Raw genomic sequence first — 71335 nt, 5'->3', positions numbered from 1 at the left:
GCTTGGCAGTTCGGGCTGGACTGCTCCCATGAGGCACAGGGTCAGACTGATTTGCATATGGCCATGTCTGAACTGGGGTGGCAGAGTGGGCTAAAGAACGGTGATGGATCAAACTCGGATCTGTTGACTGGGTGTGAGTGTTTGATTGTTTCTGATGCTCCGTCCATCACCACCCCCTTTTGTACTGCTTTGTTCGCCATAAGTTGGCAGGGTATGCTCAGACGTGAGTCCCTTGCTCACTTTGCCACTGGATTCAAGCAAGCCTGGCTGAAGACGGCTGAAATGCCAGAAACCCGTCCTAGGAAACGTGTTTCCTGTCCAGGGAAGGCATTGCTTGGCAATTCGGGCTGGACTGTTCCCATGAGGAACAGGGTCAGACTGATTTTCATATGGCCATGTCTGAACTGGGGTGGCAGAGTGGGCTAAAGAACGGTGATGGATCAAAGTCGGATCTGTTGACTGGGTGTGAGTGTTTGATTGGTTCTGATGCTCCGTCCATCACCACCCCCTTTTGTACCGCTTTGTTCGCCATACGTTGGTCTGGTATGCTCAGACGTGAGTTCCTTGCTCACTTTGCCACTGGATTCAAGCAAGCCTGGCTGAAGACGGCTGAAGTGCCAGAAACCCGTCCTAGGAGACTTGTTGTCTGTCCAGGGAAGGCATGGCTTTGCAATTCGGTCTGGACTGTTCCCATGAGGCACAGGGTCAGACTGATTTTCATATGGCCATGTCTGAACTGGGGTGGCAGAGTGGGCTAAAGAATGGTGATGGATCAAAATCGGATCTGTTGACTGGGTGTGAGTGTTTGATTGGTTCTGATGCTCCGTCCATCACCACCCCCTTTTGTACCGCTTTGTTCGCCATAAGTTGGCAGGGTATGGTCAGACGTGAGTCCCTTGCTCACTTTGCCACTGGATTCAAGCAAGCCTGGCTGAATACGGCTGAAATGCCAAAACCGGCCCTAGAAAGCTTGATTCCGGTCCAGGGAAGGCATGGCTTGGCAGTTCGGGTTGGACTGTTCCCATGAGGCACAGGGTCAGACTGATTTGCATATGGCCATGTATGAACAAGGGTGGCAGAGTGGGCTAAAGCACGGTGATGGATCAAACTCGGATCTGTTGACTGGGTGTGAGTGTTTGATTGGTTCTGATGCTCCGTCCATCACCACCCCCTTTTGTACCGCTTTGTTCGCCATAAGTTGGCAGGGTATGCTCAGACGTGAGTCCCTTGCTCACTTTGCCACTGGATTCAAGCAAGCCTGGCTGAAGACGGCTGAAATGCCAGAAACCGGTCCTAGGAAGCTTGTTTCCGGTCCAGGGAAGGCATGGCTTGGCAGTTCGGGCTGGACTGTTCCCATGAGGCCCAGGGTCAGACTGATTTGCATATGGCCATGTCTGAACTGGGGTGGCAGAGTGGGCTAAAGAACGGTGATGATTCAAACTCGGATCTGTTGACTGGGTGTGAGTGTTTGATTGGTTCTGATGCTCCGTCCATCACCACACCCTTTTGTACCGCTTTGTTCGGCATAAGTTGGCAGGGTATGCTCAGACGTGAGTCCATTGCTCACTTTGCCACTGGATTCAAGCAAGCCTGGCTGAAGACGGCTGAAATACCAGAAACCAGTCCTAGGAAGCTTGTTTCTGGTCCAGGGAAGGCATGGCTTGGCAATTCGGGCTGGTCTGTTCCCATGAGGCACAGGGTCAGACTGATTTGCATATGGCCATGTCTGAACTATGGTGGCAGAGTGGGCTAAAGAACGGTGATGGATCAAAGTCGGATCTGTTGACTGGTTGTGAGTGTTTGATGGGTTCTGATGCTCAGTCCATCACCACCCCCTTTTGTACTGCTTTGTTCGCCATAAGTTGGCAGGGTATGCTCAGACGTGAGTCCCTTGCTCACTTTGCCACTGGATTCAAGCAAGCCTGGCTGAAGATGGCTGAAATGCCAGAAACCCGTCCTAGGAAGCTTGTTTCCGGTCCAGGGAAGGCATGGCTTGGCAGTTCGGGCTGGACTGTTCCCATGAGGCACAGGGTCAGACTGATTTGCATATGGCCATGTCTGAACTGGGGTGGCAGAGTGGGCTAAAGAACGATGATGGATAAACTCGGATCTGTTGACTGGGTGTGAGTGTTTGATTGTTTCTGATGCTCCGTCCATCACCACCTCCTTTTGTACTGCTTTGTTCACCATAAGTTGGCAGGGTATGCTCAGACGTGAGTCCCTTGCTCACTTTGCCACTGGATTCAAGCAAGCCTGGCTGAAGACGGCTGAAATGCCAGAAACCGGTCCTAGGAAGCTTGTTTCCGGTCCAGGGAAGGCATGGCTTGGCAGTTTGGGCTGGACTGTTCCCATGAGGCACAGGGTCAGACTGATTTGCATATGGCCATGTCTGAACTGGGGTGGCAGAGTGGGCTAAAGAACGGTGATGGATCAAAGTCGGATTTGTTGACTGGGTGTGAGTGTTTGATGGGTTCTGATGCTCCGTCCATCACCACCCCCTTTTGTACCGCTTTGTTCGCCATAAGTTGGCAGGGTATGCTCAGACGTGAGTCCCTTGCTCACTTTGCCACTGGATTCAAGCAAGCCTGGCTGAAGACGGCTGAAATGCCAGAAACCCGTCCTAGGAAACGTGTTTCCTGTCCAGGGAAGGCATTCCTTGGCAATTCGGGCTGGACTGTTCCCATGAGGCACAGGGTCAGACTGATTTTCATATGACCATGTCTGAACTGGGGTGACAGAGTGGGCTAAAGAACGGTGATGGATCAAAGTCGGATCTGTTGACTGGGTGTGAGTGTTTGATTGGTTCTGATGCTCTGTCCATCACCACCCCCTTTTGTACCGCTCTGTTCGCCATAAGTTGGCAGGGTATGCTCAGACGTGAGTCCCTTGCTCACTTTGCCACTGGATTCAAGCAAGCCTGGCTGAAGATGGCTGAAATGCCAGAAACCCGTCCTAGGAAGCTTGTTTCCGGTCCAGGGAAGGCATGGCTTGGCAGTTCGGGCTGGACTGCTCCCATGAGGCACAGGGTCAGACTGATTTGCATATGGCCATGTCTGAACTGGGGTGGCAGAGTGGGCTAAAGAACGGTGATGGATCAAACTCGGATCTGTTGACTGGGTGTGAGTGTTTGATTGTTTCTGATGCTCCGTCCATCACCACCCCCTTTTGTACTGCTTTGTTCGCCATAAGTTGGCAGGGTATGCTCAGACGTGAGTCCCTTGCTCACTTTGCCACTGGATTCAAGCAAGCCTGGCTGAAGACGGCTGAAATGCCAAAACAGGTCCTAGGAAGCTTGTTTCCGGTCCAGGGAAGGCATGGCTTGGCAGTTTGGGCTGGACTGTTCCCATGAGGCACAGGGTCAGACTGATTTGCATATGGCCATGTCTGAACTGGGGTGGCAGAGTGGGCTAAAGAACGGTGATGGATCAAACTCGGATCTGTTGACTGGGTGTGAGTGTTTGATTGTTTCTGATGCTCTGTCCATCACCACCCCCTTTTGTACTGCTTTGTTCGCCATAAGTTGGCAGGGTATGCTCAGACATGAGTCCCTTGCTCACTTTGCCACTGGATTCAAGCAAGCCTGGCTGAAGACGGCTGAAATGCCAGAAACCCGTCCTAGGAAACGTGTTTCCTGTCCAGGGAAGGCATTGCTTGTCAATTCGGGCTGGACTGTTCCCATGAGGCACGGGGTCAGACTGATTTTCATATGGCCATGTCTGAACTGGGGTGGCAGAGTGGGCTAAAGAACGGTGATGGATCAAAGTCGGATCTGTTGACTGGGTGTGAGTGTTTGATTGGTTCTGATGCTCCGTCCATCACCACCCCCTTTTGTACCGCTTTGTTCGCCATAAGTTGGCAGGGTATGCTCAGACGTGAGTCCCTTGCTCACTTTGCCACTGGATTCAAGCAAGCCTGGCTGAAGACAGCTGAAATGCCAGAAACCCGTCCTAGGACACTTGTTTCCGGTCCAGGGAAGGCATGGCTTGGCAGTTCGGGCTGGACTGTTCCCATGAGGCACAGGGTCAGACTGATTTGCATATGGCCATGTCTGAACTGGGGTGGCAGAGTGGGCTAAAGCACGGTGATGGATCAAACTCGGATCTGTTGACTGGGTGTGAGTGTTTGATTGGTTCTGATGCTCCGTCCATCACCACCCCCTTTTGTACCTCCTTGTTCGCCATAAGTTGGCAGGGTATGCTCAGACGTGAGTCCCTTGCTCACTTTGCCACTGGATTCAAGCAAGCCTGGCTGAAGACGGCTTAAATGCCAGAAACCCGTCCTAGGACACTTGTTTCCGGTCCAGGGAAGGCATGGCTTGGCAGTTCGGGCTGGACTGTTCCCATGAGGCACAGGGTCAGACTGATTTGCATATGGCCATGTCTGAACTGGGGTGGCAGAGTGGGCTAAAGCACGGTGATGGATCAAACTCGGATCTGTTGACTGGGTGTGAGTGTTTGATTGGTTCTGATGCTCCGTCCATCACCACCCCCTTTTGTACCGCCTTGTTCGCCATAAGTTGGCAGGGTATGCTCAGACGTGAGTCCCTTGCTCACTTTGCCACTGGATTCAAGCAAGCCTGGCTGAAGACGTCTGAAATGCCAGAAACCGGTCCTAGGACACTTGTTTCCGGTCCAGGGAAGGCATGGCTTGGCAGTTCGGGCTGGACTGTTCCCATGAGGCACAGGGTCAGACTGATTTTCATATGGCCATGTCTGAACTGGGGTGGCAGAGTGGGCTAAAGAACGGTGATGGATCAAAGTCGGATCTGTTGACTGGGTGTGAGTGTTTGATTGGTTCTGATGCTCCGTCCATCACCACCCCCTTTTGTACCGCTTTGTTCGCCATAAGTTGGCAGGGTATGCTCAGACGTGAGTCCCTTGCTCACTTTGCCACTGGATTCAAGCAAGCCTGGCTGAAGACGGCTGAAGTGCCAGAAACCGGTCCTAGGAAGCTTGTTTCCGGTCCAGGGAAGGAATGGCTTGGCAGTTCGGTCTGGACTGCTCCAATGAGGCACAGGGTCAGACTGATTTGCATATGGCCATGTCTGAACTGGGGTGGCAGAGTGGGTTAAAGAACGGTGATGGATCAAACTCGGATCTCTTGACTGGCTATGAGTGTTTGATTGGTTCATATGCTCCGTCCATCACCACCCCCTTTTGTACCGCTTTGTTCGCCATAAGTTGGCAGGGTATGCTCAGACGTGAGTCCCTTGCTCACTTTGCCACTGGATTCAAGCAAGCCTGGCTGAAGACGTCTGAAATGCCAGAAACCGGTCCTAGGACACTTGTTTCCGTTCCAGGGAAGGCATGGCTTGGCAGTTCGGGCTGGACTGTTCCCATGAGGCACAGGGTCAGACTGATTTGCATATGGCCATGTCTGAACTGGGGTGGCAGAGTGGGCTAAAGCACGGTGATGGATCAAACTCGGATCTGTTGACTGGGTGTGAGTGTTTGATTGGTTCTGATGCTCCGTCCATCACCACCCCCTTTTGTACCGCTTTGTTCGCCATAAGTTGGCAGGGTATGCTCAGATGTGAGTCCCTTGCTCACTTTGCCACTGGATTCAAGCAAGCCTGGCTGAAGACGGCTGAAATGCCAAAACAGGTCCTAGGAAGCTTGTTTCCGGTCCAGGGAAGGCATGGCTTGGCAGTTTGGGCTGGACTGTTCCCATGAGGCACAGGGTCAGACTGATTTGCATATGGCCATGTCTGAACTGGAGTGGCAGAGTGGGCTAAAGAACAGTGATGGATCAAAGTCGGATTTGTTGACTGGGTGTGAGTGTTTGATTGGTTCTGATGCTCCGTCCATCACCACCCCCTTTTGTACCGCTTTGTTCGCCATAAGTTGGCAGGGTATGCTCAGACGTGAGTCCCTTGCTCACTTTGCCACTGGATTCAAGCAAGCCTGGCTGAAGACGGCTGAAATGCCAGAAACCCGTCCTAGGAAACGTGTTTCCTGTCCAGGGAAGGCATTGCTTGGCAGTTCGGGCTGGGCTGTTCCCATGAGGCACAGGGTCAGACTGATTTGCATATGGCCATGTCTGAACTGGGGTGGCAGAGTGGGCTAAAGAACAGTGATGGATCAAAGTCGGATCTGTTGACTGGGTGTGAGTGTTTGATTGGTTCTGATGCTCCGTCCATCACCACCCCCTTTTGTACCGCTTTGTTCGCCATAAGTTGGCAGGGTATGCTCAGACGTGAGTCCCTTGCTCACTTTGCCACTGGATTCAAGCAAGCCTGGCTGAAGACGTCTGAAATGCCAGAAACCGGTCCTAGGACACTTGTTTCCGGTCCATGGAAGGCATGGCTTGGCAGTTCGGGCTGGACTGTTCCCATGAGGCACAGGGTCAGACTGATTTGCACATGGCCATGTCTGAACTGGGGTGGCAGAGTGGGCTAAAGCACGGTGATGGATCAAACTCGGATCTGTTGACTGGGTGTGAGTGTTTGATTGGTTCTGATGTTCCGTCCATCACCACCCCCTTTTGTACCGCCTTGTTCACCATAAGTTGGCAGGGTATGCTCAGACGTGAGTCCCTTGCTCACTTTGCCACTGGATTCAAGCAAGCCTGGCTGAAGACGGCTGAAATACCAGAAACCGGTCCTAGGAAGCTTGTTTCCGGTCCAGGGAAGGGATGGCTTGGCAGTTCAGGCTGGACTGTACTCATGAGGCACAGGGTCAAACTGATTTGCATATGGCCATGTCTGAACTGGGGTGGCAGAGTGGGCTAAATAACGGTGATGGATCAAAGTCGGATCTGTTGACTGGGTGTGAGTGTTTGATTGGTTCTGATGCTCCGTCCATCACCACCCCCTTTTGTACCGCTTTTTCGCCATAAGTTGGCAGGTTATGCTCAGACGTGAGTCCCTTGCTCACTTTGCCACTGGATTCAAGCAAGCCTGGCTAAAGATGGCTGAAATGCCAGAAACCCGTCCTAGGAAGCTTGTTTCCGGCCCAGGGAAGGCATGGCTTGGCAGTTCGGGCTGGACTGCTCCCATGAGGCACAGGGTCAGACTGATTTGCATATGGCCATGTCTGAACTGGGGTGGCAGAGAAGGCTAAAGAACGGTGATGGATCAAACTCGGATCTGTTGACTGGGTGTGAGTGTTTGATTGTTTCTGATGCTCCGTCCATTACCACCCCCTTTTGTACTGCTTTGTTCGCCATAAGTTGGCAGGGTATGCTCAGACGTGAGTCCCTTGCTCACTTTGCCACAGGATTCAAGCAAGCCTGGCTGAAGACGGCTGAAATGCCAGAAACCCGTCCTAGGAAACGTGTTTCCTGTCCAGGGAAGGCATTGCTTGGCAATTCGGGCTGGACTGTTCCCATGAGGCACAGGGTCAGACTGATTTTCATATGGCCATGTCTGAACTGGGGTGGCAGAGTGGGCTAAAGAACGGTGATGGATCAAAGTCGGATCTGTTGACTGGGTGTGAGTGTTTGATTGGTTCTGATGCTCCGTCCATCACCACCCCCTTTTGTACCGCTTTGTTCGCCATAAGTTGGCAGGGTATGCTCAGACGTGAGTCCCTTGCTCACTTTGCCACTGGATTCAAGCAAGCCTGGCTGAAGACGGCTGAAGTGCCAGAAACCGGTCCTAGGAAGCTTGTTTCCGGTCCAGGGAAGGAATGGCTTGGCAGTTCGGTCTGGACTGCTCCAATGAGGCACAGGGTCAGACTGATTTGCATATGGCCATGTCTGAACTGGGGTGGCAGAATGGGTTAAAGAACGGTGATGGATCAAACTCGGATCTCTTGACTGGCTATGAGTGTTTGATTGGTTCATATGCTCCGTCCATCACCACCCCCTTTTGTACCGCTTTGTTCGCCATAAGTTGGCAGGGTATGCTCAGACGTGAGTCCCTTGCTCACTTTGCCACTGGATTCAAGCAAGCCTGGCTGAAGACGTCTGAAATGCCAGAAACCGGTCCTAGGACACTTGTTTCCGTTCCAGGGAAGGCATGGCTTGGCAGTTCGGGCTGGACTGTTCCCATGAGGCACAGGGTCAGACTGATTTGCATATGGCCATGTCTGAACTGGGGTGGCAGAGTGGGCTAAAGCACGGTGATGGATCAAACTCGAATCTGTTGACTGGGTGTGAGTGTTTGATTGGTTCTGATGCTCCGTCCATCACCACCCCCTTTTGTACCGCTTTGTTCGCCATAAGTTTGCAGGGTATGCTCAGACATGAGTCCCTTGCTCACTTTGCCACTGGATTCAAGCAAGCCTGGATGAAGATGGCTGAAATGCCAGAAACCGGTCCTAGGAAGCTTGTTTCCGGTCCAGGGAAGGCATGGCTTGGCAGTTCGGGCTGGACTGTACTCATGAGGCACAGGGTCAAACTGATTTGCATATGGCCATGTCTGAACTGGGGTGGCAGAGTGGGCTAAAGAACGGTGATGGATCAAAGTCGGATCTGTTGACTGGGTGTGAGTGTTTGATTGGTTCAGATGCTCCGTCCATCACCACCCCCTTTTGTACTGCTTTGTTCGCCATAAGTTGGCAGGGTATGCTCAGACGTGAGTCCCTTGCTCACTTTGCCACTGGATTCAAGCAAGCCTGGCTGAAGACGGCTGAAATGCCAGAAACAGGTCCTAGGAAGCTTGTTTCCGGTCCAGGGAAGGCATGGCTTGGCAGTTTGGGCTGGACTGTTCCCATGAGGCACAGGGTCAGACTGATTTGCATATGGCCATGTCTGAACTGGGGTGGCAGAGTGGGCTAAAGAACGGTGATGGATCAAACTCGGATCTGTTGACTGGGTGTGAGTGTTTGATTGTTTCTGATGCTCCGTCCATCACCACCCCCTTTTGTACTGCTTTGTTCGCCATAAGTTGGCAGGGTATGCTCAGACGTGAGTCCCTTGCTCACTTTGCCACTGGATTCAAGCAAGCCTGGCTGAAGACGGCTGAAATGCCAGAAACCCGTCCTAGGAAACGTGTTTCCTGTCCAGGGAAGGCATTGCTTGGCAATTCGGGCTGGACTGTTCCCATGAGGAACAGGGTCAGACTGATTTTCATATGGCCATGTCTGAACTGGGGTGGCAGAGTGGGCTAAAGAACGGTGATGGATCAAAGTCGGATCTGTTGACTGGGTGTGAGTGTTTGATTGGTTCTGATGCTCCGTCCATCACCACCCCCTTTTGTACCGCTTTGTTCGCCATACGTTGGTCTGGTATGCTCAGACGTGAGTTCCTTGCTCACTTTGCCACTGGATTCAAGCAAGCCTGGCTGAAGACGGCTGAAGTGCCAGAAACCCGTCCTAGGAGACTTGTTGTCTGTCCAGGGAAGGCATGGCTTTGCAATTCGGTCTGGACTGTTCCCATGAGGCACAGGGTCAGACTGATTTTCATATGGCCATGTCTGAACTGGGGTGGCAGAGTGGGCTAAAAAATGGTGATGGATCAAAATCGGATCTGTTGACTGGGTGTGAGTGTTTGATTGGTTCTGATGCTCCGTCCATCACCACCCCCTTTTGTACCGCTTTGTTCGCCATAAGTTGGCAGGGTATGGTCAGACGTGAGTCCCTTGCTCACTTTGCCACTGGATTCAAGCAAGCCTGGCTGAATACGGCTGAAATGCCAAAACCGGCCCTAGAAAGCTTGATTCCGGTCCAGGGAAGGCATGGCTTGGCAGTTCGGGTTGGACTGTTCCCATGAGGCACAGGGTCAGACTGATTTGCATATGGCCATGTATGAACAAGGGTGGCAGAGTGGGCTAAAGCACGGTGATGGATCAAACTCGGATCTATTGACTGGGTGTGAGTGTTTGATTGGTTCTGATGCTCCGTCCATCACCACCCCCTTTTGTACCGCTTTGTTCGCCATAAGTTGGCAGGGTATGCTCAGACGTGAGTCCCTTGCTCACTTTGCCACTGGATTCAAGCAAGCCTGGCTAAAGACGGCTGAAATGCCAGAAACCGGTCCTAGGAAGCTTGTTTCCGGTCCAGGGAAGGCATGGCTTGGCAGTTCGGGCTGGACTGTTCCCATGAGGCCCAGGGTCAGACTGATTTGCATATGGCCATGTCTGAACTGGGGTGGCAGAGTGGGCTAAAGAACGGTGATGATTCAAACTCGGATCTGTTGACTGGGTGTGAGTGTTTGATTGGTTCTGATGCTCCGTCCATCACCACACCCTTTTGTACCGCTTTGTTCGGCATAAGTTGGCAGGGTATGCTCAGACGTGAGTCCATTGCTCACTTTGCCACTGGATTCAAGCAAGCCTGGCTGAAGACGGCTGAAATACCAGAAAACAGTCCTAGGAAGCTTGTTTCTGGTCCAGGGAAGGCATGGCTTGGCAATTCGGGCTGGTCTGTTCCCATGAGGCACAGGGTCAGACTGATTTGCATATGGCCATGTCTGAACTATGGTGGCAGAGTGGGCTAAAGAACGGTGATGGATCAAAGTCGGATCTGTTGACTGGTTGTGAGTGTTTGATGGGTTCTGATGCTCAGTCCATCACCACCCCCTTTTGTACTGCTTTGTTCGCCATAAGTTGGCAGGGTATGCTCAGACGTGAGTCCCTTGCTCACTTTGCCACTGGATTCAAGCAAGCCTGGCTGAAGATGGCTGAAATGCCAGAAACCCGTCCTAGGAAGCTTGTTTCCGGTCCAGGGAAGGCATGGCTTGGCAGTTCGGGCTGGACTGTTCCCATGAGGCACAGGGTCAGACGGATTTGCATATGGCCATGTCTGAACTGGGGTGGCAGAGTGGGCTAAAGAACGATGATGGATAAACTCGGATCTGTTGACTGGGTGTGAGTGTTTGATTGTTTCTGATGCTCCGTCCATCACCACCTCCTTTTGTACTGCTTTGTTCACCATAAGTTGGCAGGGTATGCTCAGACGTGAGTCCCTTGCTCACTTTGCCACTGGATTCAAGCAAGCCTGGCTGAAGACGGCTGAAATGCCAGAAACCGGTCCTAGGAAGCTTGTTTCCGGTCCAGGGAAGGCATGGCTTGGCAGTTTGGGCTGGACTGTTCCCATGAGGCACAGGGTCAGACTGATTTGCATATGGCCATGTCTGAACTGGGGTGGCAGAGTGGGCTAAAGAACGGTGATGGATCAAAGTCGGATTTGTTGACTGGGTGTGAGTGTTTGATGGGTTCTGATGCTCCGTCCATCACCACCCCCTTTTGTACCGCTTTGTTCGCCATAAGTTGGCAGGGTATGCTCAGACGTGAGTCCCTTGCTCACTTTGCCACTGGATTCAAGCAAGCCTGGCTGAAGACGGCTGAAATGCCAGAAACCCGTCCTAGGAAACGTGTTTCCTGTCCAGGGAAGGCATTCCTTGGCAATTCGGGCTGGACTGTTCCCATGAGGCACAGGGTCAGACTGATTTTCATATGACCATGTCTGAACTGGGGTGACAGAGTGGGCTAAAGAACGGTGATGGATCAAAGTCGGATCTGTTGACTGGGTGTGAGTGTTTGATTGGTTCTGATGCTCTGTCCATCACCACCCCCTTTTGTACCGCTCTGTTCGCCATAAGTTGGCAGGGTATGCTCAGACGTGAGTCCCTTGCTCACTTTGCCACTGGATTCAAGCAAGCCTGGCTGAAGATGGCTGAAATGCCAGAAACCCGTCCTAGGAAGCTTGTTTCCGGTCCAGGGAAGGCATGGCTTGGCAGTTCGGGCTGGACTGCTCCCATGAGGCACAGGGTCAGACTGATTTGCATATGGCCATGTCTGAACTGGGGTGGCAGAGTGGGCTAAAGAACGGTGATGGATCAAACTCGGATCTGTTGACTGGGTGTGAGTGTTTGATTGGTTCTGATGCTCCGTCCATCACCACCCCCTTTTGTACCGCTTTGTTCTCCATAAGTTGGCAGGGTATGCTCAGACGTGAGTCCCTTGCTCACTTTGCCACTGGATTCAAGCAAGCCTGGCTGAAGACGGCTGAAATGCCAGAAACCGGTCCTAGGAAGCTTGTTTCCGGTCCAGGGAAGGCATGGCTTGGCAGGTTGGGCTGGACTGTTCCTATGAAGCACAGGGTCAGACTGATTTGCATATGGCCATGTCTGAACTGGGTTGGCAGAGTGGGCTAAAGAACGGTGATGGATCAAACTCGGATCTGTTGACTGGGTGTGAGTGTTTGATTGTTTCTGATGCTCCGTCCATCACCACCCCCTTTTGTACTGCTTTGTTCGCCATAAGTTGGCAGGGTATGCTCAGACGTGAGTCCCTTGCTCACTTTGCCACTGGATTCAAGCAAGCCTGGCTGAAGACGGCTGAAATGCCAGAAACCCGTCCTAGGAAACGTGTTTCCTGTCCAGGGAAGGCATTGCTTGGCAATTCGGGCTGGACTGTTCCCATGAGGAACAGGGTCAGACTGATTTTCATATGGCCATGTCTGAACTGGGGTGGCAGAGTGGGCTAAAGAACGGTGATGGATCAAAGTCGGATCTGTTGACTGGGTGTGAGTGTTTGATTGGTTCTGATGCTCCGTCCATCACCACCCCCTTTTGTACCGCTTTGTTCGCCATACGTTGGTCTGGTATGCTCAGACGTGAGTTCCTTGCTCACTTTGCCACTGGATTCAAGCAAGCCTGGCTGAAGACGGCTGAAGTGCCAGAAACCCGTCCTAGGAGACTTGTTGTCTGTCCAGGGAAGGCATGGCTTTGCAATTCGGTCTGGACTGTTCCCATGAGGCACAGGGTCAGACTGATTTTCATATGGCCATGTCTGAACTGGGGTGGCAGAGTGGGCTAAAGAATGGTGATGGATCAAAATCGGATCTGTTGACTGGGTGTGAGTGTTTGATTGGTTCTGATGCTCCGTCCATCACCACCCCCTTTTGTACCGCTTTGTTCGCCATAAGTTGGCAGGGTATGGTCAGACGTGAGTCCCTTGCTCACTTTGCCACTGGATTCAAGCAAGCCTGGCTGAATACGGCTGAAATGCCAAAACCGGCCCTAGAAAGCTTGATTCCGGTCCAGGGAAGGCATGGCTTGGCAGTTCGGGTTGGACTGTTCCCATGAGGCACAGGGTCAGACTGATTTGCATATGGCCATGTATGAACAAGGGTGGCAGAGTGGGCTAAAGCACGGTGATGGATCAAACTCGGATCTGTTGACTGGGTGTGAGTGTTTGATTGGTTCTGATGCTCCGTCCATCACCACCCCCTTTTGTACCGCTTTGTTCGCCATAAGTTGGCAGGGTATGCTCAGACGTGAGTCCCTTGCTCACTTTGCCACTGGATTCAAGCAAGCCTGGCTGAAGACGGCTGAAATGCCAGAAACCGGTCCTAGGAAGCTTGTTTCCGGTCCAGGGAAGGCATGGCTTGGCAGTTCGGGCTGGACTGTTCCCATGAGGCCCAGGGTCAGACTGATTTGCATATGGCCATGTCTGAACTGGGGTGGCAGAGTGGGCTAAAGAACGGTGATGATTCAAACTCGGATCTGTTGACTGGGTGTGAGTGTTTGATTGGTTCTGATGCTCCGTCCATCACCACACCCTTTTGTACCGCTTTGTTCGGCATAAGTTGGCAGGGTATGCTCAGACGTGAGTCCATTGCTCACTTTGCCACTGGATTCAAGCAAGCCTGGCTGAAGACGGCTGAAATACCAGAAACCAGTCCTAGGAAGCTTGTTTCTGGTCCAGGGAAGGCATGGCTTGGCAATTCGGGCTGGTCTGTTCCCATGAGGCACAGGGTCAGACTGATTTGCATATGGCCATGTCTGAACTATGGTGGCAGAGTGGGCTAAAGAACGGTGATGGATCAAAGTCGGATCTGTTGACTGGTTGTGAGTGTTTGATGGGTTCTGATGCTCAGTCCATCACCACCCCCTTTTGTACTGCTTTGTTCGCCATAAGTTGGCAGGGTATGCTCAGACGTGAGTCCCTTGCTCACTTTGCCACTGGATTCAAGCAAGCCTGGCTGAAGATGGCTGAAATGCCAGAAACCCGTCCTAGGAAGCTTGTTTCCGGTCCAGGGAAGGCATGGCTTGGCAGTTCGGGCTGGACTGTTCCCATGAGGCACAGGGTCAGACGGATTTGCATATGGCCATGTCTGAACTGGGGTGGCAGAGTGGGCTAAAGAACGATGATGGATAAACTCGGATCTGTTGACTGGGTGTGAGTGTTTGATTGTTTCTGATGCTCCGTCCATCACCACCTCCTTTTGTACTGCTTTGTTCACCATAAGTTGGCAGGGTATGCTCAGACGTGAGTCCCTTGCTCACTTTGCCACTGGATTCAAGCAAGCCTGGCTGAAGACGGCTGAAATGCCAGAAACCGGTCCTAGGAAGCTTGTTTCCGGTCCAGGGAAGGCATGGCTTGGCAGTTTGGGCTGGACTGTTCCCATGAGGCACAGGGTCAGACTGATTTGCATATGGCCATGTCTGAACTGGGGTGGCAGAGTGGGCTAAAGAACGGTGATGGATCAAAGTCGGATTTGTTGACTGGGTGTGAGTGTTTGATGGGTTCTGATGCTCCGTCCATCACCACCCCCTTTTGTACCGCTTTGTTCGCCATAAGTTGGCAGGGTATGCTCAGACGTGAGTCCCTTGCTCACTTTGCCACTGGATTCAAGCAAGCCTGGCTGAAGACGGCTGAAATGCCAGAAACCCGTCCTAGGAAACGTGTTTCCTGTCCAGGGAAGGCATTCCTTGGCAATTCGGGCTGGACTGTTCCCATGAGGCACAGGGTCAGACTGATTTTCATATGACCATGTCTGAACTGGGGTGACAGAGTGGGCTAAAGAACGGTGATGGATCAAAGTCGGATCTGTTGACTGGGTGTGAGTGTTTGATTGGTTCTGATGCTCTGTCCATCACCACCCCCTTTTGTACCGCTCTGTTCGCCATAAGTTGGCAGGGTATGCTCAGACGTGAGTCCCTTGCTCACTTTGCCACTGGATTCAAGCAAGCCTGGCTGAAGATGGCTGAAATGCCAGAAACCCGTCCTAGGAAGCTTGTTTCCGGTCCAGGGAAGGCATGGCTTGGCAGTTCGGGCTGGACTGCTCCCATGAGGCACAGGGTCAGACTGATTTGCATATGGCCATGTCTGAACTGGGGTGGCAGAGTGGGCTAAAGAACGGTGATGGATCAAACTCGGATCTGTTGACTGGGTGTGAGTGTTTGATTGTTTCTGATGCTCCGTCCATCACCACCCCCTTTTGTACTGCTTTGTTCGCCATAAGTTGGCAGGGTATGCTCAGACGTGAGTCCCTTGCTCACTTTGCCACTGGATTCAAGCAAGCCTGGCTGAAGACGGCTGAAATGCCAAAACGGGTCCTAGGAAGCTTGTTTCCGGTCCAGGGAAGGCATGGCTTGGCAGTTTGGGCTGGACTGTTCCCATGAGGCACAGGGTCAGACTGATTTGCATATGGCCATGTCTGAACTGGGGTGGCAGAGTGGGCTAAAGAACGGTGATGGATCAAACTCGGATCTGTTGACTGGGTGTGAGTGTTTGATTGTTTCTGATGCTCTGTCCATCACCACCCCCTTTTGTACTGCTTTGTTCGCCATAAGTTGGCAGGGTATGCTCAGACGTGAGTCCCTTGCTCACTTTGCCACTGGATTCAAGCAAGCCTGGCTGAAGACGGCTGAAATGCCAGAAACCCGTCCTAGGAAACGTGTTTCCTGTCCAGGGAAGGCATTGCTTGTCAATTCGGGCTGGACTGTTCCCATGAGGCACGGGGTCAGACTGATTTTCATATGGCCATGTCTGAACTGGGGTGGCAGAGTGGGCTAAAGAACGGTGATGGATCAAAGTCGGATCTGTTGACTGGGTGTGAGTGTTTGATTGGTTCTGATGCTCCGTCCATCACCACCCCCTTTTGTACCGCTTTGTTCGCCATAAGTTGGCAGGGTATGCTCAGACGTGAGTCCCTTGCTCACTTTGCCACTGGATTCAAGCAAGCCTGGCTGAAGACAGCTGAAATGCCAGAAACCCGTCCTAGGACACTTGTTTCCGGTCCAGGGAAGGCATGGCTTGGCAGTTCGGGCTGGACTGTTCCCATGAGGCACAGGGTCAGACTGATTTGCATATGGCCATGTCTGAACTGGGGTGGCAGAGTGGGCTAAAGCACGGTGATGGATCAAACTCGGATCTGTTGACTGGGTGTGAGTGTTTGATTGGTTCTGATGCTCCGTCCATCACCACCCCCTTTTGTACCTCCTTGTTCGCCATAAGTTGGCAGGGTATGCTCAGACGTGAGTCCCTTGCTCACTTTGCCACTGGATTCAAGCAAGCCTGGCTGAAGACGGCTGAAATGCCAGAAACCCGTCCTAGGACACTTGTTTCCGGTCCAGGGAAGGCATGGCTTGGCAGTTCGGGCTGGACTGTTCCCATGAGGCACAGGGTCAGACTGATTTGCATATGGCCATGTCTGAACTGGGGTGGCAGAGTGGGCTAAAGCACGGTGATGGATCAAACTCGGATCTGTTGACTGGGTGTGAGTGTTTGATTGGTTCTGATGCTCCGTCCATCACCACCCCCTTTTGTACCGCCTTGTTCGCCATAAGTTGGCAGGGTATGCTCAGACGTGAGTCCCTTGCTCACTTTGCCACTGGATTCAAGCAAGCCTGGCTGAAGACGTCTGAAATGCCAGAAACCGGTCCTAGGACACTTGTTTCCGGTCCAGGGAAGGCATGGCTTGGCAGTTCGGGCTGGACTGTTCCCATGAGGCACAGGGTCAGACTGATTTTCATATGGCCATGTCTGAACTGGGGTGGCAGAGTGGGCTAAAGAACGGTGATGGATCAAAGTCGGATCTGTTGACTGGGTGTGAGTGTTTGATTGGTTCTGATGCTCCGTCCATCACCACCCCCTTTTGTACCGCTTTGTTCGCCATAAGTTGGCAGGGTATGCTCAGACGTGAGTCCCTTGCTCACTTTGCCACTGGATTCAAGCAAGCCTGGCTGAAGACGGCTGAAGTGCCAGAAACCGGTCCTAGGAAGCTTGTTTCCGGTCCAGGGAAGGAATGGCTTGGCAGTTCGGTCTGGACTGCTCCAATGAGGCACAGGGTCAGACTGATTTGCATATGGCCATGTCTGAACTGGGGTGGCAGAGTGGGCTAAAGAACGGTGATGGATCAAAGTCGGATCTGTTGACTGGGTGTGAGTGTTTGATTGGTTCTGATGCTCCGTCCATCACCACCCCCTTTTGTACCGCTTTGTTCGCCATAAGTTGGCAGGGTATGCTCAGACGTGAGTCCCTTGCTCACTTTGCCACTGGATTCAAGCAAGCCTGGCTGAAGACGTCTGAAATGCCAGAAACCGGTCCTAGGACACTTGTTTCCGTTCCAGGGAAGGCATGGCTTGGCAGTTCGGGCTGGACTGTTCCCATGAGGCACAGGGTCAGACTGATTTGCATATGGCCATGTCTGAACTGGGGTGGCAGAGTGGGCTAAAGCACGGTGATGGATCAAACTCGGATCTGTTGACTGGGTGTGAGTGTTTGATTGGTTCTGATGCTCCGTCCATCACCACCCCCTTTTGTACCGCTTTGTTCGCCATAAGTTGGCAGGGTATGCTCAGATGTGAGTCCCTTGCTCACTTTGCCACTGGATTCAAGCAAGCCTGGCTGAAGACGGCTGAAATGCCAAAACAGGTCCTAGGAAGCTTGTTTCCGGTCCAGGGAAGGCATGGCTTGGCAGTTTGGGCTGGACTGTTCCCATGAGGCACAGGGTCAGACTGATTTGCATATGGCCATGTCTGAACTGGAGTGGCAGAGTGGGCTAAAGAACAGTGATGGATCAAAGTCGGATTTGTTGACTGGGTGTGAGTGTTTGATTGGTTCTGATGCTCCGTCCATCACCACCCCCTTTTGTACCGCTTTGTTCGCCATAAGTTGGCAGGGTATGCTCAGACGTGAGTCTCTTGCTCACTTTGCCACTGGATTCAAGCAAGCCTGGCTGAAGACGGCTGAAATGCCAGAAACCCGTCCTAGGAAACGTGTTTCCTGTCCAGGGAAGGCATTGCTTGGCAGTTCGGGCTGGGCTGTTCCCATGAGGCACAGGGTCAGACTGATTTGCATATGGCCATGTCTGAACTGGGGTGGCAGAGTGGGCTAAAGAACAGTGATGGATCAAAGTCGGATCTGTTGACTGGGTGTGAGTGTTTGATTGGTTCTGATGCTCCGTCCATCACCACCCCCTTTTGTACCGCTTTGTTCGCCATAAGTTGGCAGGGTATGCTCAGACGTGAGTCCCTTGCTCACTTTGCCACTGGATTCAAGCAAGCCTGGCTGAAGACGTCTGAAATGCCAGAAACCGGTCCTAGGACACTTGTTTCCGGTCCATGGAAGGCATGGCTTGGCAGTTCGGGCTGGACTGTTCCCATGAGGCACAGGGTCAGACTGATTTGCACATGGCCATGTCTGAACTGGGGTGGCAGAGTGGGCTAAAGCACGGTGATGGATCAAACTCGGATCTGTTGACTGGGTGTGAGTGTTTGATTGGTTCTGATGTTCCGTCCATCACCACCCCCTTTTGTACCGCCTTGTTCACCATAAGTTGGCAGGGTATGCTCAGACGTGAGTCCCTTGCTCACTTTGCCACTGGATTCAAGCAAGCCTGGCTGAAGACGGCTGAAATACCAGAAACCGGTCCTAGGAAGCTTGTTTCCGGTCCAGGGAAGGGATGGCTTGGCAGTTCAGGCTGGACTGTACTCATGAGGCACAGGGTCAAACTGATTTGCATATGGCCATGTCTGAACTGGGGTGGCAGAGTGGGCTAAATAACGGTGATGGATCAAAGTCGGATCTGTTGACTGGGTGTGAGTGTTTGATTGGTTCTGATGCTCCGTCCATCACCACCCCCTTTTGTACCGCTTTTTCGCCATAAGTTGGCAGGTTATGCTCAGACGTGAGTCCCTTGCTCACTTTGCCACTGGATTCAAGCAAGCCTGGCTAAAGATGGCTGAAATGCCAGAAACCCGTCCTAGGAAGCTTGTTTCCGGCCCAGGGAAGGCATGGCTTGGCAGTTCGGGCTGGACTGCTCCCATGAGGCACAGGGTCAGACTGATTTGCATATGGCCATGTCTGAACTGGGGTGGCAGAGAAGGCTAAAGAACGGTGATGGATCAAACTCGGATCTGTTGACTGGGTGTGAGTGTTTGATTGTTTCTGATGCTCCGTCCATTACCACCCCCTTTTGTACTGCTTTGTTCGCCATAAGTTGGCAGGGTATGCTCAGACGTGAGTCCCTTGCTCACTTTGCCACAGGATTCAAGCAAGCCTGGCTGAAGACGGCTGAAATGCCAGAAACCCGTCCTAGGAAACGTGTTTCCTGTCCAGGGAAGGCATTGCTTGGCAATTCGGGCTGGACTGTTCCCATGAGGCACAGGGTCAGACTGATTTTCATATGGCCATGTCTGAACTGGGGTGGCAGAGTGGGCTAAAGAACGGTGATGGATCAAAGTCGGATCTGTTGACTGGGTGTGAGTGTTTGATTGGTTCTGATGCTCCGTCCATCACCACCCCCTTTTGTACCGCTTTGTTCGCCATAAGTTGGCAGGGTATGCTCAGACGTGAGTCCCTTGCTCACTTTGCCACTGGATTCAAGCAAGCCTGGCTGAAGACGGCTGAAGTGCCAGAAACCGGTCCTAGGAAGCTTGTTTCCGGTCCAGGGAAGGAATGGCTTGGCAGTTCGGTCTGGACTGCTCCAATGAGGCACAGGGTCAGACTGATTTGCATATGGCCATGTCTGAACTGGGGTGGCAGAGTGGGTTAAAGAACGGTGATGGATCAAACTCGGATCTCTTGACTGGCTATGAGTGTTTGATTGGTTCATATGCTCCGTCCATCACCACCCCCTTTTGTACCGCTTTGTTCGCCATAAGTTGGCAGGGTATGCTCAGACGTGAGTCCCTTGCTCACTTTGCCACTGGATTCAAGCAAGCCTGGCTGAAGACGTCTGAAATGCCAGAAACCGGTCCTAGGACACTTGTTTCCGTTCCAGGGAAGGCATGGCTTGGCAGTTCGGGCTGGACTGTTCCCATGAGGCACAGGGTCAGACTGATTTGCATATGGCCATGTCTGAACTGGGGTGGCAGAGTGGGCTAAAGCACGGTGATGGATCAAACTCGAATCTGTTGACTGGGTGTGAGTGTTTGATTGGTTCTGATGCTCCGTCCATCACCACCCCCTTTTGTACCGCTTTGTTCGCCATAAGTTTGCAGGGTATGCTCAGACATGAGTCCCTTGCTCACTTTGCCACTGGATTCAAGCAAGCCTGGATGAAGATGGCTGAAATGCCAGAAACCGGTCCTAGGAAGCTTGTTTCCGGTCCAGGGAAGGCATGGCTTGGCAGTTCGGGCTGGACTGTACTCATGAGGCACAGGGTCAAACTGATTTGCATATGGCCATGTCTGAACTGGGGTGGCAGAGTGGGCTAAAGAACGGTGATGGATCAAAGTCGGATCTGTTGACTGGGTGTGAGTGTTTGATTGGTTCAGATGCTCCGTCCATCACCACCCCCTTTTGTACTGCTTTGTTCGCCATAAGTTGGCAGGGTATGCTCAGACGTGAGTCCCTTGCTCACTTTGCCACTGGATTCAAGCAAGCCTGGCTGAAGACGGCTGAAATGCCAGAAACAGGTCCTAGGAAGCTTGTTTCCGGTCCAGGGAAGGCATGGCTTGGCAGTTTGGGCTGGACTGTTCCCATGAGGCACAGGGTCAGACTGATTTGCATATGGCCATGTCTGAACTGGGGTGGCAGAGTGGGCTAAAGAACGGTGATGGATCAAAGTCGGATTTGTTGACTGGGTGTGAGTGTTTGATTGGTTCTGATGCTCTGTCCATCACCACCCCCTTTTGTACCGCTTTGTTCGCCATAAGTTGGCAGGGTATGCTCAGACGTGAGTCCCTTGCTCACTTTGCCACTGGATTCAAGCAAGCCTGGCTGAAGACGGCTGAAATGCCAGAAACCCGTCCTAGGAAACGTGTTTCCTGTCCAGAGAAGGCATGGCTTGGCAGTTCGGGCTGGACTGTTCCCATGAGGCACAGGGTCAGACTGATTTGCATATGGCCATGTCTGAACTGGGGTGGCAGAGTGGGCTAAAGCACGGTGATGGATCAAACTCGGATCTGTTGACTGGGTGTGAGTGTTTGATTGGTTCTGATGCTCCGTCCATCACCACCCCCTTTTGTACCGCCTTGTTCGCCATAAGTTGGCAGGGTATGCTCAGACGTGAGTCCCTTGCTCACTTTGCCACTGGATTCAAGCAAGCCTGGCTGAAGACGGCTGAAATACCAGAAACCGGTCCTAGGAAGCTTGTTTCCGGTCCAGGGAAGGCATGGCTTGGCAGTTCGGGCTGGACTGTACTCATGAGGCACAGGGTCAAACTGATTTGCATATGGCCATGTCTGAACTGGGGTGGCAGAGTGGGCTAAATAACGGTGATGGATCAAAGTCGGATCTGTTGACTGGGTGTGAGTGTTTGATTGGTTCTGATGCTCCGTCCATCACCACCCCCTTTTGTACCGCTTTTTCGCCATAAATTGGCAGGGTATGCTCAGACGTGAGTCCCTTGCTCACTTTGCCACTGGATTCAAGCAAGCCTGGCTGAAGATGGCTGAAATGCCAGAAACCCGTCCTAGGAAGCTTGTTTCCGGCCCAGGGAAGGCATGGCTTGGCAGTTTGGGCTGGACTGATCCCATGAGGCACAGGGTCAGACTGATTTGCATATGGCCATGTCTGAACTGGGGTGGCAGAGTGGGCTAAAGAACGGTGATGGATCAAACTCGGATCTGTTGACTGGGTGTGAGTGTTTGATTGTTTCTGATGCTCTGTCCATCACCACCCCCTTTTGTACTGCTTTGTTCGCCATAAGTTGGCAGGGTATGCTCAGACGTGAGTCCCTTGCTCACTTTGCCACTGGATTCAAGCAAGCCTGGCTGAAGACGGCTGAAATGCCAGAAACCCGTCCTAGGAAACGTGTTTCCTGTCCAGGGAAGGCATTGCTTGTCAATTCGGGCTGGACTGTTCCCATGAGGCACGGGGTCAGACTGATTTTCATATGGCCATGTCTGAACTGGGGTGGCAGAGTGGGCTAAAGAACGGTGATGGATCAAAGTCGGATCTGTTGACTGGGTGTGAGTGTTTGATTGGTTCTGATGCTCCGTCCATCACCACCCCCTTTTGTACCGCTTTGTTCGCCATAAGTTGGCAGGGTATGCTCAGACGTGAGTCCCTTGCTCACTTTGCCACTGGATTCAAGCAAGCCTGGCTGAAGACGGCTGAAATGCCAGAAACCCGTCCTAGGACACTTGTTTCCGGTCCAGGGAAGGCATGGCTTGGCAGTTCGGGCTGGACTGTTCCCATGAGGCACAGGGTCAGACTGATTTGCATATGGCCATGTCTGAACTGGGGTGGCAGAGTGGGCTAAAGCACGGTGATGGATCAAACTCGGATCTGTTGACTGGGTGTGAGTGTTTGATTGGTTCTGATGCTCCGTCCATCACCACCCCCTTTTGTACCGCCTTGTTCGCCATAAGTTGGCAGGGTATGCTCAGACGTGAGTCCCTTGCTCACTTTGCCACTGGATTCAAGCAAGCCTGGCTGAAGACGGCTGAAATGCCAGAAACCCGTCCTAGGACACTTGTTTCCGGTCCAGGGAAGGCATGGCTTGGCAGTTCGGGCTGGACTGTTCCCATGAGGCACAGGGTCAGACTGATTTGCATATGGCCATGTCTGAACTGGGGTGGCAGAGTGGGCTAAAGCACGGTGATGGATCAAACTCGGATCTGTTGACTGGGTGTGAGTGTTTGATTGGTTCTGATGCTCCGTCCATCACCACCCCCTTTTGTACCGCCTTGTTCGCCATAAGTTGGCAGGGTATGCTCAGACGTGAGTCCCTTGCTCACTTTGCCACTGGATTCAAGCAAGCCTGGCTGAAGACGTCTGAAATGCCAGAAACCGGTCCTAGGACACTTGTTTCCGGTCCAGGGAAGGCATGGCTTGGCAGTTCGGGCTGGACTGTTCCCATGAGGCACAGGGTCAGACTGATTTTCATATGGCCATGTCTGAACTGGGGTGGCAGAGTGGGCTAAAGAACGGTGATGGATCAAAGTCGGATCTGTTGACTGGGTGTGAGTGTTTGATTGGTTCTGATGCTCCGTCCATCACCACCCCCTTTTGTACCGCTTTTTCGCCATAAGTTGGCAGGGTATGCTCAGACGTGAGTCCCTTGCTCACTTTGCCACTGGATTCAAGCAAGCCTGGCTGAAGATGGCTGAAATGCCAGAAACCCGTCCTAGGAAGCTTGTTTCCGGCCCGGGAAGGCATGGCTTGGCAGTTCGGGCTGAACTGCTCCCATGAGGCACAGGGTCAGACTGATTTGCATATGGCCATGTCTGAACTGGGGTGGCAGAGTGGGCTAAAGAATGGTGATGGATCAAACTCGGATCTGTTGACTGGGTGTGAGTGTTTGATTGTTTCTGATGCTCCGTCCATCACCACCCCCTTTTGTACTGCTTTGTTCGCCATAAGTTGGCAGGGTATGCTCAGACGTGAGTCCCTTGCTCACTTTGCCACTGGATTCAAGCAAGCCTGGCTGAAGACGGCTGAAATGCCAGAAACCCGTCCTAGGAAACGTGTTTCCTGTCCAGGGAAGGCATTGCTTGGCAATTCGGGCTGGACTGTTCCCATGAGGAACAGGGTCAGACTGATTTTCATATGGCCATGTCTGAACTGGGGTGGCAGAGTGGGCTAAAGAACGGTGATGGATCAAAGTCGGATCTGTTGACTGGGTGTGAGTGTTTGATTGGTTCTGATGCTCCGTCCATCACCACCCCCTTTTGTACCGCTTTGTTCGCCATAAGTTGGCAGGGTATGCTCAGACCTGAGTCCCTTGCTCACTTTGCCACTGGATTCAAGCAAGCCTGGCTGAAGACGGCTGAAATGCCAGAAACCGGTCCTAGGAAGCTTGTTTCCGGTCCAGGGAAGGCATGTCTTGGCAGTTTGGGCTGGACTGTTCCCATGAGGCACAGGGTCAGACTGATTTGCATATGGCCATGTCTGAACTGGGGTGGCAGAGTGGGCTAAAGAACGGTGATGGATCAAAGTCGGATTTGTTGACAGGGTGTGAGTGTTTGATGGGTTCTGATGCTCCGTCCATCACCACCCCCTTTTGTACCGCTTTGTTCGCCATAAGTTGGCAGGGTATGCTCAGACGTGAGTCCCTTGCTCACTTTGCCACTGGATTCAAGCAAGCCTGGCTGAAGACGGCTGAAATGCCAGAAACCCGTCCTAGGAAACGTGTTTCCTGTCCACGGAAGGCATTCCTTGGCAATTCGGGCTGGACTGTTCCCATGAGGCACAGGGTCAGACTGATTTTCATATGACCATGTCTGAACTGGGGTGACAGAGTGGGCTAAAGAACGGTGATGGATCAAAGTCGGATCTGTTGACTGGGTGTGAGTGTTTGATTGGTTCTGATGCTCTGTCCTTCACCACCCCCTTTTGTACCGCTTTGTTCGCCATAAGTTGGCAGGGTATGCTCAGACGTGAGTCCCTTGCTCACTTTGCCACTGGATTCAAGCAAGCCTTGCTGAAGATGGCTGAAATGCCAGAAACCCGTCCTAGGAAGCTTGTTTCCGGCCCAGGGAAGGCATGGCTTGGCAGTTCGGGCTGGACTGCTCCCATGAGGCACAGGGTCAGACTGATTTGCATATGGCCATGTCTGAACTGGGGTGGCAGAGTGGGCTAAAGAACGGTGATGGATCAAACTCGGATCTGTTGACTGGGTGTGAGTGTTTGATTGTTTCTGATGCTCCGTCCATCACCACCCCCTTTTGTACTGCTTTGTTCGCCATAAGTTGGCAGGGTATGCTAAGACGTGAGTCCCTTGCTCACTTTGCCACTGGATTCAAGCAAGCCTGGCTGAAGACGGCTGAAATGCCAGAAACAGGTCCTAGGAAACGTGTTTCCTGTCCAGGGAAGGCATTGCTTGGCAGTTCGGGCTGGGCTGTTCCCATGAGGCACAGGGTCAGACTGATTTGCATATGGCCATGTCTGAACTGGGGTGGCAGAGTGGGCTAAAGAACGGTGATGGATCAAAGTCGGATCTGTTGACTGGGTGTGAGTGTTTGATTGGTTCTGATGCTCCGTCCATCACCACCCCCTTTTGTACCGCTTTGTTCGCCATAAGTTGGCAGGGTATGCTCAGACGTGAGTCCCTTGCTCACTTTGCCACTGGATTCAAGCAAGCCTGGCTGAAGACGCCTGAAATGCCAGAAACCGGTCCTAGGACACTTGTTTCCGGTCCAGGGAAGGCATGGCTTGGCAGTTCGGGCTGGACTGTTCCCATGAGGCACAGGGTCAGACTGATTTGCATATGGCCATGTCTGAACTGGGGTGGCAGAGTGGGCTAAAGCACGGTGATGGATCAAACTCGGATCTGTTGACTGGGTGTGAGTGTTTGATTGGTTCTGATGCTCCGTCCATCACCACCCCCTTTTGTACCGCCTTGTTCGCCATAAGTTGGCAGGGTATGCTCAGACGTGAGTCCCTTGCTCACTTTGCCACTGGATTCAAGCAAGCCTGGCTGAAGACGGCTGAAATACCAGAAACCGGTCCTAGGATGCTTGTTTCCGGTCCAGGGAAGGCATGGCTTGGCAGTTCGGGCTGGACTGTACTCATGAGGCACAGGGTCAAACTGATTTGCATATGGCCATGTCTGAACTGGGGTGGCAGAGTGGGCTAAATAACGGTGATGGATCAAAGTCGGATCTGTTGACTGGGTGGGAGTGTTTGATTGGTTCTGATGCTCCGTCCATCACCACCCCCTTTTGTACCGCTTTTTCGCCATAAATTGGCAGGGTATGCTCAGACGTGAGTCCCTTGCTCACTTTGCCACTGGATTCAAGCAAGCCTGGCTGAAGATGGCTGAAATGCCAGAAACCCGTCCTAGGAAGCTTGTTTCCGGCCCAGGGAAGGCATGGCTTGGCAGTTTGGGCTGGACTGCTCCCATGAGGCACAGGGTCAGACTGATTTGCATATGGCCATGTCTGAACTGGGGTGGCAGAGTGGGCTAAATAACGGTGATGGATCAAAGTCGGATCTGTTGACTGGGTGTGAGTGTTTGATTGGTTCTGATGCTCCGTCCATCACCACCCCCTTTTGTACCGCTTTTTCGCCATAAGTTGGCAGGGTATGCTCAGACGTGAGTCCCTTGCTCACTTTGCCACTGGATTCAAGCAAGCCTGGCTGAAGATGGCTGAAATGCCAGAAACCCGTCCTAGGAAGCTTGTTTCCGGCCCGGGAAGGCATGGCTTGGCAGTTCGGGCTGAACTGCTCCCATGAGGCACAGGGTCAGACTGATTTGCATATGGCCATGTCTGAACTGGGGTGGCAGAGTGGGCTAAAGAATGGTGATGGATCAAACTCGGATCTGTTGACTGGGTGTGAGTGTTTGATTGTTTCTGATGCTCCGTCCATCACCACCCCCTTTTGTACTGCTTTGTTCGCCATAAGTTGGCAGGGTATGCTCAGACGTGAGTCCCTTGCTCACTTTGCCACTGGATTCAAGCAAGCCTGGCTGAAGACGGCTGAAATGCCAGAAACCCGTCCTAGGAAACGTGTTTCCTGTCCAGGGAAGGCATTGCTTGGCAATTCGGGCTGGACTGTTCCCATGAGGAACAGGGTCAGACTGATTTTCATATGGACATGTCTGAACTGGGGTGGCAGAGTGGGCTAAAGAACGGTGATGGATCAAAGTCGGATCTGTTGACTGGGTGTGAGTGTTTGATTGGTTCTGATGCTCCGTCCATCACCACCCCCTTTTGTACCGCTTTGTTCGCCATAAGTTGGCAGGGTATGCTCAGACCTGAGTCCCTTGCTCACTTTGCCACTGGATTCAAGCAAGCCTGGCTGAAGACGGCTGAAATGCCAGAAACCGGTCCTAGGAAGCTTGTTTCCGGTCCAGGGAAGGCATGGCTTGGCAGTTTGGGCTGGACTGTTCCCATGAGGCACAGGGTCAGACTGATTTGCATATGGCCATGTCTGAACTGGGGTGGCAGAGTGGGCTAAAGAACGGTGATGGATCAAAGTCGGATTTGTTGACTGGGTGTGAGTGTTTGATGGGTTCTGATGCTCCGTCCATCACCACCCCCTTTTGTACCGCTTTGTTCGCCATAAGTTGGCAGGGTATGCTCAGACGTGAGTCCCTTGCTCATTTTGCCACTGGATTCAAGCAAGCCTGGCTGAAGACGGCTGAAATGCCAGAAACCCGTCCTAGGAAACGTGTTTCCTGTCCACGGAAGGCATTCCTTGGCAATTCGGGCTGGACTGTTCCCATGAGGCACAGGGTCAGACTGATTTTCATATGACCATGTCTGAACTGGGGTGACAGAGTGGGCTAAAGAACGGTGATGGATCAAAGTCGGATCTGTTGACTGGGTGTGAGTGTTTGATTGGTTCTGATGCTCTGTCCTTCACCACCCCCTTTTGTACCGCTTTGTTCGCCATAAGTTGGCAGGGTATGCTCAGACGTGAGTCCCTTGCTCACTTTGCCACTGGATTCAAGCAAGCCTTGCTGAAGATGGCTGAAATGCCAGAAACCCGTCCTAGGAAGCTTGTTTCCGGCCCAGGGAAGGCATGGCTTGGCAGTTCGGGCTGGACTGCTCCCATGAGGCACAGGGTCAGACTGATTTGCATATGGCCATGTCTGAACTGGGGTGGCAGAGTGGGCTAAAGAACGGTGATGGATCAAACTCGGATCTGTTGACTGGGTGTGAGTGTTTGATTGTTTCTGATGCTCCGTCCATCACCACCCCCTTTTGTACTGCTTTGTTCGCCATAAGTTGGCAGGGTATGCTAAGACGTGAGTCCCTTGCTCACTTTGCCACTGGATTCAAGCAAGCCTGGCTGAAGACGGCTGAAATGCCAGAAACAGGTCCTAGGAAGCTTGTTTCCGGTCCAGGGAAGGCATGGCTTGGCAGTTTGGGCTGGACTGTTCCCATGAGGCACAGGGTCAGACTGATTTGCATATGGCCATGTCTGAACTGGGGTGGCAGAGTGGGCTAAAGAACGGTGATGAATCAAAGTCGGATTTGTTGACTGGGTGTGAGTGTTTGATTGGTTCTGATGCTCCGTCCATCACCACCCCCTTTTGTACCGCTTTGTTCGCCATAAGTTGGCAGGGTATGCTCAGACGTGAGTCCCTTGCTCACTTTGCCACTGAATTCAAGCAAGCCTGGCTGAAGACGGCTGAAATGCCAGAAACCCGTCCTAGGAAACGTGTTTCCTGTCCAGGGAAGGCATTGCTTGGCAGTTCGGGCTGTGCTGTTCCCATGAGGCACAGGGTCAGACTGATTTGCATATGGCCATGTCTGAACTGGGGTGGCAGAGTGGGCTAAAGAACAGTGATGGATCAAAGTCGGATCTGTTGACTGGGTGTGAGTGTTTGATTGGTTCTGATGCTCCGTCCATCACCACCCCCTTTTGTACCGCTTTGTTCGCCATAAGTTGGCAGGGTATGCTCAGACGTGAGTCCCTTGCTCACTTTGCCACTGGATTCAAGCAAGCCTGGCTGAAGACGTCTGAAATGCCAGAAACCGGTCCTAGGACACTTGTTTCCATTCCAGGGAAGGCATGGCTTGGCAGTTCGGGCTGGACTGTTCCCATGAGGCACAGGGTCAGACTGATTTGCATATGGCCATGTCTGAACTGGGGTGGCAGAGTGGGCTAAAGAACGGTGATGGATCAAAGTCGGATCTGTTGACTGGGTGTGAGTGTTTGATTGGTTCTGATGCTCCGTCCATCACCACCCCCTTTTGTACCGCTTTGTTCGCCATAAGTTGGCAGGGTATGCTCAGACGTGAGTCCCTTGCTCACTTTGCCACTGGATTCAAGCAAGCCTGGCTGAAGACGTCTGAAATGCCAGAAACCGGTCCTAGGACACTTGTTTCCGGTCCAGGGAAGGCATGGCTTGGCAGTTCGGGCTGGACTGTTCCCATGAGGCACAGGGTCAGACTGATTTTCATATGGCCATGTCTGAACTGGGGTGGCAGAGTGGGCTAAAGAACGGTGATGGATCAAAGTCGGATCTGTTGACTGGGTGTGAGTGTTTGATTGGTTCTGATGCTCCGTCCATCACCACCCCCTTTTGTACCGCTTTGTTCGCCATAAGTTGGCAGGGTATGCTCAGACGTGAGTCCCTTGCTCACTTTGCCACTGGATTCAAGCAAGCCTGGCTGAAGACGGCTGAAGTGCCAGAAACCGGTCCTAGGAAGCTTGTTTCCGGTCCAGGGAAGGAATGGCTTGGCAGTTCGGTCTGGACTGCTCCAATGAGGCACAGGGTCAGACTGATTTGCATATGGCCATGTCTGAACTGGGGTGGCAGAGTGGGTTAAAGAACGGTGATGGATCAAACTCGGATCTCTTGACTGGCTATGAGTGTTTGATTGGTTCATATGCTCCGTCCATCACCACCCCCTTTTGTACCGCTTTGTTCGCCATAAGTTGGCAGGGTATGCTCAGACGTGAGTCCCTTGCTCACTTTGCCACTGGATTCAAGCAAGCCTGGATGAAGATGGCTGAAATGCCAGAAACCGGTCCTAGGAAGCTTGTTTCCGGTCCAGGGAAGGCATGGCTTGGCAGTTCGGGCTGGACTGTACTCATGAGGCACAGGGTCAAACTGATTTGCATATGGCCATGTCTGAACTGGGGTGGCAGAGTGGGCTAAAGAACGGTGATGGATCAAAGTCGGATCTGTTGACTGGGTGTGAGTGTTTGATTGGTTCTGATGCTCCGTCCATCACCACCCCCTTTTGTACCGCTTTGTTCGCCATAAGTTGGCAGGGTATGCTCAGACGTGAGTCCCTTGCTCACTTTGCCACTGGATTCAAGCAAGCCTGGCTGAAGACGGCTGAAATGCCAGAAACAGGTCCTAGGAAGCTTGTTTCCGGTCCAGGGAAGGCATGGCTTGGCAGTTTGGGCTGGACTGTTCCCATGAGGCACAGGGTCAGACTGATTTGCATATGGCCATGTCTGAACTGGGGTGGCAGAGTGGGCTAAAGAACGGTGATGGATCAAAGTCGGATTTGTTGACTGGGTGTGAGTGTTTTTGATTGGTTCTGATGCTCCGTCCATCACCACCCCCTTTTGTACCGCTTTGTTCGCCATAAGTTGGCAGGGTATGCTTAGACGTGAGTCCCTTGCTCACTTTGCCACTGGATTCAAGCAAGCCTGGCTGAAGACGGCTGAAATGCCAGAAACCCGTCCTAGGAAACGTGTTTCCTGTCCAGGGAAGGCATTGCTTGGCAGTTCGGGCTGGGCTGTTCCCATGAGGCACAGGGTCAGACTGATTTGCATATGGCCATGTCTGAACTGGGGTGGCAGAGTGGGCTAAAGAACGGTGATGGATCAAAGTCGGATCTGTTGACTGGGTGTGAGTGTTTGATTGGTTCTGATGCTCCGTCCATCACCACCCCCTTTTGTACCGCTTTGTTCGCCATAAGTTGGCAGGGTATGCTCAGACGTGAGTCCCTTGCTCACTTTGCCACTGGATTCAAGCAAGCCTGGCTGAAGACGTCTGAAATGCCAGAAACCGGTCCTAGGACACTTGTTTCCGGTCCAGGGAAGGCATGGCTTGGCAGTTCGGGCTGGACTGTTCCCATGAGGCACAGGGTCAGACTGATTTGCATATGGCCATGTCTGAACTGGGGTGGCAGAGTGGGCTAAAGCACGGTGATGGATCAAACTCGGATCTGTTGACTGGGTGTGAGTGTTTGATTGGTTCTGATGCTCCGTCCATCACCACCCCCTTTTGTACCGCCTTGTTCGCCATAAGTTGGCAGGGTATGCTCAGACGTGAGTCCCTTGCTCACTTTGCCACTGGATTCAAGCAAGCCTGGCTGAAGACGGCTGAAATACCAGAAACCGGTCCTAGGATGCTTGTTTCCGGTCCAGGGAAGGCATGGCTTGGCAGTTCGGGCTGGACTGTACTCATGAGGCACAGGGTCAAACTGATTTGCATATGGCCATGTCTGAACTGGGGTGGCAGAGTGGGCTAAATAACGGTGATGGATCAAAGTCGGATCTGTTGACTGGGTGTGAGTGTTTGATTGGTTCTGATGCTCCGTCCATCACCACCCCCTTTTGTACCGCTTTTTCGCCATAAATTGGCAGGGTATGCTCAGACGTGAGTCCCTTGCTCACTTTGCCACTGGATTCAAGCAAGCCTGGCTGAAGATGGCTGAAATGCCAGAAACCCGTCCTAGGAAGCTTGTTTCCGGCCCAGGGAAGGCATGGCTTGGCAGTTTGGGCTGGACTGCTCCCATGAGGCACAGGGTCAGACTGATTTGCATATGGCCATGTCTGAACTGGGGTGGCAGAGTGGGCTAAAGAACGGTGATGGATCAAACTCGGATCTGTTGACTGGGTGTGAGTGTTTGATTGTTTCTGATGCTCCGTCCATCACCACCCCCTTTTGTACTGCTTTGTTCGTCATAAGTTGGCAGGGTATGCTCAGACGTGAGTCCCTTGCTCACTTTGCCACTGGATTCAAGCAAGCATGGCTGAAGACGGCTGAAATGCCAGAAACCCGTCCTAGGAAACGTGTTTCCTGTCCAGGGAAGGCATTGCTTGGCAATTCGGGCTGGACTGTTCCCATGAGGCACGGGGTCAGACTGATTTTCATATGGCCATGTCTGAACTGGGGTGGCAGAGTGGGCTAAAGAACGGTGATGGATCAAAGTCGGATCTGTTGACTGGGTGTGGGTGTTTGATTGGTTCTGATGCTCCGTCCATCACCACCCCCTTTTGTACCGCTTTGTTCGCCATAAGTTGGCAGGGTATGCTCAGACGTGAGTCCCTTGCTCACTTTGCCACTGGATTCAAGCAAGCCTGGCTGAAGACGGCTGAAATGCCAGAAACCCGTCCTAGGACACTTGTTTCCGGTCCAGGGAAGGCATGGCTTGGCAGTTCGGGCTGGACTGTTCCCATGAGGCACAGGGTCAGACTGATTTGCATATGGCCATGTCTGAACTGGGGTGGCAGAGTGGGCTAAAGCACGGTGATGGATCAAACTCGGATCTGTTGACTGGGTGTGAGTGTTTGATTGGTTCTGATGCTCCGTCCATCACCACCCCCTTTTGTACCGCCTTGTTCGCCATAAGTTGGCAGGGTATGCTCAGACGTGAGTCCCTTGCTCACTTTGCCACTGGATTCATGCAAGCCTGGCTGAAGACGGCTGAAATACCAGAAACCGGTCCTAGGAAGCTTGTTTCCGGTCCAGGGAAGGCATGGCTTGGCAGTTCGGGCTGGACTGTACTCATGAGGCACAGGGTCAAACTGATTTGCATATGGCCATGTCTGAACTGGGGTGGCAGAGTGGGCTAAATAACGGTGATGGATCAAAGTCTGATCTGTTGACTGGGTGTGAGTGTTTGATTGGTTCTGATGCTCCGTCCATCACCACCCCCTTTTGTACCGCTTTTTCGCCATAAGTTGGCAGGGTATGCTCAGACGTGAGTCCCTTGCTCACTTTGCCACTGGATTCAAGCAAGCCTGGCTGAAGATGGCTGAAATGCCAGAAACCCGTCCTAGGAAGCTTGTTTCCGGCCCGGGAAGGCATGGCTTGGCAGTTCGGGCTGAACTGCTCCCATGAGGCACAGGGTCAGACTGATTTGCATATGGCCATGTCTGAACTGGGGTGGCAGAGTGGGCTAAAGATTGGTGATGGATCAAACTCGGATCTGTTGACTGGGTGTGAGTGTTTGATTGTTTCTGATGCTCCGTCCATCACCACCCCCTTTTGTACTGCTTTGTTCGCCATAAGTTGGCAGGGTATGCTCAGACGTGAGTCCCTTGCTCACTTTGCCACTGGATTCAAGCAAGCCTGGCTGAAGACGGCTGAAATGCCAGAAACCCGTCCTAGGAAACGTGTTTCCTGTCCAGGGAAGGCATTGCTTGGCAATTCGGGCTGGACTGTTCCCATGAGGAACAGGGTCAGACTGATTTTCATATGGCCATGTCTGAACTGGGGTGGCAGAGTGGGCTAAAGAACGGTGATGGATCAAAGTCGGATCTGTTGACTGGGTGTGAGTGTTTGATTGGTTCTGATGCTCCGTCCATCACCACCCCCTTTTGTACCGCTTTGTTCGCCATAAGTTGGCAGGGTATGCTCAGACCTGAGTCCCTTGCTCACTTTGCCACTGGATTCAAGCAAGCCTGGCTGAAGACGGCTGAAATGCCAGAAACCGGTCCTAGGAAGCTTGTTTCCGGTCCAGGGAAGGCATGGCTTGGCAGTTTGGGCTGGACTGTTCCCATGAGGCACAGGGTCAGACTGATTTGCATATGGCCATGTCTGAACTGGGGTGGCAGAGTGGGCTAAAGAACGGTGATGGATCAAAGTCGGATTTGTTGACTGGGTGTGAGTGTTTGATGGGTTCTGATGCTCCGTCCATCACCACCCCCTTTTGTACCGCTTTGTTCGCCATAAGTTGGCAGGGTATGCTCAGACGTGAGTCCCTTGCTCACTTTGCCACTGGATTCAAGCAAGCCTGGCTGAAGACGGCTGAAATGCCAGAAACCCGTCCTAGGAAACGTGTTTCCTGTCCACGGAAGGCATTCCTTGGCAATTCGGGCTGGACTGTTCCCATGAGGCACAGGGTCAGACTGATTTTCATATGACCATGTCTGAACTGGGGTGACAGAGTGGGCTAAAGAACGGTGATGGATCAAAGTCGGATCTGTTGACTGGGTGTGAGTGTTTGATTGGTTCTGATGCTCTGTCCTTCACCACCCCCTTTTGTACCGCTTTGTTCGCCATAAGTTGGCAGGGTATGCTCAGACGTGAGTCCCTTGCTCACTTTGCCACTGGATTCAAGCAAGCCTTGCTGAAGATGGCTGAAATGCCAGAAACCCGTCCTAGGAAGCTTGTTTCCGGTCCAGGGAAGGCATGGCTTGGCAGTTCGGGCTGGACTGCTCCCATGAGGCAGAGGGTCAGACTGATTTGCATATGGCCATGTCTGAACTGGGGTGGCAGAGTGGGCTAAAGAACGGTGATGGATCAAACTCGGATCTGTTGACTGGGTATGAGTGTTTGATTGTTTCTGATGCTCCGTCCATCACCACCCCCTTTTGTACTGCTTTGTTCGCCATAAGTTGGCAGGTTATGCTCAGACGTGAGTCCCTTGCTCACTTTGCCACTGGATTCAAGCAAGCCTGGCTGAAGATGGCTGAAATGCCAGAAACAGGTCCTAGGAAGCTTGTTTCCGGTCCAGGGAAGGCATGGCTTGGCAGTTTGGGCTGGACTGTTCCCATGAGGCACAGGGTCAGACTGATTTGCATATGGCCATGTCTGAACTGGGGTGGCAGAGTGGGCTAAAGAACGGTGATGGATCAAAGTCGGATTTGTTGACTGGGTGTGAGTGTTTGATTGGTTCTGATGCTCCGTCCATCACCACCCCCTTTTGTACCGCTTTGTTCGCCATAAGTTGGCAGGGTATGCTCAGACGTGAGTCCCTTGCTCACTTTGCCACTGGATTCAAGCAAGCCTGGCTGAAGACGGCTGAAATGCCAGAAACCCGTCCTCGGAAACGTGTTTCCTGTCCAGGGAAGGCATTGCTTGGCAGTTCGGGCTGGGATGTTCCCATGAGGCACAGGGTCAGACTGATTTGCATATGGCCATGTCTGAACTGGGGTGGCAGAGTGGGCTAAAGAACAGTGATGGATCAAAGTCGGATCTGTTGACTGGGTGTGAGTGTTTGATTGGTTCTGATGCTCCGTCCATCACCACCCCCTTTTGTACCGCTTTGTTCGCCATAAGTTGGCAGGGTATGCTCAGACGTGAGTCCCTTGCTCACTTTGCCACTGGATTCAAGCAAGCCTGGCTGAAGACGTCTGAAATGCCAGATACCGGTCCTAGGACACTTGTTTCCGGTCCAGGGAAGGCATGGCTTGGCAGTTTGGGCTGGACTGTTCCCATGAGGCACAGGGTCAGACTGATTTGCACATGGCCATGTCTGAACTGGGGTGGCAGAGTGGGCTAAAGCACGGTGATGGATCAAACTCGGATCTGTTGACTGGGTGTGAGTGTTTGATTGGTTCTGATGCTCCGTCCATCACCACCCCCTTTTGTACCGCCTTGTTCGCCATAAGTTGGCAGGGTATGCTCAGACGTGAGTCCCTTGCTCACTTTGCCACTGGATTCAAGCAAGCCTGGCTGAAGACGGCTGAAATACCAGAAACCGGTCCTAGGAAGCTTGTTTCTGGTCCAGGGAAGGGATGGCTTGGCAGTTCGGGCTGGACTGTACTCATGAGGCACAGGGTCAAACTGATTTGCATATGGCCATGTCTGAACTGGGGTGGCAGAGTGGGCTAAATAACGGTGATGGATCAAAGTCGGATCTGTTGACTGGGTGTGAGTGTTTGATTGGTTCTGATGCTCCGTCCATCACCACCCCCTTTTGTACTGCTTTTTCGCCATAAGTTGGCAGGTTATGCTCAGACGTGAGTCCCTTGCTCACTTTGCCACTGGATTCAAGCAAGCCTGGCTGAAGATGGCTGAAATGCCAGAAACCCGTCCTAGGAAGCTTGTTTCCGGCCCAGGGAAGGCATGGCTTGGCAGTTCGGGCTGGACTGCTCCCATGAGGCACAGGGTCAGACTGATTTGCATATGGCCATGTCTGAACTGGGGTGGCAGAGTGGGCTAAAGAACGGTGATGGATAAAACTCGGATCTGTTGACTGGGTGTGAGTGTTTGATTGTTTCTGATGCTCCGTCCATTACCACCCCCTTTTGTACTGCTTTGTTCGCCATAAGTTGGCAGGGTATGTTCAGACGTGAGTCCCTTGCTCACTTTGCCACTGGATTCAAGCAAGCCTGGCTGAAGACGGCTGAGATGCCAGAAACCCGTCCTAGGAAACGTGTTTCCTGTCCAGGGAAGGCATTGCTTGGCAATTCGGGCTGGACTGTTCCCATGAGGCACAGGGTCAGACTGATTTTCATATGGCCATGTCTGAACTGGGGTGGCAGAGTGGGCTAAAGAACGGTGATGGATCAAAGTCGGATCTGTTGACTGGGTGTGAGTGTTTGATTGGTTCTGATGCTCCGTCCATCACCACCCCCTTTTGTACCGCTTTGTTCGCCATAAGTTGGCAGGGTATGCTCAGACGTGAGTCCCTTGCTCACTTTGCCACTGGATTCAAGCAAGCCTGGCTGAAGACGGCTGAAGTGCCAGAAACCGGTCCTAGGAAGCTTGTTTCCGGTCAAGGGAAGGAATGGCTTGGCAGTTCGGTCTGGACTGCTCCAATGAGGCACAGGGTCAGACTGATTTGCATATGGCCATGTCTGAACTGGGGTGGCAGAGTGGGTTAAAGAACGGTGATGGATCAAACTCGGATCTCTTGACTGGCTATGAGTGTTTGATTGGTTCATATGCTCCGTCCATCACCACCCCCTTTTGTACCGCTTTGTTCGCCATAAGTTGGCAAGGTATGCTCAGACGTGAGTCCCTTGCTCACTTTGCCACTGGATTCAAGCAAGCCTGGCTGAAGACGTCTGAAATGCCAGAAACCGGTCCTAGGACACTTGTTTCCGTTCCAGGGAAGGCATGGCTTGGCAGTTCGGGCTGGACTGTTCCCATGAGGCACAGAGTCAGACTGATTTGCATATGGCCATGTCTGAACTGGGGTGGCAGAGTGGGCTAAAGCACGGTGATGGATCAAACTCGGATCTGTTGACTGGGTGTGAGTGTTTGATTGGTTCTGATGCTCCGTCCATCACCACCCCCTTTTGTACCGCTTTGTTCGCCATAAGTTTGCAGGGTATGCTCAGACGTGAGTCCCTTGCTCACTTTGCAACTGGATTCAAGCAAGCCTGGATGAAGATGGCTGAAATGCCAGAAACCGGTCCTAGGAAGCTTGTTTCCGGTCCAGGGAAGGCATGGCTTGGCAGTTCGGGCTGGACTGTACTCATGAGGCACAGGGTCAAACTGATTTGCATATGGCCATGTCTGAACTGGGGTGGCAGAGTGGGCTAAAGAACGGTGATGGATCAAAGTCGGATCTGTTGACTGGGTGTGAGTGTTTGATTGGATCTGATGCTCCGTCCATCACCCCCCCCTTTTGTACCGCTTTGTTCGCCATAAGTTGGCAGGGTATGCTCAGACGTGAGTCCCTTGCTCACTTTGCCACTGGATTCAAGCAAGCCTGGCTGAAGACGGCTGAAATGCCAAAAACAGGTCCTAGGAAGCTTGTTTCCGGTCCAGGGAAGGCATGGCTTGGCAGTTTGGGCTGGACTGTTCCCATGAGGCACAGGGTCAGACTGATTTGCATATGGCCATGTCTGAACTGGGGTGGCAGAGTGGGCTAAAGAACGGTGATGGATCAAAGTCAGATTTGTTGACTGGGTGTGAGTGTTTGATTGGTTCTGATGCTCCCTCCATCACCACCCCCTTTTGTACCGCTTTGTTCGCCATAAGTTGGCAGGGTATGCTCAGACGTGAGTCCCTTGCTCACTTTGCCACTGGATTCAAGCAAGCCTGGCTGAAGACGGCTGAAATGCCAGAAACCCGTCCTAGGAAACGTGTTTCATGTCCAGGGAAGGCATTGCTTGGCAGTTCGGGCTGGGCTGTTCCCATGAGGCACAGGGTCAGACTGATTTGCATATGGCCATGTCTGAACTGGGGTGGCAGAGTGGGCTAAAGAACGGTGATGGATCAAAGTCGGATCTGTTGACTGGGTGTGAGTGTTTGATTGGTTCTGATGCTCCGTCCATCACCACCCCCTTTTGTACCGCTTTGTTCGCCATAAGTTGGCAGGGTATGCTCAGACGTGAGTCCCTTGCTCACTTTGCCACTGGATTCAAGCAAGCCTGGCTGAAGACGTCTGAAATGCCAGAAACCGGTCCTAGGACACTTGTTTCCAGTCCAGGGAAGGCATGGCTTGGCAGTTCGGGCTGGACTGTTCCCATGAGGCACAGGGTCAGACTGATTTGCATATGGCCATGTCTGAACTGGGGTGGCAGAGTGGGCTAAAGCACGGTGATGGATCAAACTCGGATCTGTTGACTGGGTGTGAGTGTTTGATTGGTTCTGATGCTCCGTCCATCACCACCCCCTTTTGTACCGCCTTGTTCGCCATAAGTTGGCAGGGTATGCTCAGACGTGAGTCCCTTGCTCACTTTGCCACTGGATTCAAGCAAGCCTGGCTGAAGACGGCTGAAATACCAGAAACCGGTCCTAGGAAGCTTGTTTCCGGTCCAGGGAAGGCATGGCTTGGCAGTTCGGGCTGGACTGTACTCATGAGGCACAGGGTCAAACTGATTTGCATATGGCCATGTCTGAACTGGGGTGGCAGAGTGGGCTAAATAACGGTGATGGATCAAAGTCGGATCTGTTGACTGGGTGTGAGTGTTTGATTGGTTCTGATGCTCCGTCCATCACCACCCCCTTTTGTACCGCTTTTTCGCCATAAGTTGGCAGGGTATGCTCAGACGTGAGTCCCTTGCTCACTTTGCCACTGGATTCAAGCAAGCCTGGCTGAAGATGGCTGAAATTCCAGAAACCCGTCCTAGGAAGCTTGTTTCCGGCCCAGGGAAGGCATGGCTTGGCAGTTCGGGCTGGACTGCTCCCATGAGGCACAGGGTCAGACTGATTTGCATATGGCCATGTCTGAACTGGGGTGGCAGAGTGGGCTAAAGAACGGTGATGGATCAAACTCGGATCTCTTGACTGGGTGTGAGTGTTTGATTGTTTCTGATGCTCCGTCCATCACCACCCCCTTTTGTACTGCTTTGTTCGCCATAAGTTGGCAGGGTATGCTCAGACGTGAGTCCCTTGCTCACTTTGCCACTGGATTCAAGCAAGCCTGGCTGAAGACGGCTGAAATGCCAGAAACCCGTACTAGGAAACGTGTTTCCTGTCCAGGGAAGGCATTGCGTGGCAATTCGGGCTGGACTGTTCCCATGAGGCACTGGGTCAGACTGATTTTCATATGGCCATGTCTGAACTGGGGTGGCAGAGTGGGCTAAAGAACGGTGATGGATCAAAGTCGGATCTGTTGACTGGGTGTGAGTGTTTGATTGGTTCTGATGCTCCGTCCATCACCACCCCCTTTTGTACCGCTTTGTTCGCCATAAGTTGGCAGGGTATGCTCAGACGTGAGTCCCTTGCTCACTTTGCCACTGGATTCAAGCAAGCCTGGCTGAAGACGGCTGAAATGCCAGAAACCGGTCCTAGGAAGCTTGTTTCCGGTCCAGAGAAGGCATGGCTTGGCAGTTCGGGCTGGACTGTTCCCATGAGGCACAGGGTCAGACTGCTTTGCATATGGCCATGTCTGAACTGGGGTGGCAGAGTGGGCTAAAGAACGGTGATGGATCAAACTCGAATCTGTTGACTGGGTGTGAGTGTTTGATTGGTTCTGATGCTCCGTCCATCACCACTCCCTTTTTTACCGCTTTGTTCGCCATAAGTTGGCAGGGTATGCTCAGACGTGAGTCCCTTGCTCACTTTGCCACTGGATTCAAGCAAGCCTGGCTGAAGACGGCTGAAATGCCAGAAACCGGTCCTAGAAAGCATGTTTCCGGTCCAGAGAAGGCATGGCTTGGCAGTTCAGGCTGGACTGTTCCCATGAGGCACAGGGTCAGACTGATTTGCATATGGCCATCTCTGAAATAGGGTGGCAGAGTGGGCTAAAGAACGGTGATGGATCAAACTCGGATCTGTTGACTGGGTGTGTGTGTTGGATTGGTTCTGATGCTCCATCCATCACCACCCCCATTTGTACCGCTTTGTTCGCCATAAGTTGGCAGGGTATGCTCAGACGTGAGTCCCTTGCTCACTTTGCCACTGGATTCAAGCAAGCCTGGCTGAAGACGGCTGAAATGCCAGAAACCGGTCCTAGAAAGCATGTTTCCGGTCCAGAGAAGGCATGGCTTGGCAGTTCGGGCTGGACTGTTCCCAGGAGGCACAGGGTCAGACTGCTTTGCAGATGGCCATGTCTGAACTGGGGTGGCAGAGTGGGCTAAAGAACGGTGATGGATCAAACTCGGATCTGTTGACTGGGTGTGTGTGTTGGATTGGTTCTGATGCTCCATCCATCACCACCCCCTTTTGTACCGCTTTGTTCACCATAAATTGGCAGGGTATGCTCAGATGTGAGTCCCTTGCTCACTTTGCCACTGGATTCAAGAAAGCCTGGCTGAAGATGGCTGAAATGCCAGAAACCGGTCCTAGGAAGCTTGTTTCCGGTCCAGGGAAGGCATGGCTTGGCAGTTCGGGCTGGACTGTTCCCATGAGGCACAGGGTCAGACTGCTTTGCTTATGGCCATGTCTGAACTGGGGTGGCAGAGTGGGGTAAGAACGGTGATGGATCAAACTCGGATCTGTTGACTGGGTGTGAGTGTTTGATTGGTTCTGATGCTCCGTCCATCACCACCCCCTTTTGTGCCGCTTTGTTCGCCATACGTTGGCAGGGTATGCTCAGACGTGAGTCCCTTGCTCACTTTGCCAGTGGATTCAAGCAAGCCTGGCTGAAGACGGCTGAAATGCCAGAAACCGGTCCTAGGAAGCTTGTTTCCTGTCCAGGGAAGGCATGGCTTGGCAGTTCGGGCTTTACTGTTCCTATGAGGCACAGGGTCAGACTGCTTTGCATATGGCCATGTCTAAACTGGGGTGGCAGAGTGGGCTAAAGAACGGTGATGGATCAAACTCGGATCTGTTGACTGGGTGTGAGTGTTTGATTGGTTCTGATGCTCCGTCCATCACCACTCCCTTTTGTACCGCTTTGTTCGCCATAAGTTGGCAGGGTATGCTCAGACGTGAGTCCCTTGCTCACTTTGCCACTGGATTCAAGCAAGCCTGGCTGAAGACGGCTGAAATGCCAGAAACCGGTCCTAGAAAGCTTGTTTCCGGTCCAGGGAAGGCATGGCTTGGCAGTTCAGGCTGGACTGTTCCCATGAGGCACAGGGTCAGACTGATTTGCATATGGCCATCTCTGAAATGGGGTGGCAGAGTGGGCTAAAGAACGGTGATGGATAAAACTCGGATCTGTTGACTGGGTGTGTGTGTTTGATTGGTTCACATGCTCCGTCCATCACCACCCCCTTTTGTACCGCTTTGTTCGCCATAAGTTGGCAGGGTAGGCTCAGACGTGAGTCCCTTGCTCACTTTGCCACTGGATTCAAGCAAGCCTGGCTGAAGACGGCTGAAATGCCAGAAACCGGTCCTAGGAAGCTTGTTTCCGGTCCAGGGAAGGCATGGCTTGGCAGTTCGGGCTGGACTGTTCCCATGAGGCACAGGGTCAGACTGATTTGCATATGGCCATGTCTGAACTGTGGTGGCAGAGTGGGCTAAAGAATGGTGATGGATCAAACTCGGACCTGTTGACTGGGTGTGAGTGTTTGATTAGTTCTGATGCTCCGTCCATCACCACCCCCTTTTGTACTGCTTTGTTCGTCATAAGTTGGCAGGGTATGCTCAAACGTGAGTCCCTTCCTCACTTTGCCACTGGATTCAAGCAAGCCTGGCTGAAGACGGCTAAAATGCCAGAAACTGGTCCTAGGACGCTTGTTTCCGGTCCAGGGAAGGCATGGCTTGGCAGTTCGTGCTGGACTGTTCCCATGAGGCACAGGGTCAGATTGATTTGCATATGGCCATGTCTGAACTGGGGTGGCAGAGTGGGCTAAAGCACGGTGATGGATCAAACTCGGATCTGTTGACTGGGTGTGAGTGTTTGATTGGTTCTGATGCTCCGTCCATCACCACCCCCTTTTGTACCGCCTTGTTCGCCATAAGTTGGCAGGGTATGCTCAGACGTGAGTCCCTTGCTCACTTTGCCACTGGATTCAAGCAAGCCTGGCTGAAGACGGCTGAAATACCAGAAACCGGTCCTAGGAAGCTTGTTTCCATTCCAGGGAAGGCATGGCTTGGCAGTTCGGGCTGGACTGTACTCATGAGGCACAGGGTCAAACTGATTTGCATATGGCCATGTCTGAACTGGGGTGGCAGAGTGGGCTAAATAACGGTGATGGATCAAAGTCGGATCTGTTGACTGGGTGTGAGTGTTTGATTGGTTCTGATGCTCCGTCCATCACCACCCCCTTTTGTACAGCTTTTTCGCCATAAGTTGGCAGGGTATGCTCAGACGTGAGTCCCTTGCTCACTTTGCCACTGGATTCAAGCAAGCCTGGCTGAAGATGGCTGAAATTACAGAAACCCGTCCTAGGAAGCTTGTTTCCGGCCCAGGGAAGGCATGGCTTGGCAGTTCGGGCTGGACTGATCCCATGAGGCACAGGGTCAGACTGATTTGCATATGGCCATGTCTGAACTGGGGTGGCAGAGTGGGCTAAAGAACGGTGATGGATCAAACTCGGATCTGTTGACTGGGTGTGAGTGTTTGATTGTTTCTGATGCTCCGTCCATCACCACCCCCTTTTGTACTGCTTTGTTCGCCATAAGTTGGCAGGGTATGCTCAGACGTGAGTCCCTTGCTCACTTTGCCACTGGATTCAAGCAAGCCTGGCTGAAGACGGCTGAAATGCCAGAAACCCGTCCTAGGAAACGTGTTTCCTGTCCAGGGAAGGCATTGCTTGGCAATTCGGGCTGGACTGTTCCCATGAGGCACTGGGTCAGACTGATTTTCATATGGCCATGTCTGAACTGGGGTGGCAGAGTGGGCTAAAGAATGGTGATGGATCAAAGTCGGATCTGTTGACTGGGTGTGAGTGTTTGATTGGTTCTGATGCTCCGTCCATCACCACCCCCTTTTGTACCGCTTTGTTCGCCATAAGTTGGCAGGGTATGCTCAGACGTGAGTCCCTTGCTCACTTTGCCACTGGATGAAAGCAAGGCTGGCTGAAGATGGCTGAAATGCCAGAAACCGGTCCTAGGAAGCTTGTTTCCGGTCCAGGGAAGGCATGGCTTGGCAGTTCGGGCTGGACTGTTCCCATGAGGCACAGGGTCAGACTGATTTGCATATGGCCATGTCTGATCTGGGGTGGCAGAGTGGGCTAAAGAACGGTGATGGATCAAACTCGGATCTGTTGACTGGGTGTGAGTGTTTGATTGGTTCTGATGCTCCATCCATCACCACTCCCTTTTGTACCGCTTTGTTCGGCATAAGTTGGCAGGGTATGCTCAGACGTGAGTCCCTTGCTCACTTTGCCACTGGATTAAAGCAAGGCTGGCTGAAGATGGCTGAAATGCCAGAAACCGGTCCTAGGAAGCTTGTTTCCGGTCCAGGGAAGGCATGGCTTGGCAATTCGGGCTGGTCTGTTCCCATGAGGCACAGGGTCAGACTGATTTGCTTATGGCCATGTCTGAACTGGGGTTGCAGAGTGGGCTAAAGCACGGTGATGGATCAAACTCGGATCTGTTGACTGGGTGTGAGTGTTTGATTGGTTCTGATGCTCCGTCCATCACCACCCCCTTTTGTACCGCTTTGTTCGCCATAAGTTGGCATGGTATGCTCAGACGTGAGTCCCTTGCTCACTTTGCCACTGGATTCAAGCAAGCCTGGCTGAAGACGGCTTAAATGCCAGAAACCGGTCCTAGGAAGCTTGTTTCCGGTCCAGGGAAGGCATGAATTGGCAGTTCGGGCTGGACTGTCCCCATGAGGCACAGGGTCAGACTGAATTGCATATGGCCATGTCTGAACTGGGGTGGCAGAGTGGGCTAAAGAACGGTGATGGATCAAACACGGATCTGTTGACTGGGTGTGAGTATTTGATTGGTTCTGATGCTCCGTCCATCACCACCCCCTTTTGTACCGCTTTGTTCACCATAAGTTGGCAGGGTATGCTCAGATGTGAGTCCCTTGCTCACTTTGCCACTGGATTCAAGAAAGCCTGGCTGAAGACGGCTGAAATGCCAGAAACCGGTCCTAGGAAGCTTGTTTCCGGTCCAGGGAAGGCATGGCTTGGCAATTCGGGCTGGACTGTTCCCATGAAGCACAGGGTCAGACTGCTTTGCTTATGGCCATGTCTGAACTGGGGTGGCAGAGTGGGGTAAGAACGGTGATGGATCAAACTCGGATCTGTTGACTGGGTGTGAGTGTTTGATTGGTTCTGATGCTCCGTCCATCACCACCCCCTTTTGTGCCGCTTTGTTCGCCATACGTTGGCAGGGTATGCTCAGACGTGAGTCCCTTGCTCACTTTGCCAGTGGATTCAAGCAAGCCTGGCTGAAGACAGCTGAAATGCCAGAAACCGGTCCTAGGAAGCTTGTTTCCTGTCCAGGGAAGGCATGGCTTGGCAGTTCGGGCTTTACTGTTCCCATGAGGCACAGGGTCAGACTGCTTTGCATATGGCCATGTCTAAACTGGGGTGGCAGAGTAGGCTAAAGAACGGTGATGGATCAAACTCGGATCTGTTGACTGGGTGTGAGTGTTTGATTGGTTCTGATGCTCCGTCCATCACCACTCCCTTTTGTACCGCTTTGTTCGCCATAAGTTGGCAGGGTATGCTCAGACGTGAGTCCCTTGCTCACTTTGCCACTGGATTCAAGCAAGCCTGGCTGAAGACGGCTGAAATGCCAGAAACCGGTCCTAGAAAGCTTGTTTCCGGTCCAGGGAAGGCATGGCTTGGCAGTTCAGGCTGGACTGTTCCCATGAGGCACAGGGTCAGACTGATTTGCATATGGCCATCTCTGAAATGGGGTGGCAGAGTGGGCTAAAGAACGGTGATGGATAAAACTCGGATCTGTTGACTGGGTATGTGTGTTTGATTGGTTCTGATGCTCCGTCCATCACCACCCCCTTTTGTACCGCTTTGTTCGCCATAAGTTGGCAGGGTAGGCTCAGACGTGAGTCCCTTGCTCACTTTGCCACTGGATTCAAGCAAGCCTGGCTGAAGACGGCTGAAATGCCAGAAACCGGTCCTAGGAAGCTTGTTTCCTGTCCAGGGAAGGCATGGCTTGGCAGTTCGGGCTGGACTGTTCCCATGAGGCACAGGGTCAGACTGATTTGCATATGGCCATGTCTGAACTGGGGTGGCAGAGTGGGCTAAAGAATGGTGATGGATCAAACTCGGATCTGTTGACTGGGTGTGAGTGTTTGATTAGTTCTGATGCTCCGTCCATCACCACCCCCTTTTGTACTGCTTTGTTCGCCATAGGTTGGCAGGGTATGCTCAAACGTGAGTCCCTTCCTCACTTTGCCACTGGATTCAAGCAAGCCTGGCTGAAGACGGCTAAAATGCCAGAAACTGGTCCTAGGACGCTTGTTTCCGGTCCAGGGAAGGCATGGCTTGGCAGTTCGTGCTGGACTGTTCCCATGAGGCACAGGGTCAGATTGATTTGCATATGGCCATGTCTGAACTGGGGTGGCAGAGTGGGCTAAAGAACGGTGATGGATCAAAGTCGGATCTGTTGACTGGTTGTGAGTGTTTGATTGGTTCTGATGCTCTGTCCATCACCACCCCCTTTTGTACTGCTTTGTTCGCCATACGTTGGCAGGGTATGCTCAGACGTGTGTCCCTTGCTCACTTTGCCACTGGATTCAAGCAACCTGGCTGAAGACGGCTGAAATGCCAGAAACCGGTCCTAGAAAGCTTGTTTCCGGTCAAGGGAAGGCATGGCTTGGCAGTTCGGGCTGGACTGTCCTCATGAGGCACAGGGTCAGACTTAACTGCATATGGCCATGTCTGAACTGGGGTGGCAGAGTGGGCTAAAGAACGGTGATGGATCAAACTCGGATCTGTTGACTGGGTGTGAGTGTTTGATTGGTTCTGATGCTCCGTCCATCACCACTCACTTTTGTACCGCTTTGTTCGCCATAAGTTGGCAGGGTATGCTCAGACGTGAGTCCCTTGCTCACTTTGCCACTGGATTCAAGCAAGCCTGGCTGAAGACGGCTGAAATGCCAGAAACCGGTCCTAGAAAGCTTGTTTTCGGTCCAGGGAAGGCATGGCTTGGCAGTTCAGGCTGGACTGTTCCCATGAGGCACAGGGTCAGACTGATTTGCATATGGCTATGTCTGAAATTGGGTGGCAGAGTGGGCTAAAGAACGGTGATGGATCAAACTCGGATCTGTTGCCTGGGTGTGTGTGTTTGATTGGTTCTGATGCTCCGTCCATCACCACCCCCTTTTGTACCGTTTTGTTCGCGATAAGTTGGCAGGGTATGCTCAGACGTGAGTCCCTTGCTCACTTTGCCACTGGATTCAAGCAAGCCTGGCTGAAGAAGGCTGAAATGCCAGAAACAGGTCCTAGGAAGCTTGTTTCCGGTCCAGAGAAGGCATGGCTTGGCAGTTCGGGCTGGACTGTTCCCATGAGGCACAGGGTCAGACTGCTTTGCATATGGCCATGTCTGAACTGGGGTGGCAGAGTGGGCTAAAGAACGGTGATGGATCAAACTCGGATCTGTTGACTGGGTGTGAGTGTTTGATTGGTTCTGATGCTCCGTCCATCACCACCCCCTTTTGTACCGCTTTGTTCGCCATAAGTTGGCAGGGTATGCTCAGACGTGAGTCCCTTGCTCACTTTGCCACTGGATTCAAGGAAGCCTGGCTGAAGACGGCTGAAATGCTCCAAACCGGTCCTAGGAAGCTTGTTTCCGGTCCAGGGAAGGCATGGCTTGGCAGTTCGGGCTGGACTGCTCCCATGAGGCACAGGGTCAGACTGATTTGCATATGGCCATGTCTGAACTGGGGTGGCAGAGTGGGCTAAAGAACGGTGATGGATCAAACACGGATCTGTTGACTGGGTGTGAGTATTTTATTGGTTCTGATGCTCCGTCCATCACCACCCCCTTTTGTACCGCTTTGTTCACCATAAGTTGGCAGGGTATGCTCAGACGTGAGTCCCTTGCTCACTTTGCCACTGGATTCAAGCAAGCCTGGCTGAAGACGGCTGAAATGCCAGAAACCGGTCCTAGGAAGCTTGTTTCCGGTCCAGGGAAAGCATGGCTTGGCAGTTCGGGCTGGACTGTTCCCATGAGGCACAGGGTCAGACTGCTTTGCATATGGCCATGTCTGAACTGGGGTGGCAGAGTGGGCTAAAGAACGGTGATGGATCGAACTCGGATCTGTTGACTGGGTTTGAGTGTTTGATTGGTTCTGATGCTCCGTCCATCACCACTCCCTTTTGTACCACTTTGTTCACTATAAGTTGGCAGGGTATGCTAAGACGTGAGTCCCTTGCTCACTTTGCCACCGGATTCAAGCAAGCCTGGCTGAAGACGGCTGAAATGCCATTAACCGGTCCTAGAAAGCTTGTTTCCGGTCCAGGGAAGGCATGGCTTGGCAGTTCAGGCTGGACTGTTCCCATGAGGCACAGGGTCAGACTGATTTGCATATGGCCATCTCTGAAATGGGGTGGCAGAGTGGGCTAAAGAACGGTGATGGATAAAACTCGGATCTGTTGACTGGGTGTGTGTGTTTGATTGGTTCTGATGCTCCGTCCATCACCACCACCTTTTGTACCGCTTTGTTCGCCATAAGTTGGCAGTGTATGCTCAGACGTGAGTCCCTTGCTCACTTTGCCACTGGATTCAAGCAAGCCTGGCTGTAGACGGCTGAAATGCCAGAAACCGGTCCTAGGAAGCTTGTTTCCGGTCCAGGGAAGGCATGGCTTGGCAGTTCGGGCTGGACTGTTCCCATGAGGCACAGGGTCAGACTGCTTTGCATATGGCCATGTCTGAACTGGGGTGGCAGTGTGGGGTAAGAACGGTGATGGATCAAACTCGTATCTGTTGACCGGGTGTGAGTGTTTGATTGGTTCTGATGCTCCGTCCATCACCACCCCCTTTTGTACCGCTTTGTTCGCCATAAGTTGGCAGGGTATGCCCAGACGTGAGTCCCTTGCTCACTTTGCCACTGGATTCAAGCAAGCCTGGCTGAAGACGGCTGAAATGCCAGAAACCGGTCCTAGGAAGCTTGTTTCCGGTCCAGGGAAGGCATGGCTTGGCAGTTCGGGCTGGACTGTTCCCATGAGGCACAGGGTCAGACTGCTTTGCATATGGCCATGTCTGAACTGGGGTGGCAAAGTGGGCTAAAGAACGGTGATGGATCGAACTCGGATCTGTTGACTGGGTGTGAGTGTTTGATTGGTTCTGATGCTCCGTCCATCACCACTCCCTTTTGTACCACTTTGTTCGCCATAAGTTGGCAGGGTATGCTAAGACGTGAGTCCCTTGCTCACTTTGCCACCGGATTCAAGCAAGCCTGGCTGAAGACGGCTGAAATGCCATTAACCGGTCCTAGAAAGCTTGTTTCCGGTCCAGGGAAGGCATGGCTTGGTAGTTCAGGCTGGACTGTTCCCATGAGGCACAGGGTCAGACTGATTTGCATATGGCCATCTCTGAAATGGGGTGGCAGAGTGGGCTAAAGAACGGTGATGGATAAAACTCGGATCTGTTGACTGGGTGTGTGTGTTTGATTGGTTCTGATGCTCCGTCCATCACCACCCCCTTTTGTACCGCTTTGTTCACCATAAGTTGGCAGGGTATGCTCAGACGTGAGTCCCTTGCTCACTTTGCCACTGGATTCAAGCAAGCCTGGCTGAAGACGGCTGAAATGCCAGAAACCGGTCCTAGGAAGCTTGTTTCCGGTCCAGGGAAGGCATGGCTTGGCAGTTCGGGCTGGACTGTTCCCATGAGGCACAGGGTCAGACTGATTTGCATATGGCTATGTCTGAAATTGGGTGGCAGAGTGGGCTAAAGAACGGTGATGGATCAAACTCGGATCTGTTGCCTGGGTGTGTGTGTTTGATTGGTTCTGATGCTCCGTCCATCACCACCCCCTTTTGTACCGTTTTGTTCGCGATAAGTTGGCAGGGTATGCTCAGACGTGAGTCCCTTGCTCACTTTGCCACTGGATTCAAGCAAGCCTGGCTGAAGAAGGCTGAAATGCCAGAAACAGGTCCTAGGAAGCTTGTTTCCGGTCCAGAGAAGGCATGGCTTGGCAGTTCGGGCTGGACTGTTCCCATGAGGCACAGGGTCAGACTGCTTTGCATATGGCCATGTCTGAACTGGGGTGGCAGAGTGGGCTAAAGAACGGTGATGGATCAAACTCGGATCTGTTGACTGGGTGTGAGTGTTTGATTGGTTCTGATGCTCCGTCCATCACCACCCCCTTTTGTACCGCTTTGTTCGCCATAAGTTGGCAGGGTATGCTCAGACGTGAGTCCCTTGCTCACTTTGCCACTGGATTCAAGGAAGCCTGGCTGAAGACGGCTGAAATGCTCCAAACCGGTCCTAGGAAGCTTGTTTCCGGTCCAGGGAAGGCATGGCTTGGCAGTTCGGGCTGGACTGCTCCCATGAGGCACAGGGTCAGACTGATTTGCATATGGCCATGTCTGAACTGGGGTGGCAGAGTGGGCTAAAGAACGGTGATGGATCAAACACGGATCTGTTGACTGGGTGTGAGTATTTTATTGGTTCTGATGCTCCGTCCATCACCACCCCCTTTTGTACCGCTTTGTTCACCATAAGTTGGCAGGGTATGCTCAGACGTGAGTCCCTTGCTCACTTTGCCACTGGATTCAAGCAAGCCTGGCTGAAGACGGCTGAAATGCCATTAACCGGTCCTAGAAAGCTTGTTTCCGGTCCAGGGAAGGCATGGCTTGGCAGTTCAGGCTGGACTGTTCCCATGAGGCACAGGGTCAGACTGATTTGCATATGGCCATCTCTGAAATGGGGTGGCAGAGTGGGCTAAAGAACGGTGATGGATAAAACTCGGATCTGTTGACTGGGTGTGTGTGTTTGATTGGTTCTGATGCTCCGTCCATCACCACCACCTTTTGTACCGCTTTGTTCGCCATAAGTTGGCAGTGTATGCTCAGACGTGAGTCCCTTGCTCACTTTGCCACTGGATTCAAGCAAGCCTGGCTGTAGACGGCTGAAATGCCAGAAACCGGTCCTAGGAAGCTTGTTTCCGGTCCAGGGAAGGCATGGCTTGGCAGTTCGGGCTGGACTGTTCCCATGAGGCACAGGGTCAGACTGCTTTGCATATGGCCATGTCTGAACTGGGGTGGCAGTGTGGGGTAAGAACGGTGATGGATCAAACTCGTATCTGTTGACCGGGTGTGAGTGTTTGATTGGTTCTGATGCTCCGTCCATCACCACCCCCTTTTGTACCGCTTTGTTCGCCATAAGTTGGCAGGGTATGCCCAGACGTGAGTCCCTTGCTCACTTTGCCACTGGATTCAAGCAAGCCTGGCTGAAGACGGCTGAAATGCCAGAAACCGGTCCTAGGAAGCTTGTTTCCGGTCCAGGGAAGGCATGGCTTGGCAGTTCGGGCTGGACTGTTCCCATGAGGCACAGGGTCAGACTGCTTTGCATATGGCCATGTCTGAACTGGGGTGGCAAAGTGGGCTAAAGAACGGTGATGGATCGAACTCGGATCTGTTGACTGGGTGTGAGTGTTTGATTGGTTCTGATGCTCCGTCCATCACCACTCCCTTTTGTACCACTTTGTTCGCCATAAGTTGGCAGGGTATGCTAAGACGTGAGTCCCTTGCTCACTTTGCCACCGGATTCAAGCAAGCCTGGCTGAAGACGGCTGAAATGCCATTAACCAGTCCTAGAAAGCTTGTTTCCGGTCCAGGGAAGGCATGGCTTGGTAGTTCAGGCTGGACTGTTCCCATGAGGCACAGGGTCAGACTGATTTGCATATGGCCATCTCTGAAATGGGGTGGCAGAGTGGGCTAAAGAACGGTGATGGATAAAACTCGGATCTGTTGACTGGGTGTGTGTGTTTGATTGGTTCTGATGCTCCGTCCATCACCACCCCCTTTTGTACCGCTTTGTTCACCATAAGTTGGCAGGGTATGCTCAGACGTGAGTCCCTTGCTCACTTTGCCACTGGATTCAAGCAAGCCTGGCTGAAGACGGCTGAAATGCCAGAAACCGGTCCTAGGAAGCTTGTTTCCGGTCCAGGGAAGGCATGGCTTGGCAGTTCGGGCTGGACTGTTCCCATGAGGCACAGGGTCAGACTGCTTTCCATATGACCATGTCTGAACTGGGGTGGCAGTGTGGGGTAAGAACGGTGATGGATCAAACTCGTATCTGTTGACCGGGTGTGAGTGTTTGATTGGTTCTGATGCTCCGTCCATCACCACCCCCTTTTGTACCGCTTTGTTCGCCATACGTTAGCAGGGTATGCTCAGACGTGAGTCCCTTGCTCACTTTGCCACTGGATTCAAGCAAGCCTGGCTGAAGATGGCTGAAATGCCAGAAACCGGTCCTAGGAAGCTTGTTTCCGGTCCAGGGAAGGCATGGCTTGGCAGTTCGGGCTGGACTGTTCCCATGAGGCACAGGGTCAGACTGCTTTGCATATGGCCATGTCTGAACTGGGGTGGCAGAGTGGGCTAAAGAACGGTGATGGATCGAACTCGGATCTGTTGACTGGGTGTGAGTGTTTGATTGGTTCTGATGCTCCGTCCATCACCACTCCCTTTTGTACCACTTTGTTCGCCATAAGTTGGCAGGGTACGCTAAGACGTGAGTCCCTTGCTCACTTTGCCACCGGATTCAAGCAAGCCTGGCTGAAGACGGCTGAAATGCCATTAACCGGTCCTAGAAAGCTTGTTTCCGGTCCAGGGAAGGCATGGCTTGGCAGTTCAGGCTGGACTGTTCCCATGAGGCACAGGGTCAGACTGATTTGCATATGGCCATCTCTGAAATGGGGTGGCAGAGTGGGCTAAATAACGGTGATGGATAAAACTCGGATCTGTTGACTGGGTGTGTGTGTTTGATTGGTTCTGATGCTCCGTCCATCACCACCCCCTTTTGTACCGCTTTGTTCGCCATAAGTTGGCAGGGTATGCTCACACGTGAGTCCCTTGCTCACTTTGCCACTGGATTCAAGCAAGCCTGGCTGAAGAAGGCTGAAATGCCAGAAACCGGTCCTAGGAAGCTTGTTTCCGGTCCAGGGAAGGCATGGCTTGGCAGTTCGGGCTGGACTGTTCCCATGAGGCACAGTGTCAGACTGATTTGCATATGGCCATGTCTGAACTGGGGTGGCAGAGTGGGCTAAAGAACGGTGATGGATCAAACACGGATCTGTTGACTGGGTGTGAGTGTTTGATTGTTTCTGATGCTCCGTCCATTACCACCCCCTTTTGTACTGCTTTGTTCGCCATAAGTTGGCAGGGTATGTTCAGACGTGAGTCCCTTGCTCACTTTGCCACTGGATTCAAGCAAGCCTGGCTGAAGACGGCTGAGATGCCAGAAACCCGTCCTAGGAAACGTGTTTCCTGTCCAGGGAAGGCATTGCTTGGCAATTCGGGCTGGACTGTTCCCATGAGGCACAGGGTCAGACTGATTTTCATATGGCCATGTCTGAACTGGGGTGGCAGAGTGGGCTAAAGAACGGTGATGGATCAAAGTCGGATCTGTTGACTGGGTGTGAGTGTTTGATTGGTTCTGATGCTCCGTCCATCACCACCCCCTTTTGTACCGCTTTGTTCGCCATAAGTTGGCAGGGTATGCTCAGACGTGAGTCCCTTGCTCACTTTGCCACTGGATTCAAGCAAGCCTGGCTGAAGACGGCTGAAGTGCCAGAAACCGGTCCTAGGAAGCTTGTTTCCGGTCAAGGGAAGGAATGGCTTGGCAGTTCGGTCTGGACTGCTCCAATGAGGCACAGGGTCAGACTGATTTGCATATGGCCATGTCTGAACTGGGGTGGCAGAGTGGGTTAAAGAACGGTGATGGATCAAACTCAGATCTCTTGACTGGCTATGAGTGTTTGATTGGTTCATATGCTCCGTCCATCACCACCCCCTTTTGTACCGCTTTGTTCGCCATAAGTTGGCAAGGTATGCTCAGACGTGAGTCCCTTGCTCACTTTGCCACTGGATTCAAGCAAGCCTGGCTGAAGACGTCTGAAATGCCAGAAACCGGTCCTAGGACACTTGTTTCCGTTCCAGGGAAGGCATGGCTTGGCAGTTCGGGCTGGACTGTTCCCATGAGGCACAGAGTCAGACTGATTTGCATATGGCCATGTCTGAACTGGGGTGGCAGAGTGGGCTAAAGCACGGTGATGGATCAAACTCGGATCTGTTGACTGGGTGTGAGTGTTTGATTGGTTCTGATGCTCCGTCCATCACCACCCCCTTTTGTACCGCTTTGTTCGCCATAAGTTTGCAGGGTATGCTCAGACGTGAGTCCCTTGCTCACTTTGCAACTGGATTCAAGCAAGCCTGGATGAAGATGGCTGAAATGCCAGAAACCGGTCCTAGGAAGCTTGTTTCCGGTCCAGGGAAGGCATGGCTTGGCAGTTCGGGCTGGACTGTACTCATGAGGCACAGGGTCAAACTGATTTGCATATGGCCATGTCTGAACTGGGGTGGCAGAGTGGGCTAAAGAACGGTGATGGATCAAAGTCGGATCTGTTGACTGGGTGTGAGTGTTTGATTGGATCTGATGCTCCGTCCATCACCACCCCCTTTTGTACCGCTTTGTTCGCCATAAGTTGGCAGGGTATGCTCAGACGTGAGTCCCTTGCTCACTTTGCCACTGGATTCAAGCAAGCCTGGCTGAAGACGGCTGAAATGCCAAAAACAGGTCCTAGGAAGCTTGTTTCCGGTCCAGGGAAGGCATGGCTTGGCAGTTTGGGCTGGACTGTTCCCATGAGGCACAGGGTCAGACTGATTTGCATATGGCCATGTCTGAACTGGGGTGGCAGAGTGGGCTAAAGAACGGTGATGGATCAAAGTCAGATTTGTTGACTGGGTGTGAGTGTTTGATTGGTTCTGATGCTCCCTCCATCACCACCCCCTTTTGTACCGCTTTGTTCGCCATAAGTTGGCAGGGTATGCTCAGACGTGAGTCCCTTGCTCACTTTGCCACTGGATTCAAGCAAGCCTGGCTGAAGACGGCTGAAATGCCAGAAACCCGTCCTAGGAAACGTGTTTCATGTCCAGGGAAGGCATTGCTTGGCAGTTCGGGCTGGGCTGTTCCCATGAGGCACAGGGTCAGACTGATTTGCATATGGCCATGTCTGAACTGGGGTGGCAGAGTGGGCTAAAGAACGGTGATGGATCAAAGTCGGATCTGTTGACTGGGTGTGAGTGTTTGATTGGTTCTGATGCTCCGTCCATCACCACCCCCTTTTGTACCGCTTTGTTCGCCATAAGTTGGCAGGGTATGCTCAGACGTGAGTCCCTTGCTCACTTTGCCACTGGATTCAAGCAAGCCTGGCTGAAGACGTCTGAAATGCCAGAAACCGGTCCTAGGACACTTGTTTCCGGTCCAGGGAAGGCATGGCTTGGCAGTTCGGGCTGGACTGTTCCCATGAGGCACAGGGTCAGACTGATTTGCATATGGCCATGTCTGAACTGGGGTGGCAGAGTGGGCTAAAGCACGGTGATGGATCAAACTCGGATCTGTTGACTGGGTGTGAGTGTTTGATTGGTTCTGATGCTCCGTCCATCACCACCCCCTTTTGTACCGCCTTGTTCGCCATAAGTTGGCAGGGTATGCTCAGACGTGAGTCCCTTGCTCACTTTGCCACTGGATTCAAGCAAGCCTGGCTGAAGACGGCTGAAATACCAGAAACCGGTCCTAGGAAGCTTGTTTCCGGTCCAGGGAAGGCATGGCTTGGCAGTTCGGGCTGGACTGTACTCATGAGGCACAGGGTCAAACTGATTTGCATATGGCCATGTCTGAACTGGGGTGGCAGAGTGGGCTAAATAACGGTGATGGATCAAAGTCGGATCTGTTGACTGGGTGTGAGTGTTTGATTGGTTCTGATGCTCCGTCCATCACCACCCCCTTTTGTACCGCTTTTTCGCCATAAGTTGGCAGGGTATGCTCAGACGTGAGTCCCTTGCTCACTTTGCCACTGGATTCAAGCAAGCCTGGCTGAAGATGGCTGAAATTCCAGAAACCCGTCCTAGGAAGCTTGTTTCCGGCCCAGGGAAGGCATGGCTTGGCAGTTCGGGCTGGACTGCTCCCATGAGGCACAGGGTCAGACTGATTTGCATATGGCCATGTCTGAACTGGGGTGGCAGAGTGGGCTAAAGAACGGTGATGGATCAAACTCGGATCTCTTGACTGGGTGTGAGTGTTTGATTGTTTCTGATGCTCCGTCCATCACCACCCCCTTTTGTACTGCTTTGTTCGCCATAAGTTGGCAGGGTATGCTCAGACGTGAGTCCCTTGCTCACTTTGCCACTGGATTCAAGCAAGCCTGGCTGAAGACGGCTGAAATGCCAGAAACCCGTACTAGGAAACGTGTTTCCTGTCCAGGGAAGGCATTGCGTGGCAATTCGGGCTGGACTGTTCCCATGAGGCACTGGGTCAGACTGATTTTCATATGGCCATGTCTGAACTGGGGTGGCAGAGTGGGCTAAAGAACGGTGATGGATCAAAGTCGGATCTGTTGACTGGGTGTGAGTGTTTGATTGGTTCTGATGCTCCGTCCATCACCACCCCCTTTTGTACCGCTTTGTTCGCCATAAGTTGGCAGGGTATGCTCAGACGTGAGTCCCTTGCTCACTTTGCCACTGGATTCAAGCAAGCCTGGCTGAAGACGGCTGAAATGCCAGAAACCGGTCCTAGGAAGCTTGTTTCCGGTCCAGAGAAGGCATGGCTTGGCAGTTCGGGCTGGACTGTTCCCATGAGGCACAGGGTCAGACTGCTTTGCATATGGCCATGTCTGAACTGGGGTGGCAGAGTGGGCTAAAGAACGGTGATGGATCAAACTCGAATCTGTTGACTGGGTGTGAGTGTTTGATTGGTTCTGATGCTCCGTCCATCACCACTCCCTTTTTTACCGCTTTGTTCGCCATAAGTTGGCAGGGTATGCTCAGACGTGAGTCCCTTGCTCACTTTGCCACTGGATTCAAGCAAGCCTGGCTGAAGACGGCTGAAATGCCAGAAACCGGTCCTAGAAAGCATGTTTCCGGTCCAGAGAAGGCATGGCTTGGCAGTTCAGGCTGGACTGTTCCCATGAGGCACAGGGTCAGACTGATTTGCATATGGCCATCTCTGAAATAGGGTGGCAGAGTGGGCTAAAGAACGGTGATGGATCAAACTCGGATCTGTTGACTGGGTGTGTGTGTTGGATTGGTTCTGATGCTCCATCCATCACCACCCCCATTTGTACCGCTTTGTTCGCCATAAGTTGGCAGGGTATGCTCAGACGTGAGTCCCTTGCTCACTTTGCCACTGGATTCAAGCAAGCCTGGCTGAAGACGGCTGAAATGCCAGAAACCGGTCCTAGAAAGCATGTTTCCGGTCCAGAGAAGGCATGGCTTGGCAGTTCGGGCTGGACTGTTCCCAGGAGGCACAGGGTCAGACTGCTTTGCAGATGGCCATGTCTGAACTGGGGTGGCAGAGTGGGCTAAAGAACGGTGATGGATCAAACTCGGATCTGTTGACTGGGTGTGTGTGTTGGATTGGTTCTGATGCTCCATCCATCACCACCCCCTTTTGTACCGCTTTGTTCACCATAAATTGGCAGGGTATGCTCAGATGTGAGTCCCTTGCTCACTTTGCCACTGGATTCAAGAAAGCCTGGCTGAAGATGGCTGAAATGCCAGAAACCGGTCCTAGGAAGCTTGTTTCCGGTCCAGGGAAGGCATGGCTTGGCAGTTCGGGCTGGACTGTTCCCATGAGGCACAGGGTCAGACTGCTTTGCTTATGGCCATGTCTGAACTGGGGTGGCAGAGTGGGGTAAGAACGGTGATGGATCAAACTCGGATCTGTTGACTGGGTGTGAGTGTTTGATTGGTTCTGATGCTCCGTCCATCACCACCCCCTTTTGTGCCGCTTTGTTCGCCATACGTTGGCAGGGTATGCTCAGACGTGAGTCCCTTGCTCACTTTGCCAGTGGATTCAAGCAAGCCTGGCTGAAGACGGCTGAAATGCCAGAAACCGGTCCTAGGAAGCTTGTTTCCTGTCCAGGGAAGGCATGGCTTGGCAGTTCGGGCTTTACTGTTCCTATGAGGCACAGGGTCAGACTGCTTTGCATATGGCCATGTCTAAACTGGGGTGGCAGAGTGGGCTAAAGAACGGTGATGGATCAAACTCGGATCTGTTGACTGGGTGTGAGTGTTTGATTGGTTCTGATGCTCCGTCCATCACCACTCCCTTTTGTACCGCTTTGTTCGCCATAAGTTGGCAGGGTATGCTCAGACGTGAGTCCCTTGCTCACTTTGCCACTGGATTCAAGCAAGCCTGGCTGAAGACGGCTGAAATGCCAGAAACCGGTCCTAGAAAGCTTGTTTCCGGTCCAGGGAAGGCATGGCTTGGCAGTTCAGGCTGGACTGTTCCCATGAGGCACAGGGTCAGACTGATTTGCATATGGCCATCTCTGAAATGGGGTGGCAGAGTGGGCTAAAGAACGGTGATGGATAAAACTCGGATCTGTTGACTGGGTGTGTGTGTTTGATTGGTTCACATGCTCCGTCCATCACCACCCCCTTTTGTACCGCTTTGTTCGCCATAAGTTGGCAGGGTAGGCTCAGACGTGAGTCCCTTGCTCACTTTGCCACTGGATTCAAGCAAGCCTGGCTGAAGACGGCTGAAATGCCAGAAACCGGTCCTAGGAAGCTTGTTTCCGGTCCAGGGAAGGCATGGCTTGGCAGTTCGGGCTGGACTGTTCCCATGAGGCACAGGGTCAGACTGATTTGCATATGGCCATGTCTGAACTGTGGTGGCAGAGTGGGCTAAAGAATGGTGATGGATCAAACTCGGACCTGTTGACTGGGTGTGAGTGTTTGATTAGTTCTGATGCTCCGTCCATCACCACCCCCTTTTGTACTGCTTTGTTCGTCATAAGTTGGCAGGGTATGCTCAAACGTGAGTCCCTTCCTCACTTTGCCACTGGATTCAAGCAAGCCTGGCTGAAGACGGCTAAAATGCCAGAAACTGGTCCTAGGACGCTTGTTTCCGGTCCAGGGAAGGCATGGCTTGGCAGTTCGTGCTGGACTGTTCCCATGAGGCACAGGGTCAGATTGATTTGCATATGGCCATGTCTGAACTGGGGTGGCAGAGTGGGCTAAAGCACGGTGATGGATCAAACTCGGATCTGTTGACTGGGTGTGAGTGTTTGATTGGTTCTGATGCTCCGTCCATCACCACCCCCTTTTGTACCGCCTTGTTCGCCATAAGTTGGCAGGGTATGCTCAGACGTGAGTCCCTTGCTCACTTTGCCACTGGATTCAAGCAAGCCTGGCTGAAGACGGCTGAAATACCAGAAACCGGTCCTAGGAAGCTTGTTTCCATTCCAGGGAAGGCATGGCTTGGCAGTTCGGGCTGGACTGTACTCATGAGGCACAGGGTCAAACTGATTTGCATATGGCCATGTCTGAACTGGGGTGGCAGAGTGGGCTAAATAACGGTGATGGATCAAAGTCGGATCTGTTGACTGGGTGTGAGTGTTTGATTGGTTCTGATGCTCCGTCCATCACCACCCCCTTTTGTACAGCTTTTTCGCCATAAGTTGGCAGGGTATGCTCAGACGTGAGTCCCTTGCTCACTTTGCCACTGGATTCAAGCAAGCCTGGCTGAAGATGGCTGAAATTACAGAAACCCGTCCTAGGAAGCTTGTTTCCGGCCCAGGGAAGGCATGGCTTGGCAGTTCGGGCTGGACTGATCCCATGAGGCACAGGGTCAGACTGATTTGCATATGGCCATGTCTGAACTGGGGTGGCAGAGTGGGCTAAAGAACGGTGATGGATCAAACTCGGATCTGTTGACTGGGTGTGAGTGTTTGATTGTTTCTGATGCTCCGTCCATCACCACCCCCTTTTGTACTGCTTTGTTCGCCATAAGTTGGCAGGGTATGCTCAGACGTGAGTCCCTTGCTCACTTTGCCACTGGATTCAAGCAAGCCTGGCTGAAGACGGCTGAAATGCCAGAAACCCGTCCTAGGAAACGTGTTTCCTGTCCAGGGAAGGCATTGCTTGGCAATTCGGGCTGGACTGTTCCCATGAGGCACTGGGTCAGACTGATTTTCATATGGCCATGTCTGAACTGGGGTGGCAGAGTGGGCTAAAGAATGGTGATGGATCAAAGTCGGATCTGTTGACTGGGTGTGAGTGTTTGATTGGTTCTGATGCTCCGTCCATCACCACCCCCTTTTGTACCGCTTTGTTCGCCATAAGTTGGCAGGGTATGCTCAGACGTGAGTCCCTTGCTCACTTTGCCACTGGATGAAAGCAAGGCTGGCTGAAGATGGCTGAAATGCCAGAAACCGGTCCTAGGAAGCTTGTTTCCGGTCCAGGGAAGGCATGGCTTGGCAGTTCGGGCTGGACTGTTCCCATGAGGCACAGGGTCAGACTGATTTGCATATGGCCATGTCTGATCTGGGGTGGCAGAGTGGGCTAAAGAACGGTGATGGATCAAACTCGGATCTGTTGACTGGGTGTGAGTGTTTGATTGGTTCTGATGCTCCATCCATCACCACTCCCTTTTGTACCGCTTTGTTCGGCATAAGTTGGCAGGGTATGCTCAGACGTGAGTCCCTTGCTCACTTTGCCACTGGATTAAAGCAAGGCTGGCTGAAGATGGCTGAAATGCCAGAAACCGGTCCTAGGAAGCTTGTTTCCGGTCCAGGGAAGGCATGGCTTGGCAATTCGGGCTGGTCTGTTCCCATGAGGCACAGGGTCAGACTGATTTGCTTATGGCCATGTCTGAACTGGGGTTGCAGAGTGGGCTAAAGCACGGTGATGGATCAAACTCGGATCTGTTGACTGGGTGTGAGTGTTTGATTGGTTCTGATGCTCCGTCCATCACCACCCCCTTTTGTACCGCTTTGTTCGCCATAAGTTGGCATGGTATGCTCAGACGTGAGTCCCTTGCTCACTTTGCCACTGGATTCAAGCAAGCCTGGCTGAAGACGGCTTAAATGCCAGAAACCGGTCCTAGGAAGCTTGTTTCCGGTCCAGGGAAGGCATGAATTGGCAGTTCGGGCTGGACTGTCCCCATGAGGCACAGGGTCAGACTGAATTGCATATGGCCATGTCTGAACTGGGGTGGCAGAGTGGGCTAAAGAACGGTGATGGATCAAACACGGATCTGTTGACTGGGTGTGAGTATTTGATTGGTTCTGATGCTCCGTCCATCACCACCCCCTTTTGTACCGCTTTGTTCACCATAAGTTGGCAGGGTATGCTCAGATGTGAGTCCCTTGCTCACTTTGCCACTGGATTCAAGAAAGCCTGGCTGAAGACGGCTGAAATGCCAGAAACCGGTCCTAGGAAGCTTGTTTCCGGTCCAGGGAAGGCATGGCTTGGCAATTCGGGCTGGACTGTTCCCATGAAGCACAGGGTCAGACTGCTTTGCTTATGGCCATGTCTGAACTGGGGTGGCAGAGTGGGGTAAGAACGGTGATGGATCAAACTCGGATCTGTTGACTGGGTGTGAGTGTTTGATTGGTTCTGATGCTCCGTCCATCACCACCCCCTTTTGTGCCGCTTTGTTCGCCATACGTTGGCAGGGTATGCTCAGACGTGAGTCCCTTGCTCACTTTGCCAGTGGATTCAAGCAAGCCTGGCTGAAGACAGCTGAAATGCCAGAAACCGGTCCTAGGAAGCTTGTTTCCTGTCCAGGGAAGGCATGGCTTGGCAGTTCGGGCTTTACTGTTCCCATGAGGCACAGGGTCAGACTGCTTTGCATATGGCCATGTCTAAACTGGGGTGGCAGAGTAGGCTAAAGAACGGTGATGGATCAAACTCGGATCTGTTGACTGGGTGTGAGTGTTTGATTGGTTCTGATGCTCCGTCCATCACCACTCCCTTTTGTACCGCTTTGTTCGCCATAAGTTGGCAGGGTATGCTCAGACGTGAGTCCCTTGCTCACTTTGCCACTGGATTCAAGCAAGCCTGGCTGAAGACGGCTGAAATGCCAGAAACCGGTCCTAGAAAGCTTGTTTCCGGTCCAGGGAAGGCATGGCTTGGCAGTTCAGGCTGGACTGTTCCCATGAGGCACAGGGTCAGACTGATTTGCATATGGCCATCTCTGAAATGGGGTGGCAGAGTGGGCTAAAGAACGGTGATGGATAAAACTCGGATCTGTTGACTGGGTATGTGTGTTTGATTGGTTCTGATGCTCCGTCCATCACCACCCCCTTTTGTACCGCTTTGTTCGCCATAAGTTGGCAGGGTAGGCTCAGACGTGAGTCCCTTGCTCACTTTGCCACTGGATTCAAGCAAGCCTGGCTGAAGACGGCTGAAATGCCAGAAACCGGTCCTAGGAAGCTTGTTTCCTGTCCAGGGAAGGCATGGCTTGGCAGTTCGGGCTGGACTGTTCCCATGAGGCACAGGGTCAGACTGATTTGCATATGGCCATGTCTGAACTGGGGTGGCAGAGTGGGCTAAAGAATGGTGATGGATCAAACTCGGATCTGTTGACTGGGTGTGAGTGTTTGATTAGTTCTGATGCTCCGTCCATCACCACCCCCTTTTGTACTGCTTTGTTCGCCATAGGTTGGCAGGGTATGCTCAAACGTGAGTCCCTTCCTCACTTTGCCACTGGATTCAAGCAAGCCTGGCTGAAGACGGCTAAAATGCCAGAAACTGGTCCTAGGACGCTTGTTTCCGGTCCAGGGAAGGCATGGCTTGGCAGTTCGTGCTGGACTGTTCCCATGAGGCACAGGGTCAGATTGATTTGCATATGGCCATGTCTGAACTGGGGTGGCAGAGTGGGCTAAAGAACGGTGATGGATCAAAGTCGGATCTGTTGACTGGTTGTGAGTGTTTGATTGGTTCTGATGCTCTGTCCATCACCACCCCCTTTTGTACTGCTTTGTTCGCCATACGTTGGCAGGGTATGCTCAGACGTGTGTCCCTTGCTCACTTTGCCACTGGATTCAAGCAACCTGGCTGAAGACGGCTGAAATGCCAGAAACCGGTCCTAGAAAGCTTGTTTCCGGTCAAGGGAAGGCATGGCTTGGCAGTTCGGGCTGGACTGTCCTCATGAGGCACAGGGTCAGACTTAACTGCATATGGCCATGTCTGAACTGGGGTGGCAGAGTGGGCTAAAGAACGGTGATGGATCAAACTCGGATCTGTTGACTGGGTGTGAGTGTTTGATTGGTTCTGATGCTCCGTCCATCACCACTCACTTTTGTACCGCTTTGTTCGCCATAAGTTGGCAGGGTATGCTCAGACGTGAGTCCCTTGCTCACTTTGCCACTGGATTCAAGCAAGCCTGGCTGAAGACGGCTGAAATGCCAGAAACCGGTCCTAGAAAGCTTGTTTTCGGTCCAGGGAAGGCATGGCTTGGCAGTTCAGGCTGGACTGTTCCCATGAGGCACAGGGTCAGACTGATTTGCATATGGCTATGTCTGAAATTGGGTGGCAGAGTGGGCTAAAGAACGGTGATGGATCAAACTCGGATCTGTTGCCTGGGTGTGTGTGTTTGATTGGTTCTGATGCTCCGTCCATCACCACCCCCTTTTGTACCGTTTTGTTCGCGATAAGTTGGCAGGGTATGCTCAGACGTGAGTCCCTTGCTCACTTTGCCACTGGATTCAAGCAAGCCTGGCTGAAGAAGGCTGAAATGCCAGAAACAGGTCCTAGGAAGCTTGTTTCCGGTCCAGAGAAGGCATGGCTTGGCAGTTCGGGCTGGACTGTTCCCATGAGGCACAGGGTCAGACTGCTTTGCATATGGCCATGTCTGAACTGGGGTGGCAGAGTGGGCTAAAGAACGGTGATGGATCAAACTCGGATCTGTTGACTGGGTGTGAGTGTTTGATTGGTTCTGATGCTCCGTCCATCACCACCCCCTTTTGTACCGCTTTGTTCGCCATAAGTTGGCAGGGTATGCTCAGACGTGAGTCCCTTGCTCACTTTGCCACTGGATTCAAGGAAGCCTGGCTGAAGACGGCTGAAATGCTCCAAACCGGTCCTAGGAAGCTTGTTTCCGGTCCAGGGAAGGCATGGCTTGGCAGTTCGGGCTGGACTGCTCCCATGAGGCACAGGGTCAGACTGATTTGCATATGGCCATGTCTGAACTGGGGTGGCAGAGTGGGCTAAAGAACGGTGATGGATCAAACACGGATCTGTTGACTGGGTGTGAGTATTTTATTGGTTCTGATGCTCCGTCCATCACCACCCCCTTTTGTACCGCTTTGTTCACCATAAGTTGGCAGGGTATGCTCAGACGTGAGTCCCTTGCTCACTTTGCCACTGGATTCAAGCAAGCCTGGCTGAAGACGGCTGAAATGCCAGAAACCGGTCCTAGGAAGCTTGTTTCCGGTCCAGGGAAAGCATGGCTTGGCAGTTCGGGCTGGACTGTTCCCATGAGGCACAGGGTCAGACTGCTTTGCATATGGCCATGTCTGAACTGGGGTGGCAGAGTGGGCTAAAGAACGGTGATGGATCGAACTCGGATCTGTTGACTGGGTTTGAGTGTTTGATTGGTTCTGATGCTCCGTCCATCACCACTCCCTTTTGTACCACTTTGTTCACTATAAGTTGGCAGGGTATGCTAAGACGTGAGTCCCTTGCTCACTTTGCCACCGGATTCAAGCAAGCCTGGCTGAAGACGGCTGAAATGCCATTAACCGGTCCTAGAAAGCTTGTTTCCGGTCCAGGGAAGGCATGGCTTGGCAGTTCAGGCTGGACTGTTCCCATGAGGCACAGGGTCAGACTGATTTGCATATGGCCATCTCTGAAATGGGGTGGCAGAGTGGGCTAAAGAACGGTGATGGATAAAACTCGGATCTGTTGACTGGGTGTGTGTGTTTGATTGGTTCTGATGCTCCGTCCATCACCACCACCTTTTGTACCGCTTTGTTCGCCATAAGTTGGCAGTGTATGCTCAGACGTGAGTCCCTTGCTCACTTTGCCACTGGATTCAAGCAAGCCTGGCTGTAGACGGCTGAAATGCCAGAAACCGGTCCTAGGAAGCTTGTTTCCGGTCCAGGGAAGGCATGGCTTGGCAGTTCGGGCTGGACTGTTCCCATGAGGCACAGGGTCAGACTGCTTTGCATATGGCCATGTCTGAACTGGGGTGGCAGTGTGGGGTAAGAACGGTGATGGATCAAACTCGTATCTGTTGACCGGGTGTGAGTGTTTGATTGGTTCTGATGCTCCGTCCATCACCACCCCCTTTTGTACCGCTTTGTTCGCCATAAGTTGGCAGGGTATGCCCAGACGTGAGTCCCTTGCTCACTTTGCCACTGGATTCAAGCAAGCCTGGCTGAAGACGGCTGAAATGCCAGAAACCGGTCCTAGGAAGCTTGTTTCCGGTCCAGGGAAGGCATGGCTTGGCAGTTCGGGCTGGACTGTTCCCATGAGGCACAGGGTCAGACTGCTTTGCATATGGCCATGTCTGAACTGGGGTGGCAAAGTGGGCTAAAGAACGGTGATGGATCGAACTCGGATCTGTTGACTGGGTGTGAGTGTTTGATTGGTTCTGATGCTCCGTCCATCACCACTCCCTTTTGTACCACTTTGTTCGCCATAAGTTGGCAGGGTATGCTAAGACGTGAGTCCCTTACTCACTTTGCCACCGGATTCAAGCAAGCCTGGCTGAAGACGGCTGAAATGCCATTAACCGGTCCTAGAAAGCTTGTTTCCGGTCCAGGGAAGGCATGGCTTGGTAGTTCAGGCTGGACTGTTCCCATGAGGCACAGGGTCAGACTGATTTGCATATGGCCATCTCTGAAATGGGGTGGCAGAGTGGGCTAAAGAACGGTGATGGATAAAACTCGGATCTGTTGACTGGGTGTGTGTGTTTGATTGGTTCTGATGCTCCGTCCATCACCACCCCCTTTTGTACCGCTTTGTTCACCATAAGTTGGCAGGGTATGCTCAGACGTGAGTCCCTTGCTCACTTTGCCACTGGATTCAAGCAAGCCTGGCTGAAGACGGCTGAAATGCCAGAAACCGGTCCTAGGAAGCTTGTTTCCGGTCCAGGGAAGGCATGGCTTGGCAGTTCGGGCTGGACTGTTCCCATGAGGCACAGGGTCAGACTGCTTTCCATATGACCATGTCTGAACTGGGGTGGCAGTGTGGGGTAAGAACGGTGATGGATCAAACTCGTATCTGTTGACCGGGTGTGAGTGTTTGATTGGTTCTGATGCTCCGTCCATCACCACCCCCTTTTGTACCGCTTTGTTCGCCATACGTTAGCAGGGTATGCTCAGACGTGAGTCCCTTGCTCACTTTGCCACTGGATTCAAGCAAGCCTGGCTGAAGATGGCTGAAATGCCAGAAACCGGTCCTAGGAAGCTTGTTTCCGGTCCAGGGAAGGCATGGCTTGGCAGTTCGGGCTGGACTGTTCCCATGAGGCACAGGGTCAGACTGCTTTGCATATGGCCATGTCTGAACTGGGGTGGCAGAGTGGGCTAAAGAACGGTGATGGATCGAACTCGGATCTGTTGACTGGGTGTGAGTGTTTGATTGGTTCTGATGCTCCGTCCATCACCACTCCCTTTTGTACCACTTTGTTCGCCATAAGTTGGCAGGGTACGCTAAGACGTGAGTCCCTTGCTCACTTTGCCACCGGATTCAAGCAAGCCTGGCTGAAGACGGCTGAAATGCCATTAACCGGTCCTAGAAAGCTTGTTTCCGGTCCAGGGAAGGCATGGCTTGGCAGTTCAGGCTGGACTGTTCCCATGAGGCACAGGGTCAGACTGATTTGCATATGGCCATCTCTGAAATGGGGTGGCAGAGTGGGCTAAATAACGGTGATGGATAAAACTCGGATCTGTTGACTGGGTGTGTGTGTTTGATTGGTTCTGATGCTCCGTCCATCACCACCCCCTTTTGTACCGCTTTGTTCGCCATAAGTTGGCAGGGTATGCTCACACGTGAGTCCCTTGCTCACTTTGCCACTGGATTCAAGCAAGCCTGGCTGAAGAAGGCTGAAATGCCAGAAACCGGTCCTAGGAAGCTTGTTTCCGGTCCAGGGAAGGCATGGATTGGCAGTTCGGGCTGGACTGTTCCCATGAGGCACAGTGTCAGACTGATTTGCATATGGCCATGTCTGAACTGGGGTGGCAGAGTGGGCTAAAGAACGGTGATGGATCAAACACGGATCTGTTGACTGGGTGTGAGTGTTTGATTGGTTCTGATGCTCCGTCCATCACCACCCCCTTTTGTACCGCTTTGTTCACCATAAGTTGGCAGGGTATGCTCAGACGTGAGTCCCTTGCTCACTTTGCCACTGGATTCAAGCAAGCCTGGCTGAAGACGGCTGAAATGCAAGAAACCGGTCCTAGGAAGCTTGTTTCCGGTCCAGGGAAGGCATGGCTTGGCAGTTCGGGCTGGACTGCTCCCATGAGGCACAGGGTCAGACTGATTTGCATATGGCCATGTCTGAACTGGGGTGGCAGAGTGGGCTAAAGAACGGTGATGGATCAAACACGGATCTGTTGACTGGGTGTGAGTGTTTGATTGGTTCTGATGCTCCGTCCATCACCACCCCCTTTTGTACCGCTTTGTTCACCATAAGTTGGCAGGGTATGCTGAGACGTGAGTCCCTTGCTCACTTTGCCACTGGATTCAAGCAAGCCTGGCTGAAGACGGCTGAAATGCCAGAAACCGGTCCTAGGAAGCTTGTTTCCGGTCCAGGGAAGGCATGGCTTGGCAGTTCGGGCTGGACTGTTCCCATGAGGCACAGGGTCAGACTGCTTTGCATATGGCCATGTCTGAACTGGGGTGGCAGTGTGGGGTAAGAACGGTGATGGATCAAACTCGTATCTGTTGACCGGGTGTGAGTGTTTGATTGGTTCTGATGCTCCGTCCATCACCACCCCCTTTTGTACCGCTTTGTTCGCCATAAGTTGGCAGTGTATGCTCAGACGTGAGTCCCTTGCTCACTTTGCCACTGGATTCAAGCAAGCCTGGCTGTAGACGGCTGAAATGCCAGAAACCGGTCCTAGGAAGCTTGTTTCCGGTCCAGGGAAGGCATGGCTTGGCAGTTCGGGCTGGACTGTTCCCATGAGGCACAGGGTCAGACTGCTTTGCATATGGCCATGTCTGAACTGGGGTGGCAGTGTGGGGTAAGAACGGTGATGGATCAAACTCGTATCTGTTGACCGGGTGTGAGTGTTTGATTGGTTCTGATGCTCCGTCCATCACCACCCCCTTTTGTACCGCTTTGTTCGCCATAAGTTGGCAGGGTATGCCCAGACGTGAGTCCCTTGCTCACTTTGCCACTGGATTCAAGCAAGCCTGGCTGAAGACGGCTGAAATGCCAGAAACCGGTCCTAGGAAGCTTGTTTCCGGTCCAGGGAAGGCATGGCTTGGCAGTTCGGGCTGGACTGTTCCCATGAGGCACAGGGTCAGACTGCTTTGCATATGGCCATGTCTGAACTGGGGTGGCAAAGTGGGCTAAAGAACGGTGATGGATCGAACTCGGATCTGTTGACTGGGTGTGAGTGTTTGATTGGTTCTGATGCTCCGTCCATCACCACTCCCTTTTGTACCACTTTGTTCGCCATAAGTTGGCAGGGTATGCTAAGACGTGAGTCCCTTGCTCACTTTGCCACCGGATTCAAGCAAGCCTGGCTGAAGACGGCTGAAATGCCATTAACCGGTCCTAGAAAGCTTGTTTCCGGTCCAGGGAAGGCATGGCTTGGTAGTTCAGGCTGGACTGTTCCCATGAGGCACAGGGTCAGACTGATTTGCATATGGCCATCTCTGAAATGGGGTGGCAGAGTGGGCTAAAGAACGGTGATGGATAAAACTCGGATCTGTTGACTGGGTGTGTGTGTTTGATTGGTTCTGATGCTCCGTCCATCACCACCCCCTTTTGTACCGCTTTGTTCACCATAAGTTGGCAGGGTATGCTCAGACGTGAGTCCCTTGCTCACTTTGCCACTGGATTCAAGCAAGCCTGGCTGAAGACGGCTGAAATGCCAGAAACCGGTCCTAGGAAGCTTGTTTCCGGTCCAGGGAAGGCATGGCTTGGCAGTTCGGGCTGGACTGTTCCCATGAGGCACAGGGTCAGACTGCTTTCCATATGACCATGTCTGAACTGGGGTGGCAGTGTGGGGTAAGAACGGTGATGGATCAAACTCGTATCTGTTGACCGGGTGTGAGTGTTTGATTGGTTCTGATGCTCCGTCCATCACCACCCCCTTTTGTACCGCTTTGTTCGCCATACGTTAGCAGGGTATGCTCAGACGTGAGTCCCTTGCTCACTTTGCCACTGGATTCAAGCAAGCCTGGCTGAAGATGGCTGAAATGCCAGAAACCGGTCCTAGGAAGCTTGTTTCCGGTCCAGGGAAGGCATGGCTTGGCAGTTCGGGCTGGACTGTTCCCATGAGGCACAGGGTCAGACTGCTTTGCATATGGCCATGTCTGAACTGGGGTGGCAGAGTGGGCTAAAGAACGGTGATGGATCGAACTCGGATCTGTTGACTGGGTGTGAGTGTTTGATTGGTTCTGATGCTCCGTCCATCACCACTCCCTTTTGTACCACTTTGTTCGCCATAAGTTGGCAGGGTACGAAAAGACGTGAGTCCCTTGCTCACTTTGCCACCGGATTCAAGCAAGCCTGGCTGAAGACGGCTGAAATGCCATTAACCGGTCCTAGAAAGCTTGTTTCCGGTCCAGGGAAGGCATGGCTTGGCAGTTCAGGCTGGACTGTTCCCATGAGGCACAGGGTCAGACTGATTTGCATATGGCCATCCCCGAAATGGGGTGGCAGAGTGGGCTAAATAACGGTGATGGATAAAACTCGGATCTGTTGACTGGGTGTGTGTGTTTGATTGGTTCTGATGCTCCGTCCATCACCACCCCCTTTTGTACCGCTTTGTTCGCCATAAGTTGGCAGGGTATGCTCACACGTGAGTCCCTTGCTCACTTTGCCACTGGATTCAAGCAAGCCTGGCTGAAGAAGGCTGAAATGCCAGAAACCGGTCCTAGGAAGCTTGTTTCCGGTCCAGGGAAGGCATGGCTTGGCAGTTCGGGCTGGACTGCTCCCATGAGGCACAGTGTCAGACTGATTTGCATATGGCCATGTCTGAACTGGGGTGGCAGAGTGGGCTAAAGAACGGTGATGGATCAAACACGGATCTGTTGACTGGGTGTGAGTGTTTGATTGGTTCTGATGCTCCGTCCATCACCACCCCCTTTTGTACCGCTTTGTTCACCATAAGTTGGCAGGGTATGCTCAGACGTGAGTCCCTTGCTCACTTTGCCACTGGATTCAAGCAAGCCTGGCTGAAGACGGCTGAAATGCAAGAAACCGGTCCTAGGAAGCTTGTTTCCGGTCCAGGGAAGGCATGGCTTGGCAGTTCGGGCTGGACTGCTCCCATGAGGCACAGGGTCAGACTGATTTGCATATGGCCATGTCTGAACTGGGGTGGCAGAGTGGGCTAAAGAACGGTGATGGATCAAACACGGATCTGTTGACTGGGTGTGAGTGTTTGATTGGTTCTGATGCTCCGTCCATCACCACCCCCTTTTGTACCGCTTTGTTCACCATAAGTTGGCAGGGTATGCTGAGACGTGAGTCCCTTGCTCACTTTGCCACTGGATTCAAGCAAGCCTGGCTGAAGACGGCTGAAATGCCAGAAACCGGTCCTAGGAAGCTTGTTTCCGGTCCAGGGAAGGCATGGCTTGGCAGTTCGGGCTGGACTGTTCCCATGAGGCACAGGGTCAGACTGCTTTGCATATGGCCATGTCTGAACTGGGGTGGCAGTGTGGGGTAAGAACGGTGATGGATCAAACTCGTATCTGTTGACCGGGTGTGAGTGTTTGATTGGTTCTGATGCTCCGTCCATCACCACCCCCTTTTGTACCGCTTTGTTCGCCATAAGTTGGCAGGGTATGCCCAGACGTGAGTCCCTTGCTCACTTTGCCACTGGATTCAAGCAAGCCTGGCTGAAGACGGCTGAAATGCCAGAAACCGGTCCTAGGAAGCTTGTTTCCGGTCCAGGGAAAGCATGGCTTGGCAGTTCGGGCTGGACTGTTCCCATGAGGCACAGGGTCAGACTGCTTTGCATATTGCCATGTCTGAACTGGGGTGGCAGAGTGGGGTAAGAACGGTGATGGATCAAACTCGGATCTGTTGACTGGGTGTGAGTGTTTGATTGGTTCTGATGCTCCGTCCATCACCACCCCCTTTTGTACCGCTTTGTTCGCCATACGTTTGCAGGGTATGCTCAGACGTGAGTCCCTTGCTCACTTTGCCACTGGATTCAAGCAAGCCTGGCTGAAGACGGCTGAAATGCCAGAAACCGGTCCTAGGAAGCTTGTTTCCGGTCCAGGGAAGGCATAGCTTGGCAGTTCGGGCTGGACTGTTCCCATGAGGCACAGGGTCAGACTGCTTTGCATATGGCCATGTCTGAACTGGGGTGGCAAAGTGGGCTAAAGAACGGTGATGGATCGAACTCGGATCTGTTGACTGGGTGTGAGTGTTTGATTGGTTCTGATGCTCCGTCCATCACCACTCCCTTTTGTACCACTTTGTTCGCCATAAGTTGGCAGGGTATGCTAAGACGTGAGTCCCTTGCTCACTTTGCCACCGGATTCAAGCAAGCCTGGCTGAAGACGGCTGAAATGCCATTAACCGGTCCTAGAAAGCTTGTTTCCGGTCCAGGGAACGCATGGCTTGGTAGTTCAGGCTGGACTGTTCCCATGAGGCACAGGGTCAGACTGATTTGCATATGGCCATCTCTGAAATGGGGTGGCAGAGTGGGCTAAAGAACGGTGATGGATAAAACTCGGATCTGTTGACTGGGTGTGTGTGTTTGATTGGTTCTGATGCTCCGTCCATCACCACCCCCTTTTGTACCGCTTTGTTCACCATAAGTTGGCAGGGTATGCTCAGACGTGAGTCCCTTGCTCACTTTGCCACTGGATTCAAGCAAGCCTGGCTGAAGACGGCTGAAATGCCAGAAACCGGTCCTAGGAAGCTTGTTTCCGGTCCAGGGAAGGCATGGCTTGGCAGTTCGGGCTGGACTGTTCCCATGAGGCACAGGGTCAGACTGCTTTCCATATGGCCATGTCTGAACTGGGGTGGCAATGTGGGGTAAGAACGGTGATGGATCAAACTCGTATCTGTTGACCCGGTGTGAGTGTTTGATTGGTTCTGATGCTCCGTCCATCACCACCCCCTTTTGTACCGCTTTGTTCGCCATACGTTAGCAGGGTATGCTCAGACGTGAGTCCCTTGCTCACTTTGCCACTGGATTCAAGCAAGCCTGGCTGAAGATGGCTGAAATGCCAGAAACCGGTCCTAGGAAGCTTGTTTCCGGTCCAGGGAAGGCATGGCTTGGCAGTTCGGGCTGGACTGTTCCCATGAGGCACAGGGTCAGACTGCTTTGCATATGGCCATGTCTGAACTGGGGTGGCAGAGTGGGCTAAAGAACGGTGATGGATCGAACTCGGATCTGTTGACTGGGTGTGAGTGTTTGATTGGTTCTGATGCTCCGTCCATCACCACTCCCTTTTGTACCACTTTGTTCGCCATAAGTTGGCAGGGTATGCTAAGACGTGAGTCCCTTGCTCACTTTGCCACCGGATTCAAGCAAGCCTGGCTGAAGACGGCTGAAATGCCATTAACCGGTCCTAGAAAGCTTGTTTCCGGTCCAGGGAAGG

The sequence above is a fragment of the Triturus cristatus genome, chromosome 1_1 (assembly GCF_964204655.1).
Source record: "Triturus cristatus chromosome 1_1, aTriCri1.1, whole genome shotgun sequence".
Lineage (NCBI taxonomy): Eukaryota > Metazoa > Chordata > Amphibia > Caudata > Salamandridae > Triturus > Triturus cristatus.
The sequence above is the reverse complement of the archived record's forward strand: the minus strand, read 5'-3'. Positions refer to the sequence as shown.